This window comes from Amphiprion ocellaris, chromosome 10 (assembly GCF_022539595.1).
Source record: "Amphiprion ocellaris isolate individual 3 ecotype Okinawa chromosome 10, ASM2253959v1, whole genome shotgun sequence".
NCBI lineage: Eukaryota > Metazoa > Chordata > Actinopteri > Pomacentridae > Amphiprion > Amphiprion ocellaris.
The window spans coordinates 22,854,110-22,908,898 of NC_072775.1; the positions used below are offsets into that span (position 1 = coordinate 22,854,110).

A 54,789-nucleotide genomic window follows, 5' to 3' on the forward strand; every position below is an offset into this window, starting at 1 on the left:
ATTTGCATGCTGTGCTTACGTTTTTGTTCAATCTATTTTCAGGCACATCATACACCAAATGTTTAACTGATTGTGATGCAGTTGCACTATAATTACACAATCTTTCTTCACAATGATGCCATAGAGGAACTTTTTTAGCCCTACAATATTGCACCTAAAATTAAATGCTACACCTGATACAGAAACCGATATTGCACAAATTATTGGTAAGTAATATTGCAGATCTTTAAAAAGGATTTAAAACTGTCTTTGGCTGAATTCCTCACAGCTACATGAACATTTTAATTTCATTGTACACTGTGTGTGTATAATGACAATAAAAAGCATTCTATAGTTATCAGATTAATAACATTAATTGAACATTACTGTAAGACACGGGTGTCAAACATAAGGCCTGAGGGACAAAACCAGCCCTCCAGAAGGTCCAATCTGGCCCCCAGGATTTAAAGACATTGAACACTGAGCAATACAAGATCAGTCAGCAGCTTCAGTACAAAAGAGTTTGGTTTGGTGGAGCTTTATTGTTCATGCACTGAGACGTCTTAGTATTTTTTATGTATACATTTTCTACATTTTCAAGGCAGCGGGATAACTGAACCTTCTACTTTAATAGTGTGTCAATTTAGGAGGTCAGGATTACTACACAGATATGGAAATGAATAGAAATTTAAAATAATTTCTACATCTTGACAAGTTGTTTCGGTCATAAAATAAAATACTATATCGTTCAGTTCCAGCTACCTGCGACTAAATATTTTGTGCCTTTGTAGATACACTGTGATCTGTAAGTTGTAATGCGTAAATGATAAACTGAGGCATAATATTGTTAAAATTTCTTAATTAAAATGACAACAATGGCATAAAAAAACACTAATTCTTTTACAGGTCATTTTTGACCCACTTATGGAAGAGTGTAGGTCCAAATACTTGTACATTTCAGGTTGTTCATAATGTTTTGTCAAAAGACAGTTCCTTAAATGCAATTGTACTTCTTTGCACTAAAACAAATGGAAATATTTGGAGTTGTGGTTATTAATAGGTTACTATGCTGTGATTTTACTGGTCACTTGAGATTAAATTGGGCCATATATTGCCCCTGAACTAAAATGAGTTTGACACCCCTGCTTTAAGAGGACAAAAACGGTCAGAGCTGCTGCCGGAAAGCGGGATGTTCGAGTCTAATCTGAGCCCCTGAACGCAGCATGATTCCTCCTTTGGCCTCGTCGGCTCCTCGGTACTAGTCCGGCTATTGTTGTGCGTCTTTCGGGGCAACCCTGACCTAACAGCGGCCGGTGATTTGTGATATTTTCAGTGTTCTGCCGAGCGGCTCCTCCGCCATATTTCGCCTCCTTTGTCAGGTGTCTGTGTGGAGGGAGACCGAGGATCCCGGCGGAGGACTTTGGCTGCTGAACTAGTTAATCGTTATGGGACAGACGGAACACTGAGATTCCACGTTACACTGCTGCTGTCGGCTCTTTCCACTGCTCGGGTTTGTTGACGGGAAATTTAAAAACGTGGGGGGGAAAAAAAAAATCATCACAGGACGCATGTAGCCGAAGTATACCGCTGCTGAGGTCGCTTTTAAGGTAAGAAACGCTCGTTTGAAAAAGTCCCATTATGTGTTCAGAAGTGGAGGCAGCAGGGCCTGGTGGTTGTTGTGACACTTGGAGAAAGTTGAGGAAAGCAGCAGGAGAGTTCCCTCCGTGTTTTACGCAGTAACCAAAGTGTGTTTCATTGTTGATCTTGATCCACGATTGCAGCTTTACGGAGCTTTATGTTCTGCTTTCTACTCGATAACAATGAAGAAAGGCTCCCAGAGCGTCCTCAACAAGCCTGCATGGCCACAGTTACACTTTAAAGCTTTAAATAAACACAATAACTAACCAAAACGGCGCCCAGGTAGTTTAACTGTTTGAGCTGGCGACCCATAAACAGGAGCTACGGTCCCCGACGCAGTGGCGTGGGTTCGAGTCCAGCTCACGGCCCTTTACTGCAGGTTTTCCTCCCCATTCTTCTCCCTACTTTTCTGTCTGGCTCTCTACTAACCTATCTAATAAAGCCAACAAAATGCCAAAAAAAATCACTTAAGAACAGCAAAAAAAGAAGAATAACTAACCAAAACACATCTTTGTTGCTGTTGCTTGCAATGTCCCATTTAAAGTCAGCGTTTGTTCCACATAATAAAAGTTTAACCACCTCCCCCCTTTCCTCCCTGCCTCACCCAGCCTCTATCTGTGCTCTCACCCACCATCAGCTGCTGCAGGCCTCAGCTGGAACAGGCCCTTAATGCAAAACGCTCTCCAACAAAATAACAACGTGTAATTTAACCTTTTTTTTTGCAGTGGTTTCCAGCTCTGCTCCTGCATGCATTTACTGTAGTAGTGCGACTCCAGATTTACACACTTTGATAATGTGTGTGTGCAAAGTTGTGAAATCCACACATGCTGCTGTAGTGTTCTGTGTCTGTGTCAATTATTTACTGACTGCATGTGTCTGATGGTTTGCTTATATACGCCGGTGCCACTGTAATCCTCCTCCACCGTAATCCCTCTGTTAGTACAACCCCAGTTGGCTGGACAGTTGTGTCTCCTTCTCACACACACACACACACACACACACACACACACACACACACACACACACACACACACACACACACAGACACAGACACACGGACATACACAGACACAGCTGGAGTGCAGAGGGCTGTTGGCAGAGGATTGAGAAGCGCTAACAGGTGGTGCTGGCTGGGGTTCAGGGCCTTGAATTTAACTGGAGGATCCTCACATTCTCCTCCAGTGTCCTCATGGCACCAGTGAGGCTCCACGTTATCGTTATAGTCCGCCGGCTAGAAGCCTCCAGTCTCTTGTTCCACGAGTGGAAAGGCCGAAGTCACAATGTTGGCAAACTGAGCACGTTTGGGTTTTTGCTGATCACATTTCAGATCTCCACACTCAGCAGTGTAGGCACAGGGAACAAGAAGAGCTCTTCTCTTTTTCTTCTTTTTTTTAGAGCTTGAAGATGGCTTTTTCTCTCTCCCAGCCTCACTCAAGCCTTTGACAGGCACAGCAGGTGGCCTCAATGGCATGAATGGATTCGGAAGGAAGTTCCTCTCTCTCCCCCCCACTGGTCCCCTGCACTCACTGTGATTGGCAGGGATGGCAGGCTGCCCCGAAGATAAGACCGAGCTGCGCCTCTGAGAGTGTGCCAGGCCGATTACTGCGTTATGCTTCAGTAATGGTTTGCAGCCTCTGGTACCTTCTCATCTTTCTGTGATTGTGGCCACTGTTGCTTTGCAAGTCAGTGAACTCAGCTTTCAGGCTCACGCACTGGGTTTATCTTTAATAACTTGAGCAGACTGGTTGTACACTTAGTGCTACCAGAACCATGTGAAAAACTTTGCACACAAAGTATTATCAATGGCGACCCGGTGATCTATGTTGTAGCGCTGAAAGCATCAGGGAAAGACAAATCAGCAGCACTGCACAGATCGATAGTAGCGATTAAGGAGTTTATGACGTCAAATGCCAAACGTTTGCTGATTTCACCTTCTCAGGTGAAATGATTTGCTGCTTAGTTGCGGTACCTCCCACTGTAGACTGAAAAACATTTTTAAAAATATGGTAGCCCTCATGCAATACATGGGTAATTTTTCATCACCTATTCTGAGATCTATAGTATAATCATGTTTTTATTCGCAACATTAAAACCACTGGCAGGTCCAGAAAAGGCCAGCGTGATATGGGCGTGACCAGTCAAGGAAGGACACGTAGCGACTGATAAGACACAGTCACATAGCTAACATGGGTGTCCGTAGCATTGTTTCCAAAAGTTGTCTGTTTCTAAACAACAGGATCAGCAGCAGTGTAGAGGTTCTAAAATGCTAGAGTAGTGTGGATGCTGGACATACACTACCATTCAAACGTTTGAGGTCACTCAGGCAATTTCATGTTTTCCATGAAAACTCACACTTTTATTCATGTGCTAACATAATTGCACAAGGGTTTTCTAATCATCAATTAGCCTTTCAACACCATTAGCTAACACAATGTAGCATTAGAACACAGGAGTGATGGTTGCTGGAAATGTTCCTCTGTACCCCTATGGAGATATTCCATTAAAAATCAGCCGTTTCCAGCTAGAATAGTCATTTACCAGATTAACAACGTCTAGACTGTATTTCTGGTTAATTTAATGTTACTTTCATTGAAAAACAGTTTTTCTTTCAAAAATTAAGACATTTCTAAGTGATCCCAAACTTTTGAATGGTAGTGTGTTTATATAACAAATGTCCCATCTGTGCATGTCAGTGTGCCACCCCATAATTTGTGTCTACGCCACGGGGGCAGTTGTGTGCATGTGTTTGGAGTGCAGAATCATCCGAGTAGATCCCAAGTTAATGAGAAAGCAGTATAATGACAACAAGTATGCATTCAAGGAGTTCACAGATGTCCGAATGTGCATTTGGAAGGAAGTATAATCAAGGCTTCATATGCAAAAAAAACCCTACCATTGTTTTGTCTTTCAACTCAAAAAGCAAGCAGTTAGGGTTAGTAGAAACAGATGTGAATGACTAGAAATATCTACTAGCATGTACAGTGCCTGTAAAAAGTCCTTGAATGTTTTTCCATCTTTCTAATTATTTTACGAAAAGACTCTTTAATGTCAAAGTAAAAACTGATTTTCTCCAAGGTGGGTGAATACTTTCTGTAGACACTGTATTTGACCGGCCAGACACTTCATTGAATGTCAAGGCTGCTCAGTCGTCGTATAATTTCTGATGGATGAGATCTTTAAAAAATTTGTGATCCGCAGTGGTAGATTTGTAATAGGATCACAATCGTGTGGTCATCAGCAGGCGGCTGATGTAGTGTTCAGTTGTACTCACAATGATGTTGTGCTGCTATCTCGCAGTGATACAGAAATCTTTAACAAATCTGTGAATCCAGACTATAAGCTGCATCACTGCCAAAATCCCATCACTTGGTCCTTGTGTCATTTGTGACCTCCCCTGAAACTTTCATCCAAATCCTTTAGTCCGTTTTTGAGTTATGTTGCTAACAGACAGACAAACGTACGCCGATTGTCACATAACCCGCCACGTTCCTTGGTGGAGTAAAAAATGTCAAAAACAATAACTGATTAAAGACCAGGTGAACAATAAGGAAGCTTTCAGTACTGGACCATTTTTGTTACTCTAACAGCCATACTCTGGTCAGTAAAATCCCAACATGGAAGTTTAATGCCCATTCCTATTCACTAATTTATTAACATACAGTCTTGCTCCCAGAAAAAAAAAAGCCTTCGGTTTATATGCTGTGTGTCTTTAGGGTGTCTGCATGTTTCTGTCATGTATTTGTTCAGAGTGACTGTAAAGGTTACACAAGTCAGCAGCCCAAGAGTCAAAGGGCCCCTCCAGGGTTAAATCTTATCTGAGTAATTAGCTGCGTCATGCATCATCTCGCTGAGTGCATTGCACGCATACTTCCCATTTATACTGTCTTAGCTGTCAGAGCTCCACCCAACCAGAATTTGTGTGATTAAAATTTCTTTTATCACTGGCTGGCTCATTTTCTAAACTTACTGTCTTACTCCAACTATCCCCCTTGAAAGTCCTTAATTTGACCCATTTCGTTCCCCACATCTTGTTCTAAGAGGGCTTGATGGTTCTTCGTATTCTACTGTAAAGCTCTTGATTACAGTAACTGTGCTATACAAATCTGAGATAGTCTGTTGACTCTTCCTTGTATTAAAAACGTAAGGCTAATGGTTTGGACTGACAACATGTAGTACTGGAAGTTTGTTCTCTGGAACGTTGCTGCATGACCGCTACAGAAAAAGCTTCCTGCCTGTAACGCTGCAGCGTAGTTGTGCTGGGCCCTGTGGGAAGCAGCAGCCTGTGTCTCCTTAATCTGACACGGCATCACTGGCAGTCTGGCACTCAGCCTCACATGTCACATGTCCTTGGATGGGGTCCGGCTCCAGCATTTGTTTGAGTACATACCACTGTCTTTTGTGTGCTCTTGAATGAGATGCCTGGGAGTAAAGTTACTCATAAATATGTGTGGAATACTCAATGCAGTGCCCGTTGAAATCTTTAAAATATGTGTGACGATTACAGTTTCACAATTGTTCTATTGATAGTTTGGTGTGTGAAATGCCTGAGTGATCTGAAATGAGTTAAAAAGCAGTGCAGTTTTCCTGAAATCCAACGTATCAGAAACTGTTTAAGTATCCTGAAGGCTTTTTGAGGTCTAAGGTAAAATAAGTGAAAAGTCACTGTGTTTCCAGAATATACATAGTGCCGTGAAAAAGTATCTGCCCCCTTCTTGAATTCTTATTTTTTAAAATATTTCCCCTGCTTAAATGTTTGACCATCAAACAAATTTAAATATTAGACAAAAATAACCAAAATAAACACAAAATACAGTTTTTAGATGATTATTTAATGTTTTAAATTATACACCCAAGCCTGATTACGTCCAGATCTGTTCCATCAAGAAATCACTTAAATTGAACCTGTCTGACAAAATGAAGTTGGCCAAAAGATCTCAAATAGCTGCAAGAGAATGCTGCCATCCAAAGAAATTCAAGAACAGAAAAGAAATAAAGTAATTGACATCTATCAGTCTGGAAATGATTACAAAGCCATTTCTAAAGCTTTAGGACTCCAGAGAACCACGGTGAGAGCCATCATCCACAAATGGAGAGAACACAGAACAGTGGTGAACCTTCCCAAGAGTGGCTGGTCAACCAAAATTACCTCAAGAGCACAGCGACGACTCATCCAGGAGGTCACAAAGGAATCCAGGACAACATCTAAAGAACTGCAGGCCTCCTTTGCCTCAGTTAAGGTCAGTGTTCATGACTCAACATTAAGGAAGAGACTGGACAAAAATGGCATCCATGACAGAGTTCCAAGGAGAAAACCACTGCTGACACTGAAAAGAACATAAAGGCTCATCTTACTTTTGTAAACAAACATCTGAATGATCCCCAAGACTTTTGGGAGAATATTCTATCGACTGACGAGACAAAAGTTGAAATTTTTGGAAGGTGTGTGTCGCATTACATCTGGCGTAAAAGTAACACAGCATTTCAGAAAAAGAACATCACTTCAACAGCCAAACATGGTGGTGGTAGTGTGATGGTCTGGGGCTGCTTTGCTGCTTCAGGACCTGGACGACTTGCTGTGATTGATGGAACCATGAATTCTGCTCTCTACCGGAAAATCCTGAAGGAGAATGTTTGGCCATCAGTTTGTGACCTCAAGCTGAAGCACACTTGGGTTCTGCAGCAGGACAACGATCCAAAACACACTCAGCAAGTTGACTTCTGAATGCCTTAAAAAAAACAAACAAAATGAAGGTTTTGGAGTGGCCTAGTCAAAGTCTGGACTTGGACCTGATTGAAATGCTGTGACATGACCTTAAAAAGGCCTTTCATGCGCGAAAACCCTCCAGTGTTGTTGAATTAAAACAATTCTGCTACAAAGAGTGGGCCAAAATATCTTCACAGAGATGTGAAAGACTCGTTGCCAGTTATAGAAAACGCTTGATTTCCGTTGTTGCTGTTGAGGGTGGCCCAACCTGTTATTAGGTTTAGGGGGCAATTACTTTTTCACAAATGGTCAGATAGCTTTGAATAGTTTTTTTCCTTAATAAATAAAATCATCATTTTAAAACTGCATTTTGTGTTTACTTGGGTTATCTTTGCCTGATATTTACATTTCGTTTGATGATCTTAAACATCAAAGTGGGGGAAATATGCAAAAAATAAGAATTTGAGAAGGGGGCAAATACTTCTTCATTTCACAGCACTGTATCTAACTGAAGTATCACAATTGGAAAATTTAATGAAAACAGCAAAATTATGAAAAAAAAACTATCCCAAATTTTGCAAAACTTTTCACACTCGAGTGTTAATTTCTTTAGCATCGAAAAAAATATCTAAAAATGATTGTTATTTTTGCTCTGTTCAGGACCAAATAAGCACGTTTCCTTATCTCTGTAGAACCACAATGCTTCATTATATTGGTTTGTTGGGACAAACTTTGCCTCTAAGAAAAACAATTGCAGCTCGTACAAATTGGATATTGTACCTGGCCATTTTGTGATTATATTAATATTTCAGTTATTGTTCAGGAGGAATCATGCTGCGTTCAGGGGCTCAGATTAGACTCGAACATCCCACTTTCCAGCACCCATTGAGGCAGCAGCTCTGACCGTTTTGGAGTGTCAAACTCATTTTAGTTCAGGGGCCACATTCAGCCCAGTTTAATCTCTTGTCGGCCAGACCAGTAAAATCACAGCATAATTACCTATAAATAACCACAGCTCCAAATATTTCCCTTTATTTTAGTGCAAAAAAGGTACATTCTGAAAATGTTTACATATAATGAACCAACTTTTACCTGAATTTGTTTAAGAAAAAAAGTGCAATTTCGACAATATTATGCCTCAGTTTAACATTTGTACACTACAAATTACAGATCACAGTGTCTAAAAGCACAAAGCTCCACAGGAAGTAGTATTTGAAAACAGAATGGATGGATGTTTGGCTGTAGTCTAAATTTAGAACTTGGGGAATTAGACTTCTTTTATGGGTTGAGAAGATCATTCTATTTCTTAACCTTAATAGGTCATTTAAAAACCCAGTGGATTATTAGAAAAATGCTTTGCCGCAACACCGAGTAAAAGAAACTCTAGTCATCAAAAGTCAAGGTGTTAAAGATGCATGCTTTTCACAGGACAACAGCAGAATGTTAGGATGCCATTTCCAGAAATGCATTAAAGTCGGATCCATGACCCACATCCCTGTATGAGCTGGAGGCACTATTTACTGAGCTCCCTTGGAGCCACCAGAAGAATGGCACATTCATTTCAGCTAATCTCATTGTGTTTGGAACAGCTTCATTTAGGGAGCCATCAGAGGGATTGTACAATAATCTGCCTGTAAAGTGATTCGCTGGGAAGTCAATTCTAGCTGTCATCACATTTTTGTGGATTTGTCACACTCTTACAAACATTGGCGGTGATCTCTGTCTTTGCCACAAACATTATCATACTTTTCTTCACAACACTGCATATGATGTATAGTAAAATGGTCTTATTTATGGTGCTGTAGTGATAAAACTGTCCCCTCATAACAGCTGTGCTTGTAAATTTCTGCCTGTATATGGAGCCATGTGGCTGTTTTGAATATTTTATTGTGATTGATTGCTGGACTTTTGGGTTCCTCTGTAAGAACAATGTGTCTCTGTCCCAATTAGCATGTGTGCTGCTCAGTGTATGCATGTGTATGGGGTTGTGTGGTTGTCGGGATTGTGAGGGTGATGTGTTCTGTGGGGGAGCACCACAAGATACTTCCTCGTTGAACATAACAAAAGGTAGATGGGGCAGACAAAAGAGGAAACCCAAAGCCTTTCTTTCTTCTGTGGTACTTAACAGGGAAAGGGAGAGGTGAGCTTTACTGTTTTTGTCAGCACATTTCCCAGTTGGAGATTAACATCTTGGACAGGACATACGGTTCTATGCAATGTTTTTTTTTTTGTCTTTTTTTCCCCCAAAAACAACATGAATTGAGGTACTTGATGATAATAATAAATAAAGATAGCTATTGGGATGGACAGTAGCACAATGTCAGTCCCAGTTCCTAAACATTTTTCTTATGCTCTCATGGTGTCCTTTCAGAATGAGCTGTTTGATGTTTTTGACATGATGCCTCATTCATTTTAGATTTTGCTCCAGGCCACTTCTAGGGATGCAAAGTGAAACTTGTGGTCGCTGAACCAGTTTGACACACCAGATCATATGGTTTCACTAAATGTTGTGATCTGTTTATGACCAATTTAGGAGCTGGTAACAAGTCAATCATTAAAGAAAACAGAGTTCATAATATAGTGTTGACTTTGGGGAAAAAAATCAAGGGTCTCCTTAACAAAAAGAACAAAAAGTAAAACTACTGACTAAATGTTTTAATCCAAACTGTGCTTTGATCTTCATCCCTCTAACTGTTGGCCCAGATAGCTTCATCCAAAAACAGTGATTTCACCTACACTTAATACAATTCTCAGTCAGATCGATGGCTTTTGGAGAGAATCTCTGTACGTTTCATAGGTGTATCTGCCCCAGCCAGGAGTATTTACTTAAGGTTGGACAGTAAGTGTTTTGAGTATGTGTGAGAGTATAAGGTCAAACATGGCGGTCATGCTTATGTTGGTTTCTGCTCTGGCTTGTGTTATAATATGAGTTTTAGAGGTTTATTCCCAGTTTTCTATGTTTTAGTTTCAGATTACTGAGGAAGAGCTGCAACTAACAGTTATTTCATGGTGACCCAGGAGGACAGTTACACTACCGTTGAAAAATTTGAGGTCACCCACACAATTTCATGTTTTCCATGAAAACTCACACTTTTATTATGCGCTAACATAACTGCAGAAGGGTTTTCTAATCATCAATTAGCCTTTCAACACCATTAGCTAACACAATGTAGCATTAGAACACAGGAGTGATGGTTGCTGGAAATGTTCCTCTGTACCCCTATGGAGATATTCTATTTAAAAATCTGCTGTTTCCAACTCATTTACCACATTAACAATATCGAGACTGTATTTCTGATTCATTTAATGTTATCTTCATTAAAAATAAGCTGTTTTTCATTCAAAAATGAGGGCATTTCTAAGTGACCGCAAACTTTTTAACAGTAGTGTATGTGTATTATGAAAGTTATTTCATGCTTCACTGACAAACACTGGCCTAAATATATAGCTATATTTTAGTATTGCACTCTGTACACAAGGACAGAACTCAGATGTGTCATCGGTCGATAAAAATAGGCTTTTATACCGACTACATTTATGGTTTTATTTCTTTGCTCTTATCAGGAACCATAGTGAATTCATTTTTTCCAAACTGCAGACATGTTTCATTGCATACTAACCAACTTTACTGAACTGGCAGGACAAGTAGTGCTGCCATGCCCACACAGCTCGCATGCTGTTGTCACCCGCTGCTAGTTGTTGTCGTGCTGTGCCAACAGTCATGGGAGGATGTCTGGACTCAGAAAAGGCCATAATTTGTCTGAGCGGACTAATTAGCTGACCAATGTGCATGATTTAGACTGATTATTTTAATGTAATGGTTTTCTTTTAATCACACTCGTTGTGAAATAAACTCCAAGTGTTGCTTGTGGCACATATAGCAGGAATAGCTGCTCATATACTAATCATGAAGTTCACCCATGTGATAAAATAAAGCATGATGGTGAGGACAAAAGATGCAGAAATACTTTAAAATAATTAAATGTGGGTTACAAATAAGACCAATATCTACAATATCACGATTTATTAGACTGTGTTAAAACTTTGCTGAAATATTGTCTTTTTTTTTTTTACACACATACTACCGTTGAAAAGTTTGGGGTCACTCAGAAATGTCCTCATTTTTAAAAGAAAAGCATTTTTTTTCAATGAAGATAACATTAAATTAATCAGAAATCCAGTCTAGACATTGTCAATGTGGTAAATGACTATTCTAGCAGCTGATTTTTAATGGAATATCTACATAGAGGTACAGAGGAACATTTCCAGCAACCATCACTCCTGTGTTCTAATGCTACATTGTGTTAGCTAATGGTGTTGAAAGGCTAATTGATGATTAGAAAACCCTTGTGCAATTATGTTAGCACATGAATAAATGTGTGAGTTTTCATGAAAAATGTGAAATTGTCTGGGTGACCCCAAACTTTTGAATGGTAGTGTAAAATTAAGAGTAAGCCTAGCAAGAAAATATATTTGGATGCGTTAGTAGTTAATTTGAAGCTGTAGCTGATACCCCTTTTCTACACTTTTTTTTAAGTTGATTTAATTTTAAGCATTGCGAGTGTACGTCACTGGAGCATTAAAGATGTCCTCTGCTGCACACACCTCTGTTATTCTCTTACAAATACCACTGTGACCTGTCACTGACACACACTTGAAACTAACATTTTACAAATGCCAGGCTATGAGTCACTGAACGTGGAGTAGTCATGGAGTGGAGTGTTCGTCAGTTGTGCAGTGGCAGCTTGTTTTATTTGCTGGGCACACACATGAACAGAGCGCGCACAGATAATTTGACAAAGAGGCCAAAGGTGAGAGAAAACGAGTAAACAGAGCAGGCTCTGTAGAGGAAGCTGTCAGCTCATGACAACACACAAACTCATACACTCAAACTGAATGCATTAGTCCAATACTGGATGTTCATGAGGCAGACTGCACTTGGATAGCAAACTGGCATGCATTTATACGTCCTACATTCAGTTGAAGGCATATGCAGACATGTTCCACATTATCACGACATACATATGGTGCATGAAACAAATGTCCAGTTTTCTCCTGCGGTGCATGTGAAGGCAGCACGCTTTTGTGGACAGACGGTGCAGTCTTAAATTTTGGGCATCACGCAGACATCTGTGGATTTGGCCCGATGACAAACTGCACCATGTGGATCCTATGAATTAAAACTTAAAACATGGGCTAAAAGTGACTTTTGCTTGTCTTTTTATGTGAAGTCATTTACTCTCTGTCCTCAAAGTACAGGAAGTGCACACACTTATGCTCACATACAGGGTTTCATGTATCAGTAAGCTCAGAAAGAGCACCAGCTCTCAATGCCAAAGGGCTTTTTCCCCTTTTCAAATCTGTTAGTGTAGTGTGATCGCTGGGGAGAGTTAGCCGTAGGCTGCAGCAGGTTCGAGCTGTACTAGGTTGACAGACTTTTGTTGGGATGTGTGAAGTCATCTGAGGTCACTGGTTAGCTTGCAGTCTTTGGATAGTACAGTTATGCTAAAATTCTCCAAAGTGCTTCAGGCTAGTCTGAACAATATATTTGTTTCTCTCCATTTATGACATTCAAGTTGACATTCAGAGTTTTGCCTTGCAGCTAGAAGGTTCATGGGATCTTTCTGCATGGAGTTTGCATGTTCTCCCTGTGCATGCGTAGGTTTTCTCTGGGTACTACGGCTTCCTCCCACAGTCCAAAAATATGCTGAGGTTAATTGGTGATTCTAAATTGTCTGTAGGTGTGAATGTGAGTGTTATTGTTTGTCTCTATATGTAGCCCTGTGATAGACTGGTGACCTGTCCAGGATGTCCCCTGCCTTTATCCTAAGTCAGACAGACTCCAGCCCCTCATGACCCTAATGAGGATTAAGCAGTGTATAGATAATGGATAAATGGAAGTTGACATTCAGCCTCATGATGAGTCATATTGTCATTTGAACTGTTTTCAGTGCAAAGTCAAAGCCAGCTTTTCTGTCCATCGATAAGTCAGTGTCACGTCTGTTGCTTTCACACTGAGCACCTCATTGTTTCCCCATTCTGACAATAGAGACTACATCAGCTCAATCAGTGCAAATGCAACCTCATCCTGTAATTTGATCCTCAAAGCTTCCTCCTCTCCTCCTCCTCTTCTCTGCAGGCTTGACGATGGGTTGCGTCAGGAGTAAAGAGGGTAAGGACCCGGTGCAGAAGTACCGGCCCGACAACTCCAATACCACGCCTATCAGTGCCCACCACGGCCACTACGGACCCGACCCCACCCTGATGGGTCATTCACCTGCTATGAAGACACACAACAACAGCTACAACAGTCATGCTGCATCCCTCACACCCTTTGGTGGGGCGTCTTCAGCCATGACGCCTTTTGGCGGAGCCTCCTTCACCTCCGTGGCTGTGAGCAGTCCCTTCCCCAGTGTCATCACAGGTCAGTTTATGGATTTAACCCACTGAAAGCCAAAACCCACAGGAGGATATTAAAGTCATATTATGTTTAAAGAAATCACCAAAATGATAGTCAGACTAATCTGAAAATCTGATGATTCTTCCTTGTTTTTTTTTTTTTTTTAATCAGTAATAATGACATTGTCTGTTCCAAATTCGACCCAGAAACATTTAGAGAGACTTCTAATCAGATACTTTGGATAGTTTTACTGATTTATCAAGCAGATTGCCAAACTTATCTCATTTTACTTCATCAGATGTTATAATTTGCTGTATTTCTCAGGTTTGTCTTTTAGTTTTAAACTGATAATCTAACTTGGAAATGAGTTTGCGGGTCACTTTGGGCCCTGAAAACTTCAGATTGGCATTTTAGACTAAATAATGTATATTAATTGATAAAATAGATGCCTTAACACTGGATTTCTGACTTCCCAGTGCAGAGTTTAAAGCTTTGTGAGTAACAGACGACACAAGAAGGAATTTAGTTTTCTGTCTGTCAGCTGAATGTAGAAGTTAATTACATTTGAAGGGTTTCATACTGTATTATGCAAAAGGTGACGGTTTTTGTGTTTGTCTTTAAAGCCTTGTAGTTACAGAAATTGTTTATTCTAGCAAGAAACTGGGACTCATTTTAAGAAGGAGCAGTTCAGTTTAATGGACAATCCTTGTACTTTGTATTTGTGAGTTTTTGTCTTATGAGGAAAATGAACCAATCTAAGCTTGAAATCGAGATATTTTTTCAAAATCCCTTTATTCTACATATCTTAATTAAACATTTGCCAAAAATAAACCGTGTGGACAAACCAGATTACAGTACACCCGGAAAGTATTCACAGCGCTTCACTTTTTCCACATTATTTTATGTTACAGCCTTATTCCAAAATGGATTAAATCCATTTTTTTCCTCAAAATTTCACACACAACACCCCATAATGACAATGTAAAAAAATGTTTTTTGAAATTGTTGCAAATTTATTAAGAATGAAAAGCCTGAGAAATCACATGTATATAAGTGTTCACAGCCTTTGCTGTGAAGCTCAAAATTGAGCTCAGGTTCATTCTGTTTCCACTGATCATCCTTGAGATGTTTCAGCAGCTTAATTGGAGTCCACCTGTGGTAAATTCAGTTGATTGGACATGATTTGGAAAGGCACACACCTGTCTATATAAGGTCCCACAGTTGACAGTGCATGTCAAAGCACAAACCAAGCATGAAGACAAAGGAATTGTAGACCTCTGAGACAGGATTGTCTCGAGGCACAAGGCTGGGGAATGTTACAGAAAAATTTCTGCTGCTTTGAAGGTTCCAATGAGCACAGTGACCCCATCATCTGTAAGTGGAAGAAGTTTGGAACCACCAGGACTCTTCCTAGAGCTGACCGGCCATCTAAGCTGAGGGGTCGGGGGAGAAGGGTTTTAGTCAGGGAGGTGACCAATAACCCGATGGTCACTCTGTCAGAGCTCCAGCGTTCCTCTGTGGAGAGGGGAGAACCTTCCAGAAGGACAACCATCTCTGCAGCAATCCACCAATCAGGCCTGTATGGTAGAGTGGCCAGACGGAAGCCATGAATGCAGCAATGCACAGAGACATCCTGGATTAAAACCTGCTCCAGAGCGCTCTTCACCTCAGACTGGGGGACGGTTCATCTTTCAGCAGGACAGTGACCCTCAGCACACAGCCAAGATATCGAAGGAGTGGCTTCAGAACAACTCAGTGAATGTCCTCGAGTGGCCCAGCCAGAACCCAGACCTGAATCCAATTGAACATCTCTGGAGAGATCTGAAAATGGCTGTGCACCGACGCTTTCCATCCAACCTGATGGAGCTTGAGAGGTACTGCAAAGAGGAATGGGTGAAACTGGCCAGAGATAGGTGTGCAAAGCTTGTGGCATCATATTCAAAACGACTTGAGGCTGTAATTGCTGCCATAGGTGCATCGACAAAGTATTGAGCAAAGGCTGTGAATACTTATGTACATGTGATTTTTTTCAGTTTTTTCATTGTTAATAAATTTGCAACAGTTTCAAAAAAAAAACTTTTTTCCCGCTGTCATTATGGGGTGTTGTGTGTAGAATTTTGAGGGGAAAAATTAATTTAATCCATTTTGGAATAAGGGTGTAACATTAAAAAAAAATTGGAAGAAGTGAATCCTATGAATACTTTCCGGATGCACTGTATGTAAACAATCAAAAAACTCTCCTCTTCAGCTGTTACTAACAGTGACTCAACAAAAATTCAGGGACTTTAAGGCTGAGCTGTAGGATGTGTTTACACAGAGCAAATAATAAACAAAATTGTAAAGAATAAAATTGTAGTATTTATATCAGTAGTAAATAGTATATCGAGTATCCACATCCCAACATTGGTAACACTTGAAAACACAGTACACATGTTAAGTCCACTTTTTAAAGTTTTGAAAAATAAATTATCAGTTATCTTTTTTATGCTTTATGCCATTCTACAATTTTTGGAATAACTTTACTTGTGTGCAGTTTTCATAAAGGCGCAGGACTTTATGTGGCAGTAAAAATGACCCACAGTAAATTAAAATATGAGAGGAGCACAAAACACCCAGTTAAACCCAGAATGAAAACTATAAATGTACTTTACTAATTGACAAACCCAAATACAACCTGATATTTCGGAAACATTTTCCTCTGCCATGTGCTGACCTTTGTTCTGCCGGTGTACAGCTTCAGAATAAACTCAGCTGAACATTTGTTATGGAGAGGACGTAATGAGCAGCAGATGTTATGCAAATTGGACATTTGAAACGAGTCGGTCAAAACATCAAGCATGAACAGAAACTCAAAATAGGTCCATATTATGGGAAGTAGTGCAGCAGGCATGGCCTTTCCTGAGGCAACAACAACAAAAAAAGCCTAATTACGTTACTGAATTCAGTTGCTTTAGTCGCGCACATTGAAAGTTTTTTATTTCCGACAATAGTTTGACTTGGAATGATTTCATGATTAAGGAAGCGTTGGTAATGAAAATGATTTTTAGTGACATGAGGATCATCATGGATGCTCTCAGCCTCCGACTAGCTCTCTGAGGGAGGGAAATGTGGCCGGAGGGGCTGCTGTACATCTAATCCTGCCCTGTCATTTCCTTCACAAGATAAACGTATCAGAGTCCTGTTGCCTCTCTGCTCTCTGTCACTTGTCACTTGTTTCCAGTATGTCTAAAAGATGAAATTACATCAGTTTGATCTGATGTGGTAGCACTGGGTTTGGGAACTGTGGAGGGTTTCCCTGTTGAGTTCCCTGTAAAAACCCACTGTTGCAAAAATACATCAGTTTTATTTTTTTTAAATAAATTTTATTAATTTTTGCTCTTTTTTTCTATATTTGGGTTTTGTTGATTTTATATACATACACTACCAGTCGAAAGTTTGGACAACTTCTCATTCGATGGTTTTTGGTTGAGGAGACTGAGGTCCTTTGGAGTGTGCAGGACTCTGCTTAGGACATTCTACGACTCTGTGGTAGCGTCTGCTATCTTCTATGCAGTGGTCTGCTGGGGAGCAGGGAGCACTGAAAGGGACAGAAAGAGACTAAACAGACTGGTCAGGAGGGCTGGTTCTGTCCTGGACTGTTCCCTGGACTCCATAGAGGAGGTGGGTGAGAGGAGGATGTTGTCAAAGCTCACATCCATCATGGACAATCCCTCTCACCCACTGCATGACACTGTGGGGTCTTTAAGCAGCTCCTTCAGCAGCAGACTGAGACATCCACCCTGCAAGAAAGAGCGCTATCGCAGGTCCTTCATCCCATCTGCTATAAGACTTTACAACATCAGCATCACTGGCTGATGTTAACATAAACTGGACTACATCATTACCACCCCAAACCATAAAATTTGCACTGACATTCTTGCACTGCACATCTCTGCACTTTTAAACTTTATTTTTATTTTTATTTTTTCTGTTAAAAAATTTTGCCACCCTTGTATATATTGTAAATAAAGCTGCTGTAACAATGTAAATTTCCCCTGGAGTGGGGAGAAATAAAGAACTTTATCTTTATCTTATCTTATCTTTTACGTCATTATTTTATACATCATAGATTAATACTGAAGACATCAAAACTATAAAAGAATGCATATGGAATTTTGTTGTAAACAAAAAAGTTTTAATCTTCAGCATTAATCTATAATTTTAAAAATAATACAAATAAATAAAAAGCACTGAATGAGAAAGTGTGTTCAAACTTGTGACTGGTAGTGTATATATACATATTAGAAAAAAATATTGTAGAAAAAAAAATTCTCAGCTTTTATTTATGTTTAAAAGTAACTTAGTAAGTCAGAATTTGCTATGGGTATGAATAATTTCGGGCTTGACTGTATATATATTAGTTTTTGCTCGTTTTTTTCTATATCTGGGTTTTACAGGGTTAAAGATAAATCAAAAGTTGAGAGAGCTGGTTGTATTTTTAGAAATGGCTCTGAGACACAAGACGTGGGATATTATTACTGAAAGTAGTTCTGGGATATTAGAATCATTGTTTATCTTTCCACTAAGATAAGACTCGGGGAGTTCTTGAATAAAGTAAAAAAAAAAAGGTAAAAAGAAACGTATTCACATTACGCATTTTGTTGCCCTCATTTGAAGGTTGAATACAGTAGGTGCTGCTTTCTGCATTTCCAGATAAAAGAAACAACTTCATTGTAGGAATCAGCTAGCTTTCTGAGGTCCTTATTGTAGATGCACGCCTAATGCTCAGTTTCTCTTGCTTCTAGGTGGCGTAACATTTTTTGTAGCGCTGTACGACTATGAAGCGAGGACATCAGACGATCTGTCATTCAAAAAAGGGGATCGCTTTCAGATTATCAACAACACGTGAGTACATTTGCTGTTTACAGTGGCCAACTGCTGTGAGGACGTGTGTGCATGATCACATTTGTGAGTGTGTGCTTTTAATCCCTCATTGTATTCAGGTCTGATTTTTAGGCTGAGATCTGTCTGGGTTAATGGATTCCTCTAATGGGCCATCTGTTTGGTTGCCATCGCTTTCATCCTGCCACAGTTTAATGGTTTAGAGAATCAGATGTGGGTTACAGTGTTAAACATACGCCTCAGTTAGTAAAAGTCAAAGAATCCACAAAATACATGTATGTCTTACTACGAGTTAATGCTCCAAACCCCAAGTGGTTTCTAGATGTTTTCTTTACTCGCTGTCACATTTTTACTCACTGTGGGCTCACTTTTTACGGCAATATTTGTATTTATTTATCTGACCTCAATTTTACCAGGTAAAAATGTTTGAGAACCAGTTCTTATTTGCAAAGATGACCTGGCCAAGCGGCGCCAGCAGGAATAAATACACACATATACATAACATAGAACTATAGAAAACAGGTCAACAAGTAAGACGCATGGGAGCATATACATGTGAGTGAAAAAAATGTGCATGAGGTGTTGGAAAGTGTGTGCATATGTGTATATGTATGCATGTAAGTAAAATGAGAAGTGGTCAGCAGGAGCAGCAGTCAGCTACAGTCTGTTGGAGTTTAAGCATGAAGGTGGTGAGTGGAGTCAGAGTTGCAAGTTTGAGGGTGTTTTCTAAAATGTTCCAGTCGTTAGCTGCTGCAAAGCAAAAGGAGTTATGGCCAAAAATAGTAGACGTATTGGGGATGATGAGCTTGATGTAGTTACTCAACCTAGTGCGATGTGAATTATAGGTGAGGTGAATAGGAGAATACAGGTAGGGAGGTGTCTAGTCCAGAATTGACTTATAAACAAAATGAAACCAGTGGTAAAGTCGCTGGGTATGAAGGGAGTTCCACCTCACCAATTTATAGAGATCACAGTGGTGAGTGTGGAAGGGTGCGCTAGTGGCAAAGTGGATGGCTGAGTAATAAAGAGTGTCTTCTATAAAGTCATGTACCTCTATGGAAAAATTGCAAAATATGTCTTCTGTGCAGTATGACAAAGTTTTATTGCCATAAATTTAAAAAAAAAGGAAAAATAAAAGTTTAAATTTCTGTTACATTTTGCAAAAATTGGTAAAACATTGAATCAACATGTACAACATTTTTTTAGGTGTTGCCAATACTGAAAAACAGTGGTGATTCTACATTCTAATTTATTACTTACACTTCAGTTTGTTTCCATATTTAGCACAGACTGCAGTTCAGCTGAAAAGTCTCTGGATTCTTCTGACATGACTGCAGCTGAGTCACTAATAGCTTAACAGTTACACCAAGGAGTTGATTGTTTTTTTCTGAATGTGGTTAGTTCTACCGGTTTGTTTGTTTTGTTAAATCCTTAGAGGAACAGCATGTTCAGTAGTTCAAGACTATTGGAGTGGAAATTCTAATAGTTGTTTTTTTTTTCCTTCTTTTTACAGTTTCTGATAGATGGTAGAATTTTGGCAATTTCTTTATTTTTATTTAACATAACTTTCAAACTTACCGATGGGTTTGAAACTACATGTTTATCATCGTCCTGTTGCGGGAAATGACATTCAGTTGATTTTTCTCTTCATTCTTTACTACCTGCTGCCACAACCTCACCTTTTCCTTCACGTGCAAAGGTGTGAAAACAGGCAGAGTTCCACAAATTCTGTTCTCCTCATTCATCACACGCAACATCCCATCTGGCCACTGTCTGTTCAGATAGTATTTTCAGTGATAGAAATGCCATCTGCTTTCAGAGTAGAGGTGAAGAGGACAGATTTACCAATGGTTTATAAAATGCCACCAGATTCTCATCAGTTCCTCCTCTCTGTATTTAAGCTTTAACATCACATCACGCATGTGGTACTAGGGATTGTGGCTACATGCTTGCTTACTATAAATGTACAATTTTACTTTCTGTAGTCTTCTGAAAACTTACATAATTTTTGTGCTTACATATTATAGTTTTTTTTAAGTCAGTAATTTTATTTTTCTGCTCCGCCAGGTGTGCACAAGCATTAGGTAGTGTGTTTTTTTTAAAATGTATTCACAAGTCCTTGACATCCATTGCAAAGTAACTAAATTATTTATTAAATATAATATTTCAAAAGCGAATATTGTTCTTTTTCCTAGCATTATTTGCCCACTAAAGTTACCAGATGCTGTCAGATTAAGATTTTTTTCTTGGTAAAATACACACAATTGGCTTAAGATTTGAACCAGTGATTCAGAATTTGCCACAACAATAATGACATTATGTTATGTTATTACTCCACTAAGGAACATGGCATTGGTTTGTCTTTCTGTCTGTCTGTCTGTTGGCAACATTATTCAAAAACGAATAAACGGATTTGGATGAAATTTTCAGGGAATGCCAGAAATGAAACAAGGACCAAGTGAGTAGATGTTGGCGGGCTTAAAGTCTGAATACACGGATTTGTTAAAGATTTCTGTGTCACTGCAAGATAGTGGCGCAGCGTCACTGTAAATATGACAACAGGTGAACACTACGTCAGCTGCCTGCTGACGATCACATGATTGTGATACTCATAAAAACACAGTAACGTACCCAGTCTGTTTACTAGCTATTTTTACTTAACAGTTTGTACAGACCTCTTACCTCTGGGCATACAAGCAAAGCTAATGCTAATGTTAGCCACATTAGTCCCATAATATACTAATATTAAGGTTTTTGTCATTGTTTTGGAGACTTTTCTTTTGATAATAAAAGTAATCCATTAGGTCATCAGTTCCTCTGATATTTAAGTGCACGAAGACTCTTGTGTTCACTCTTGCAGCCACTAGCGGAACATTTGGTGCGTTTTCTTTCAGAAAATAAATGACCCTGGTAGTCTGAGAGGCAGGTACTTATTCTGAATGGCTCAGCTGGAAGCAGTGGGCAGTGTGGAGGCAGGATTGCACACATTTTTAACAATACTGCTGATTATCGTACAACCTACATATACCGTTCAAAAGTTTGGGGTCACTTAGAAATTTCCTTATTTTTGGAAGAAAAACGGCTGATTTTTAATGGAATATCTATGTAGGGGTACAGAGGAGCATTTCCAGCAACCATCACTCCTTGTGTTAGCTAATCATGTTGAAAGGCTAATTGATGATTAGAAAACCCTTGTGCAATTATGTTAGCACATGAATAAAAGTGTGAGTTTTGATGGAAAACATGAAAAAATTAATTGTCCTGAACTTAACTGAACTGTAGTGCATATGAAATTGTTGCTATCTTGTAAAGCTGACAGTCATCTAATAAATGAGGACCCATGGAATGGTTTTGACAGGCGTCTTCCACACCTGTTGTGTTTTCACCACCAAATTTATAAAATGTACAAAACATAATGAAAAGATATTTTCTCTATATGGGGCCTTTACTGTATTCATTTTGTGCTGTTTATAATATTAGATAAAATGTGAAAATGCTTACCTTTGACTGTTTACCAACATTTTGCCTTGTCATATTGGTAGTTTCTCGTGGTTACAGGATGACATGGCTAAACTCCACCCACAGTGTCATGACTTATATTTCAGACGTGGTTGGATGACGCCTTATGCAACCTTGTATTTTTTCTTTATCTTTATGACCTTTAATCCAGCAGTCTACATTTTACTGTAGGTGGATTTTTCAGTCATCCTTTTGTGTTTGCATTATATGCTTCTGATTTCTAATTTGCTTCTCTCTTCAGGGAAGGCGACTGGTGGGAGGCCCACTCCATCAACACAGGCCAGAAAGGTTACATCCCCAGTAACTACGTGGCTCCAGCCGACTCCATACAGGCTGAAGAGTGAGAATTCAACTCATTGACTTTCCGAACATAGTGTCTGTCCTCGTCATCCGCCAACCTTTTGTCTCTTCTGTCGCATTTATTTTCTCCTCTTCATTATTTTCGTGTTTTGTCACACTGCTCAGTTAGTTGTACTCTGAGTAAGACAAAGTGATGCTGCTGGACAGACACACATTGTGAACAAGCCTCATGTACACGGGGCAGAGAGTCTAAACAATGGAGCCCTGTATTGTAGCCGGTGGCGTTCTCATTGCTGTTCATTCAGTGTGACAGAAACGTGGAGGGACTGTGCTGTGTTTACAAAGTTTTGGCCTGGTTTCCCTTTGGCTGACAGCCATTTTTTACTCATGCTGGATGTTTAAGCTACGCATCCAAAGTAAAAACACTGGATAAACCAGCCAGTTAACTTTGCCTTTAGTCTCAAAAAGTGCATAATGTTACTGACAGTTTGCAGGATTTCTGCTTCTTTCTCAAATTAGTCTACAAAAAAATAAGCCTGTGAGGAGAGACAGTTGATGTTGTTTCTAACATGTCTGAACTTGTTGGTGTTTCTTGAAATAGACGGCATGTTTTTTTTTTTCAAAGCAGAAAAGTTAAGTTTGTTTACAACTGGGAGCTAATGCTTTACTTATTCATGGTTTATGGAACTTTCATATCTAATGGAACAAGCCAAAGACATACTGCCTGGAGCTAAGTTAATAATAAGATATAATGATAGTGGAATGGGCTATATTTTATTTTGACATAAATTACATTCATAACCATATATAGTTGCTTCTGTTTGACTTCAAACATAAACACATAAAGGCCACAGAAAAGGCCTCATGTTAAATGTCAACTAACATCAAATATTCTTAAATTTCCAGATGTTCAACTTCCCCATTTTATGAAATGCTTCCAGATGTCCAACATTTAAATATCACATCACCACATATCACATTGAGGGCTTCTCCAGTGACTGACCGTTTGATTTTCTGTCTTTTGGCAGATGGTACTTCGGTAAAATGGGCCGCAAAGATGCTGAGCGTCTCTTATTGGTTCAGGGAAACCAGCGTGGTACCTTCTTGGCACGAGAGAGTGAGACAACCAAAGGTGAGATCATTTCTTTCAGGACATAAATTTTAAAAATGACACCAAAAAATGTTTCTAATGTTTTTGTATGTGTGAGGAATGTTGGCCTGTTTCAGTTGGATCAAAGAAAAATTTGTTTTTTTTTTCTTTGTGCACTATTTTTTTGTATAAACGTGAGGTGTGTTTTTAGACACTCGCACTTGAATAGCAATTTCTGTTGTTTGGTTAGTCCTCCATTATCTCAGTAATTGTTGCATAGATTGCTATAACATTTTAAGGGAATGATGAATCCTACTGACTTAAGTCGTCCCCTGACTTTTGTTCTCACGCCACCATGAGGTTGAGTAAAAATGCCTGAAATGTAGTGTGGAGAGAATGTACAGTGGCTCCACAAGTTCCAAGAGTTGACAAAAATCTATATTCTCTATGCATCTCAGAATATGTATTCAAGATTAACTGTTGTACCTGGTTGCAAGCAGGGAGCATCGAGGGGGTTTAGCTAGCAACAGTCCACCATGACAAAGACTTCTGTGATGCTTAATGTCCTCCAGCCAGCGCTCATGGGTTTAAGACAAACCGAAATCAACTAGGACAGCGTTTCTCTATACCAGTGGCATATGTGAGAGAGCTGCCTTTGTGACCCAAATCGTGTTCCTGTAGAGTCAATTAGCAATTTTAGTACAGAACAAATGTCCACTGGGCTCAGCTTGTAGAGGGTGATTCTGCTGAAAATGGATTTAAAAAACTATTCATAATTTGCATCCCAAGCATTCAGCTACAAAATGTAGTCTCACATAAAGACAACTGCGAGACAGCATGCCTAAACCTGAAAAGCACTCACAGACCGCAGTACTCCGCCAAGGCTGCTCATTCCCCCATATGGCATTGTCAAAAATGCAAATTATTATAATTTTTTTTTAGAAATGCAGCAATTGTTTAATAGTTATTTGTGATCAGAAATTATGGCAGCATAGAATGTGGCCATTTAATATAGATGTACCCACAAAATGACCTTGCACTGAGCACAGACATGTATTATGCATGTGTACATTATGTATGGATACCGAATCACGTCAACTAAATATGTAGTGGGCAATGGGAAGTGATGGGACTCGGAAACATCCCCACAATTTAATCAATTGTTCCTTGTATCATTTCCGACAGGTCAGTCTCAATAAGTGCACAGTGGTGGATCTGTAGTAGGATCGCAATCATGTTTCTCGTCAGCAGGCAGCTGACGTAGTGTTCACTTGTAGTCATAGTTACAGTGACGCTATCTCTCAGTGATACAGAATACAGAACAAACCTGTGGATCCAGACTATAAGCCGCATCGCTGCCAAAATCTAATCATTTGGTCCTTGTGTCATTTCTGACCTTCCCTGAAAATTTCATCCAAACTTGTTAGTCTGTTTTTTGAGCAGACAGACAGACAGACAGACAGACAGACAGACAGACAGACAGACAGACAGACAGACAGACAGACAGACAGACAGACAGACAGACAGACAGACAGACAGACAGACAGACAGACAGACAGACAGACAGACAGACAGACAGACAGACAGACGTCTGTGCTCATACCAATAAGTTAAATAATGTCTTCATCAGAACATCTCTGCAGTGAACACATCTTGCCATGACACTGCCTGGCAAACCTGCTCTACTGAGGATGTTAATGCGGCATTTAGTGCCATCAGGCCATAATTGTTATTATCCACTTCTGTAGTTAATGACATACTTGCAAGACTAATGACTTCCTCATCATACCCAGCAGCTAACAATTACATAGCTCAAAGCACTTCTGTGAATCAGTGCTGTTGGTGTGGCTGGAGACACCAACAAGTCTTAGTGGGTTTGTTGTCATGTTAACCAGCGTTCTACGGAGTTTCCTATACTTAAAAGCACATGTAACTTATTTTCTGTGTTTTCCTTTTTTTAAAGGTGCCTACTCTCTTTCTATTCGGGACTGGGATGAGGTGAAAGGTGACAACGTCAAACACTACAAGATACGCAAGCTGGATAACGGTGGTTATTACATCACCACACGAGCACAGTTTGAGACGCTACAGAAGCTGGTGAAACACTACACAGGTATGCAGCCCATCCACACATCTTCTTCTCAGAAGCATGTACGTAGCATTTAGACAAATTGTTGTTTACTGCTGGGTGGATCTTCCAGCTTGGAGCAAGTTATTTCTTCCCTCAGGCTCATGTTTCATGAACAGCGATGGTGTAATTTTGGACAAATGTGTTGTAATAGTCACTGGGGCAGTCAGGGAGGTTTGTATTCTTTTAGAAGGGGTTTTACATTGCAAACAGTATCCGCTCACTACTCCTGCTTCATAGGATATTTCAGCCAGTGAGTTCAACGCTCAGAGTGGGAATGTATTATTCAGCTGCAGATCTGTTGCTGGGATATCTACCGAATATGTATTAGAGAGGTTTTCTCTGGAGTGATTGTAGGACACTCACTGACATGGTCACAGCTCAGTAATCATGGCAAAGTCCCCAAAAAGCAAAACCATGACAGTTTAAAGCCAAAACAGGCATGAATACCAAAAAAGTTCAGTAGAAGAACAGTCTTAAGCTTGCTACAGTCTGCACAGTATTGATAAGCAGGCAGCTGTTGCTAAAAATCCCCTGTGGCCTGTCACAAGAAAGTGTGCACAAGTGTTTGAGCAGGGCAATCTGTATATTGAAAAAAATCTGTTTAACTCCTACAAGTAGAATCCATAAACAAGAGGGCAGTTTGTTATATGACTAGCATTTAATTTTTGGGCTTGTGTTGTTGACCCAAACCTCCTCACTTCCACATAACTTCCACATAACTTGTGTTATTTCACTCACTGCTCTGTTTGGTGACTGGTAGATTTCATATCTGTTTTAATATGCAGGAAGAAACCAATAATAGTAAGTGTGAAGCTGCTGTGTCTAAAAGGGCAATTTTGCAACAACATCTTTGTCTTCTTGTCAAATTTCTGGAGGGCACATTGATAAATACATGTTTTTTTTCTGTAAATCATGGGTCAACAGCTCTGTGCTTTTGCTTCATTGTGGTTTGATAGCTGTTTGCTCTCTGCTTACTGCACGACTCAAACACCGTGTCAGTGGTGGAAGATGTATTCAGATCTTTAAGTAAAAATATCAGTACAGCAATATAAAACTACTCAAATACACAATAAAGTCCTACCTAAATGAAATGACATTGTTAGTGTTGGCAAAAGCGTGGTTAAAGTATTAAAGTACTGACTATGTCCCTCTAATGCAGGGGTGTCAAATATGGGTAAACAGGGTGAATCACTATTTGGTAAAGCTGTTAACAGCTCGGACGTGTGAATAGTGAGCCCGACTACACACTGCTTATTGTAAGAAGCCAAAAATGAGTGGACTCTATGAAAGCTACTGGTTCAGTCATTAATAATGTGTTGTATTTAAAGCTTGTTCTATTGTGCAAAATCTTGTGGAGTGGGCAGTATTAAGTAGCATGAAATAGAACTACTCGAGTCTAAGTACAAGTACCTCAAAACTGTACTCAAGTACAGTACTTGATTTTATGTACAGAGCTTCTTTCCACCACTGCTGGGTGAATATGTTTAACAGGCTGGTAGTGTGAACTAGTAAGTTTTATCTCAAAACTCACTTATTTTTGTTTTTTCTCCCTCTGTGCTTTTACATATTCATTTCGGTCCAGAACATGCGGATGGTCTGTGCTACAGGCTGACGACTGTGTGTCCCACAGTGAAGCCACAGACTCAGGGACTAGCTAAGGACGCCTGGGAAATCCCAAGAGAGTCCCTCCGACTGGAGGTCAAACTGGGACAGGGCTGCTTCGGTGAAGTCTGGATGGGTAAGAGACCGCTAGTGGTGCACTGACACTCACAATATGTGTGTCAGGGGTTTTTGAATACATCTTTGACCCACAGTGTTACATGTATGAATTATTTATTAGATTTGGAGGTGTTGGTGGGCAGATTTTTAAAGACATCCCTCCAGTGAAAATGTAGTTTTCTTTACCTTGATGACATGTCCATATAGATTTTTTTATATGCTGGAAGGTGCATCAAGAGACAAAAACAACACAGTTCCCTTCGCATTTGTACCTTGAAGCAGCAGTGTGTTGATGACAGTCTCTAAAACACAGATTCAGATTTTTGGGGTTTCATACAAAACAAACCTGAAGAACCAATCCTGTCAGCTTGCAGGTCGGGCCTTAGGTGAGGCTTTTTATATCAACATCCATCTTCAGAATCTTTTTGCTGTTCCAACATGTATTGTTGAATTACTCTCAATACTACAGTGTGACATTGTGCAGTACGTGGGGTGGGGGTGGGTGCAGGTTTAGGCAGGGAGCTTCCCTAGCTGCATTTTAGTCCACAAATATAAGAGTGCAATCTATCGTCTTTTGGCAAAAACATGAGTTATTTTTTTCAAAAATATCAAACTGTTGCTTGTACAGAGTTAACTGAAGACACTATGTTGGTCCCATTCACTTTTATTCTATGACTGACTGGAAACCAGTAGCCTGTTTTTCCTTAAGAAATTTTGCGGGTATGAACAGAGCTTAGCAGTGATTGGGTTCCTGTACAAGTTCCTCTGCCTGTTTTATTTATTCAAACTGAAAATAGCGAAGACGAATATGTTACCAGTTGAACAATTATTGTGTAAAATCTATCTAGAAAACTCTTGTTTCTTGAAAGCCTTATGTTTCTGGTATTGTCACTGTAGTTAGAAATAGGAATGTTACTAAGCAGCTGTTGTAGGTTGATTGTCTTTCGGATCTGTCTAGCCATGATTGGAAATGTCCAATCTCAAAGATTGGAGCAGCTTTTTAACTCAGGTATCAGTATTATTGAGCACCTGATCCTTTATTACTCCACCAAGGAACAAGGCAGAGTTATGTGATGATCAGCGTTGGTTTGTCTGTCTTTCTGATAACAACACTACTCAAAAACGGACAAACGGATTTGGATGAAATTTTCAGGGAAGGTCAGAAACGACATAAGGACAGCTGCCTGCTGATGGTCACATGATTGTGATCCTGCTAAAAATCAACCGCTGCGGATTTTTCGGGACTTATCCGTCAGAAATGAGACAAGGAACATTTGATTAAACTGTGGGGGTGTTTCCGAGTCCCATCAATTCACGCCACCGACTACATATTTAGGTCATGCGATTCAGTATCCGTACATAATGTACACATGCATAACACACGTCTGTGCTCAGTGCAACGTCATTTTGTTTGTGGGTACATCTATATTAAATGGCCACATTCTATGTTGCCGTGATTTGTAATCATCGATAACTAGTAAACAAATGTTGCATTTCTGCTTTTCTGAAAATGTTAAATGGGGGAATGAACAACCTTGGCGGAGTACTGCGCTTGGTGAGTGCTTTTCTTGTTAACTTATGCTGTCACACAGATGTTGTAAAGGAAGATCACAATTTGTGGCTGGATGCTAAAAATGCAAATTTAGGTATTTCTTAATCAGAAAATTGATTAGCAGCAAAATCTATTATTAATTCACAACATAAAATGAGTGGATATTTATCCTGTGTTAATCTTGACTGTTTTAGTCAACAAACATATGATTTGGGCCGCAAAGGAGCTGTGTACATAAACCCCTGGGTTAAAGGAATACTGTCCTAGTCAGTCCTGACTTGTCTTGTATATATAAGCTGTTGCCGGGGGCCATTAAGCATCACAGACATCTTTGTCATGGTGGCCTGCTGCTAGCTAAACCCCCACAATGCCCAGAACTGCCCATAGTCCTAATGACCACCTCCTCGGTTCAGGAGTATTAAACAGTAAGTGGCTCCACCTGGTAGCATAGCCAGGTACTACAGCTAATCTGCAATAGATTTTCTGACATGCATGTCTTACATTGTTTGCTTAATACATATTTCAAGATATGCTTGTGTGTGCTGTCGAGAAAAATGACATCAGATTGGAACGTCATAGCAGCAGATAATGACTCAGATCAGAGGCAAAAACACTTGACTGGGACATCCCTTGTCAGGATACATGAGGATTAGTCCAAAGGCTCCAACAACCATTTCACATACATGCAGTGCTTCATATGTCAGCAGCATGTATACATAAATCCATCATAGTGCTGACCTTTACCACAAACACTTCTTATGAATAAATAAAGAATATAAACAAGTTTGTGTACATGCACTTACATGGCCTTCAGGGTTTATATACAGGAAAAAACACCCATTTTACATTATTTATAACTCATGTAAATTTAATGTGAAACATTTAGTAAGAAGCAGTAAATGCCTATAAGCTGCTTATAGAATGGGTTATATTGGTAATAAAGTTGAGTGGCCGCCTTGCTGCCACACTGGCCCACATACTGATGTAAATGCTGATTACTGATCGCTGTTGATTCCAACCACACACAGCTCAGTAATGACAGGTCACTTCCTACGCTTCAGTTCTGGCCTGCAAGTGAGACGGGGGCCGTTCAGTGAACACGACTCTGTTCTTTCATCACTCAGCCTTTCATTAAGCCTGGCCTGCAGCAAGCCTCGACCTGCAAGCCTCCACTGTGCAATCCCAGGAATCCCTCTCTGTCTCTCCCCGCACTGTTTGTTCTTGATTTTTTTTTTTTTTTTTTTTTTTGGGCTCAGCTTCAACGTCTAACTGAAAATCTTGTCTGCTTATGTTGTTTTTTTTAGATGTGCTGTGCTATCACCCTCATTTCCCATCTATGCTATGCTCCCACCACTTCATGCTATTATTATTTTTATTATTATTAGATGTTATCATTGTCCTACTTTGTCCTTCAGCTTATGCGTGTGTTTACAGTCTGCTTCAGATGATTCATTCATGAAGGTCAGCCTTATGACGGAAGCAGGAGATCTCCTGCCTCAGCTCATTGTATGTAAGCAGGGCGTGAGTAAGTGGCTCTCAACCAGGAAGTGGATGATTATTTAAGCTGGCACGTTCTTTCTCTCTTGAGCTGCTCTTTAGATGTGGGAACACTGCCAGAGATCGGCAGCACGATGACTTTTCAATCACTTAAAAGCGGCCCAAAAGTCTTAAATGTGCCTTTAAGCGCTGTGACTTAATAAATTAGAAATGTCTCACATGAATTATGTCTCTAATAATACCTTTCAATTGCAGAAGTGCAACATTTCTAGCATGATAGATCATTTGGTTTTTATTCTGTTTATATTCAGGCACATGGAATGGTACTACTAAGGTGGCGATCAAGACCCTGAAGCCAGGCACCATGTCCCCAGAGGCTTTCCTGCAGGAGGCTCAGATCATGAAGAAACTAAGACATGACAAACTGGTGCCTCTCTATGCTGTTGTGTCTGAGGAACCCATCTACATTGTTACCGAATTCATGGGCAAAGGTAAGGACTGTTCAAATCCCCAAATCAGAAGTCATGTAGAACTATTTAAAAACAAACACACACTCGTTGCCAGGGGTGTAACATTACAGAATAACCACTGTACGTTATGTACCTCAGTTTTGAGGTATGTATGTTTTCGGTATGATGAAGACAAGAAATACCTAACATTAAACTTATGGTTTTTTTGTTATGTGTCTTTCTTATTAAAAAAAAAAAAAATCTGGCAGTGCTGCTGCAACTTGCTGTAAAAACTAATGAATAAGTGAAATGGACAGTGTAAATATGTCAAAACATATACCCACTTAAGTGCAGCATTTAGAAAATGTAACTAAAATGTCCTTATTTTTGAAAGAATGAAGATAACATTAAATGAATCATGAATCCAGTCTAGACATTGTTAATGTGCTAAATGACTATTCTAACAGGAAACGGCTGATTTTTAATAGAATATCTACATAGGGGTACAGAGGAACATTTCCAGCAACCATCACTCCTGTGTTCTATTGATACATTGTGTTACCAAATCATGTTGAAAGGCTCATTAATGATTAGAAAACCCTCATGCAATTATGTTAGCACATGAATAAAAATGTGATTTGTCATGGAAAACATGAAATTGTCTGGGTGATCCCAAACTTTTGAACGGTAGTGTACATTCATTGAGCTCGTACGACAATAAGCGGGGAACCGAAGAGAAACACTGAAGAAGACGTCTTGGTGAGAAAAAGAAACCCGGCATCAGCTGAATGGGAACATTTTGGCTACAGAAAAGAAGTGTAAGCAGTGTCTTGCAATTGTTGCCACCGCACGAGGCAATGTGACTAATTACTTTGACCATTAAAATTAGCACCACAAAGCTCTGTATGATGAGCGCAAAGCCGGATCTCAATGCCATCCAAAGCAGAAAACTATTTCAGATGGGAAAAACACCAGAGCTTTCTTCACAAGCTGCACTTTACACTTGGTAAGTTATACCAATGTTAAATTTATGAAGCTGTTTCTTCATATTGCAATGTATACTGCAGAAATACTAAATATTGCAAAGCCGGTTTTTTTCCAATCCCTTGCAGCCATGCTGAGGACATGGTGCTGTGAGCATATGCTAGTATACACACTGGCACTTGAGGTTTGGGTGCACATATTTAATGTGCATCAGTAGTAATGCTAAATTGCAGGTTAATGTATATCGGGCAGTGATGAATAATGCCATGTGCTAGTTATTAACTTCAGCCCAGGAGTATACATCCAGCTTTGAAAACATTCCATTACTACCCTAATTATTACATACATATTATTTGCAAAACCTCATTCAGAATGACATCAGTTATTACTGAGGTCACACTTGGCTGATGTATAATCATTGAGAAAGCTCTGAAAGAAGCCGTGAGGTAAGGAATCACAGTCTGAGAGCTCTGAGAAAATTTGCAAATCAGTATTCTGTTGTTAGATCAAAGATTCCCTACAGGCGTGTAAAGTGAAAAAAGACTCTGCTGGGTTTTCCACAACAAAGTGCAATCAAAACACACATTTATTCTTTTTCTGCATGAAAAATCCTTTGCAGATATTTTTCTCTCCAAAGATTTACACAAGATGTCTCCTACTTCAGTTAAAAATCAATTCTGACTTTAAGTGAACTGGAATTTTCAAGTTAACTAAAGTTACAACAATTAGTTGACACAACCAATGACATAAATGCCGAAAATGCACAGACATCAATACTTTAAATGGATGCATGTTTTAGCTAACGGCAGCGACAGCAGACTACTCTCTGTGTTCACATATACTGTTGTGTATTAGAGTAAGATAAAACAAGATAAAACTTTAGCAATCCCAAAGGAAATTCTTAAAAGTGCCACTGAAAAATCAAAAAGTCATAAAACCACACTCATTCATACAAACTCTGTCTGCACTCAGTTTTGCACAGTGATGCTCAGATGCCCAACACTGCTACAATAATGTGAATGGAGCGATACTTTAAGATATTGAAGTCATTCATTTTAGGGGCAGCTGTCCTAGTTTTGGTGGGTTATCCATGTCCAGGTGTGTCCAGTGTATGCACCTTCACTTTTCAGAAAGAAATGTGGTCCAGTCTATAGTGCTCTGCTGTAATATACACTTAGAGTCTCACTATGTAGCACTTGTAATATAATTCAGTCATTGCTTTACAAACCTATCAAATGTTAGATACGCCAGAGCAAACAATAGAGGGGTGTAACGGTAAGACATATCTGTACAAAACATTTTGAATTTGAGTTTGTCCCGAACGAATGTCACCACTGCACGTGCCGAACTTTTTTATTAGTGTTAACAGACAGCAATGGTGCAGTCTACACTACCGTTGAAAAGTTTGGGGTCATCCAGACAATTTCATGTTTTCCAAAACTCACGCTTTTATTCATGTGCTAACATAATTGCACAAAGGTTTTCTAATCATCAACTAGCCTTTCAACACCATTAGCTAACACAATGTAGCATTAGAACACAGGAGTGATGGTTGCTGGAAATGTTCCTCTGTACCCCTATGTAGATATTCCATTAAAATCAGCCGTTTCCAGCTAAAATAGTCATTTAGCACATTGACGATGTCTAGACTGTGTTTCTGATTCATTTAATGTTATCTTCATTGGAAAAAAATGCTTTTCTTTCAAAAATAAGGACATTTCTAAGTGATCCCAAACTTTTGAACGGTATTGTATGTCTTTTTGTTTCTTGTCGTTTCGAATTTACTCAACAATTCTATGGAAACAAGGTTACAGCCATGCTGCCTCCGAGTGAGTTTGGTTATTTTAGCTTTTATGTGCTGAACGATTGTGTGAGCTTATGACGCATTTATTTTTGTGTTGTGCTGAAATACTGCACCGACGGATGTATTGATTCTGCTTGACAGTAGTCTTCTGACCTCTGACAGGGAGTCTACTGGACTTTCTTAAGGAGGGAGATGGAAAATACCTGAAGCTGCCCCAGCTGGTGGACATGGCCTCACAGGTAGGATCAAAACGGCTAAATGCCAACATAGGCGCAGCTCCTTCCTCTGTCTCTTTCCTGCCCAGCTGCTGTTTTAACTCTGAGGGAGGATTATGGTGCATCAGTAATGCAACAGAGAAAGCTCCATGTGGGCAAGTTTCCAGCCGTTTGTGTGTAGGTGTGTATGAGTCAAACATTCAGGCCTTGTGAATGAGAGTTTCAGTTTGTTCTCCATCTGGCTGGCATATTTATTTAATATCTCCCCTCCCCTCTCTTCCTCTTCCTCCTCACTGCTGTGTGTGCCTCCCCCCGTTCTCCACCACTTAACTGCCTGTAGCACTTAAACACTGCTCACCAGAGGCCACTTAAACTCGCGGGTTCAGTCACCTACTGTGATCTGCTCTTAATTCGCCTCTCCACGCTCATGGGCTCCCTCTTCTCTCCACTCAGCGGAGTGGAAAAGTGTTTGAGAATTAGTCTGACACAGGCTGACACCCGGAGAAGGCTCAGAGGGAGTTGACAGCCAGTGTGAGAAGGAGTTGAATAATTGTGTTTAAGATTTGTCCCATTGTTCTCACTGTCACAGCTGCAGATTGTGTTTTATTTGACTCTGCTTTGTGGATTTCAGTCTGTAGTAATATCAGTGATGTGCTAATTACATTTAATAATTCTTGATGACTGTTACTCGCAATAATTATTTTTGTATCTTATTTTCTGAGACTGTTAATTTAAATCCATCCTAAAGCAATCCTCATCATGTTTACTGCTGCTCCCTTTCTGTCTGCCCTCTTCAATCTCATCCCAGATTGCAGACGGCATGGCCTTCATCGAGAGGATGAACTACATCCACCGGGACCTGAGAGCTGCCAACATTCTGGTGGCTGATAACCTGGTGTGTAAGATCGCCGACTTTGGCCTGGCGCGACTAATCGAGGACAACGAGTACACCGCCAGACAAGGTGTGTGTTTGGAAATATATGCTGTTGGAGTGTTTGTCTGCATGTGTGAGGTTTTGCACTGCCTATACATTTAGAGAACACATTTATTGTGAACCCTTAACACCTACACTGATCCTTTGATTGGGTTTGATTTGATCACAGCATTTAAAGCTACAAAGAGTCAATTAATTGAGTAGTCCACCTTTTAGAAAAAGGAAGGTCAACTTTCTCTTGTTCTAGTTTCTTGCTCGTATAAAATAAAATATTTTCTGTTACTCCTATAGTATCAGTATCCGTACATAACGTACACATGCATAACACACACCTGTGTTCAGCGCAAGGTCATTTTTTATTCAAGATTTCATCCATTGGAAATGATACGACAACTGAGCAGCCTTGGCGGAGTACTGCACTCTGAGTGGTTTTCTTGTTTGTCATTTAATCATGCAGTTTAATTTCTTTATTCAGTGAGTCTAGACTATTGAATGTTGGAAGTCTGTGTTAGCAGTTTACCTACTGAAGCAGAAAAACATTCTGTATAGCTAACACACTTCGTATTGTAAGTCATATCGTGAATTAAATATTGAACATTGTTGAACATTTTCTGCTCGTCATACAGGCCTAATCCATGCTTGAACTGAAGCACACGAGGAAATGTGGAGACGTCTCTTTTATTTAGCCAACAATGTTACTCATATTTAAAGCCAAAAAAATTACTTAAGTGATCGTCATCAAAACATTAATTGTCACTAAATTTGATAATCAGTGAAGTACTTTAAAAAAATAAATAAACAAGCCAAATTGCCGTGCAGCATCTGGCTTGAGATATGACGATTTCTGCCTTTTTCCTTTTTTCTAACATTTAGGTCATTTAGTGTGTCCATAATGTCCATATCAAGTCCCAGTCTGATACCATTTCCCTGATAATACACACTTCAAATACATCAAAGTTATTATAATCTGTCCATTTGATATGCTTGACAACTGAATTTCCAAATCCAACCATTCTTGAAATTTCTGTAGGTGCTAACGAATCTTGTTGTAAGGCTCCAGTTGGGCACTGTATAAAACGTAACCAGGTAGGGTGTAGCATGGTTGTTTCACAAGCTCCAAAAGAGGATGGCAACCTATATTCTCTACTTATATGGAGGAAAATGTATTGTGGTTTGGCTGTAGTACCAGGCTGTGCCACCAGGATGAGCCTGTTGCTGTTTAGTACTACAGCTTGAGGAAGTTTTTGGCAAGACTTAAGCATTGTAGGTTAGGGTTTAGCTAGCAGCACGTCACAAAGACTTCTGTGACGGTTAATGACCTCGACCAGCCTCATGTGCTCAAGACAAGTTGGGCTTGACTAGGACGGCATCCCTTTATCCCTGTGACACATATAACACAGCTGCCTTTAATGTGTCTATTATTAATCTGGGTATCAATGCGTCAGTATCAGCACAGGACAAGTTAACTGCTGAATTTGTGTTATCAATTAATCCATGCTGCTTATTGACTCTTCTTCTTTTCTTTTTCTTTCTCAGGTGCTAAGTTCCCAATCAAGTGGACAGCCCCTGAAGCAGCATTGTATGGTCGTTTTACTATCAAATCAGATGTGTGGTCGTTTGGTATACTACTGACTGAACTGGTGACAAAGGGCAGAGTACCGTACCCAGGTAAGAAGAACACATATAAACATATTGCACAAATATGCGATCATCAAAGAACTTTATTGTGTCTTTTTGTCTTGATTTTTTTGTCTTGACGTGTAAACGTTGTAAAACGTCCTCATTGTCTTGATTATTTTGCGTGCAAACAACTTGAACTGAGTGCATATAAGCATTCCTAATGGGAAACCAGCATAAATCATTCATTAGTGCCTCAGAGTTATTACAACATGCTATTCTCGTCCTCCATCATCTACAGCCTTTAATTTCTCACACATGCAGATCAGAATAGAAGAGGATGTAGGCGATGTGAGTCAACGCAGGTGTCTAGTTGACTTATCAGTCCATGGGAAAGCACCTTCACATATGTGAGCTTCCCATCATAGTCTGCCACATCTTTTGTGCCCCCTGCTGTGGTAGAGCAACACTGCAGTGTGTATGTGCTCCTTACAGTGTTGGACTGGCACTGATTACAGAGCCTACCATATGGCAGACTTAACCACCGTCTCTTGTGCAGGGCCATCTGGCTCCACTGGCCTTCTTGATTTCAGTGTAAATCATTCAGTCTAATTAATTCACCCCAGACCTGCACATTCTGGGGACTGAACTCCCTTGTTTCCTTTCTTAAAATTGTGGTGTCTCAGTGGATGTTTGAGGTCCTGGTGTTTTCCGAATGCATCGCTTGTTTTAAGAGCCTGTGGATGCAGCAACACCAGATGTCTGTATGGGAACACGTCACACTTTTTCTATTTTAGTTTGGGGTATATATATAGATATTTATACTCACTCTGAATATGGTAGACGTGTAATTAGAACCGAGGTTTCTCAGATGCAAGACATAAATCATTTTAACACCTCGGCATCCGACATACTGCTGCCACCGTATCCTGGTCTCAGCAGTTGCTCTGGGTCTTTCCTCCGAGTGTGAGATAATCTGATCCCGGCTCTCCCACAGAGAGATGGAGGAGGGGAGGATGCTGTGGCCATGCCACTGACTTTGTGTCATAACCTCTTTTAGCTGTAGTTGAGCTCCCCATGGAGCTGTTTCTGTGCTGTTCCACAGGGATCACTGTCTTCCTGTCTTGGGAAAGAATCCCCGACTGGGCTCCAGTCTGGCAGGAAGAGACACAAAGACCAAGCAATACTGTTTGGTTTTTTGAGTTGATGCAGAAGATGAAAGTTGTGTTATTTTAGCCAGACTGCTCTGATAGAACATGGGCACATCTTTTTTGATTGGATTTTATTTCTACAGACTATTAATGCTGTTGCTTTGTACATATTTTAACTTACAATATGTCTTTCAAGAATTAGCAGCCCAACTTCCAACTAGGATGTTGACTTTTTTATTAGCTCTTTTCTTCTGAACCCCATTTTAGCAGAAAACAGGGAGAAATGTCAGATTTTGGCCTTTCCAATGGTCCTTGAACTACTCATCTGTGATGCGCTGTTCAGTCAGGAAAATTACTTGAATCCAAGCTTGCAAAATGACTTTGTTCTGTATATCTCACGAAATATTCCAAAAGTAACAATTTGATCTACCCAGAATCTCTAAAAGACAATTCTGTGCTTCTTGCGCAACCATGAAGTCATTAGTGACTAAGCCAGACCAAGAGTCGTGACAAATATGCAAGGATTTCTTGTCTGAACTGAACTAAGCTGTGTTTACACAGAGCAGAGAGGAGATGTTAAACACATTTGTTAAATCAATCATAAAAGAAATTAGTCTTTCATTTCTTCATTGATTTGATTCTATTGATTTACACTGTTAAACTGTGATACTGAACATTGTTTTTTAGTTCTTTCTCCTTCGAGCCATTGTTGTAATGAGGTGCAGTATTTTTTTCTCTTAACCGAAGACAACAGTAACGTTGACGTGAAATTTAATATGTGAGAAAAAAAAATATTTGATAAAAAATCTAATTAAAGTAGTTTAAAGATTGAATTAAAAAAAGCAAAATACACTTTAGAACACAAAATTTACACCTGTTAGTTATGAAATTATTATTTATGAAGGTTAGTTTCTATAAAAGATCAAGGCGAATGGCTGTGACTCAGAGTTAGTGGGTCGATCTGTGGCTTTTTTGTCTGCATGTTCAAGTGTAATTTTTCTTGATGCTTTGTCAATATTACATTTATTTATGAAGTACATATAAGAAAAGTGAGAGAAATTTTCTTTGAGACAGCAACGAGGCCAAAGATTACTGAGAGAGGAACTGAGTTAACACTGGTTGAACTCATTGCTGTGGCAGAGAATGCAGGTTTTCACCATCTTTAGGAGCTTGTGTCTGGAAGTGTGTGTTTTTACTCAACACCTGAGCTTTACAACAAGGTTCCTGAGTACTTACGAGGTCTTTTGCTGTATTTGTCATTTAGAGTATTCTAGTTTTCCTGATAAAATGGAAAAAAGCTATTAATAAAGGCACATTATTGTTTGTTTACTTGGTTATTTTGTTCAGTAAACAAATCAGTGCTGAAGTGGAAGTGTGATAACTTTGTTTGCTCTGTTATTTTTTAAAATGAAAATAGCATTAAGGAACAGCTTGGATGCAGTAATTCAGTTTTATTCTTAGTGCATTGGTGAGCTATTCAGTTGCCAAGCATTTACTTTTTCATTAATTTTAATAACTTTAAGGCTGCACAGTAGCTTGGTGGTTAGCACGTTCACCTTGAAGTTAGAATATCCCCAGTTCGCGTCTTCCTGGGATCTTTCTGCACAGAGTTTGCATGCTCTCCATCTGCATGCATGGGTTTTCTCCAAGTTCTCCAGCTTCCTCCCACAGTCCAAAAACATGCTGAAGTTAACTGGTAACTCTAAATTGTCTGTAGGTGTGAATGTGAGTAGGATTGTTTGTCTGCATGTGTAGCCCTGTGATAGACCGGTGACCTGTCCAGAGTGTCCCCTGCTTTCACTCTAAGCTCAACTAACTTTAATGTACTTGATGTTTGCACTGTGCAACTGTATTTTCTAGGAAAATGGTTTGGGACTTGGTATTAGCAGATACTCAGTACTAAATGACTTGATGGAGAGATCCCTAATTACATTTCTTTCTGTCTTATTGTCAAGGTATGGTGAATCGAGAGGTACTTGAGCAGGTAGAACGAGGTTACCGCATGCCCATCCCTCATGGCTGCCCCGAGTCTCTCTATGAGATGACAAGGCAGTGCTGGAAGAAGGAGCCAGATGAAAGACCGACCTTCGAATACATCCAGTCCTATTTAGAAGACTACTTCACAGCCACAGAGCCACAATACCAGCCGGGGGACAACCTCTAGTCTGGAGGATCTGGGGCGAACTCAGGCATACCGAGGTACATCAGTGGACATCAACACTTGGAACAATGGAAAAGTTCAACAGGGCTGCAATCGTTTTGCTGAACCAGCAGAGAATGAGGTTTTACAAACCGATCCACAATGACACTGGTATACCGGAAAACATTTTCTGAAGTAGAGCCTTGGCCCTTGTCTGTCTGGGGTCCAAATATTCGTGGAAGTGTCCAAGTGTGCAGACTGGTGCTGGTATGTTAGGCTCTGGGAACTCTGCTAATCAGAATAATCCATATGGGCTGGCCACAACACTGTGATCAAAAAGAGTGGGATTTCAAATTAATGGCTCCTTGCAGATGCACATTTCTTTTTTTAAAAAAAAAAAAAAACTTTTTTAATGATAAGTTCCTCCACTCTCCTTGAATTTCCCACTTTTTGTTTTACAACACAAATCTTTGATATTGGAGTCCAGATCTTTTATATGTACATGAGTTTGGTTTTGAATATGTAGGTTGATAAGTCTGTGTTTGAGTGACCAACAACTGGTTGAATTGTCAAGTATGTGCTGTGACTGTAAGGTTTTGATGGTGAGGAGACGTAAATGAAAAAAGGTGTACTGTATGGATGCAAGAATGTACGGCGAGATCAAAGCAGATGTACATACAGTATGTATAAAGATGTATTTTTAGCAGGTGTGACCACGCAGGCGAGTGAGAGAAAGAGAAGTGTTTTGTATGATTCTTTTTAACACAGTCACTTGAATGGCAGATTACATCAGTTTATTTTGCTTTTTATAATTTAATCGGGGGCTTGAGATCATACAGAGGTATTTTGGTAATTTACAAACAGGTTTCCTGATTAACATTTTATAAATGTTTAGAAATGGACGTTTCAGCTGTGAAATTTTAACGAGATTGAGCTCATTTCTGTGTCAAATTAGCATCTTGACTGTTCGGTGCACAGCTCTGATTGCTATAAAAGATTCTAACATATTTGTCTGTATATTGCACATCTACTCAGTTAAATATTGCAGTACATGAGTTATCCCATGATGATCGGTACAGACTCACAACACACACAGGGCTGTAGTATTTGTCACTCTTCTCCTCAGTAAAATCCCACCAACCTGGTTTTATCCAAAGCTACAATTTCACAAAAGTAATTTTAAATGCAATAATGCAAAGCCATCAAGTGATGTTCAATTTGCATGTGCGGGACTCCCTCTAGGTTGTCTTTTCTCTATTCCCAGTGGTAGACAGGATGAATCGCTTCTTAACTAGAACCAGGCAAACAGAACAAACGCCTCACACAGACTGTGGTCCAGGCAGGACGGTAGTTCTTTAAGGGAGATTAAAACGGTCTGATAACAGATTGTTCGAGGTACTTCCACTCTCTGTGCAGGTGTATGTGATGGGAAATTTGAGAGAATTCAAAGCTACAAAGATGTGAACTTTTTTTTGTATTTCTTTCTGTTGTGTTGCTCACATAATGTTCCTAAAAAATGGGGGCTTGAACTAGTGGGGACATGAATAATGAAATTAATGAGAATGGTAACTAATATGATTTTGTACAGAAAAAATAAAAGTTTTACTCAAAGGTTGCCTCTTAATTCTTGTGTTCCTGACAAGTGATTGCAATACTCGGGAGGATTCAGACCCATGATTTATTCATTCATTTTTTACTTCCTGGTGGACAGCATAAACCACCAAGAAGCCCGTTTTTTATTTATTTACACCATTTGACAACCAGTAAGAGGTATATTTACTTTTTACATTAATACATAATAAATAGCAACACTTATGTTTCAGTTGTATGTACATTTCAACAAGATGTCTACTCTTCATACAGTCTCAAAAGACGATGTAGTTTTACTCATCCTCAAACCTGTAAAGAAAAAGAGAAAGTTAATTCTGTAATTTAAGGTGTGTAAAAGTCAATATTGCAATCGCATTTCATAAACGTTCAAGCACACCTTTGGCCTAAGCCTTGTATCCAGTGACAACATCTTCAACTGAAGGACAAATGGCAGCGGAAGAATGTGGATAATGCTTGCCACACGTGGTGAAGTTCTCACCTGACCATCTCTTTGTATTTGTCCAGAGCCTCCTGGGCCACAAACTGGATGAAGGCTGGATCCTGCAGCTCCAGCTCCCCAGGAACTGAGAGGATCAGTGGGGGAGAGTTTAAGATGTTCACTTCCACCTTGGTCTCACTCACAGGCATGTTGTGTTCGTCATGGCTCTCTGGCGCCACCTGGAGCATGGAAGAAGTCATGTTTTACACCCACTGCTGACTGTACCTGCTATTACTGGATATTGATAAAAGTTATTCTACAAATATCCAAAGATGGATTTGTCCCCAGTTGCTTATATTCTCCCACATATAGACTCTTTAACTATATATTTTAGTTTGCAATTCAAATTCTGTGCATTCGGTATTTAAAAAACATCTGCAGATGTACTCCCTACATGTACATATTTCCCTCTGCTGATCTCCCTACATGCCTTTATACACTACCATTCAAAAGTTTGAGGTCACTTAGAAACGTCCTTATTTTTTGAAAGAAAAGCATTTTTTTTTTTTCAATTAAGATAGCATTAAATGAATCAGAAATACAGAAATGTTAATGTGGTAAGTGACTATTCTAGCTGGAAACAGCTGATTTTTAATGGAATATCTACATAGAGGTACAGAGGAACATTTCCAGCAACCATCACTCCTGTGTTCTAATGCTACATTCTGTGAAGCTAATCGTGTTGAAAGGCTAATTGATGGTTAGAAAACCTTTGCTCACCATAGTGATGCGGAAGATATTCTGAGGAGTGCTGCTGTTGCTCACAGCCTGAGCCACCCAGCCGAACTCAGCCGCCATGTTGCTGAGCCAGTTGACCGTTTCATCAGTGTGGTGCTGGACAATGGACAAGATCTCATCGTACTGCTCTTTGGAGACTTCCACCAGCTGGGAAACTTCATCCAGCTCCACATGCAGCTCCCGAACACTGGGACATTCTGGAGGAGAGAAGGTGATGAGCTTTTTGTGTGGAAAGATACCAGCTGAAATAGACACAGACTGCAGTGCTTCACCTGTGAGCAGAGCTCCCTGGCAGGCCTCACACTGGTTCTGCAGCTGCCAGCACTCTGATGTCTGTTTGCGAAGGTCTCTGCACAGCTTTCTGTTCCGCAGGAAACGAGGGAAACTTTCCCTCCCTACGCCAAAAATGATTAACAGGTAGATTAGTGTTTCGATGATCATTCAAGAAAGGCAACAAATGGCATCTCTGTAAGGTAACACTGACTTCCAGCAAAGGCAGGGGACACACTGGAGTATCACAGGGCTACTCAGAGAGACAAACAGTCACACTCACAGACAATTTAGAATCACCAATTAACCTCAGCATGTTTTTGGACTGTGAGAGGAAGCTGGAGTACCTGGAGAAAACCCACACATGCACAGGTGGAACATGCAAACTCTGTAGAATGATCCCAGGCTGGGATGTGAACCGGGGATCTTCTAGCTGCACAACAGTGCTAACCACCAAGCCACTGTGCAGCCCTCTTTTGCATAAAATGTTTGATTTAATTTCATTGATTTGTGCTTAATTAATGCAATCTCATATTACATGGGATGTATTTTAGCCTGGAAGGGTATATTCTGGACTAGGCTACTTCACTCCCTGGCATATAAACTGGGCTAAGCTAAAGTATACTTTGGCCAGGGGTTTAATCCGGCCTGTTACACACAGATCAAGTCAGTCTTAGTTTAAGCACAAATCAAAGACAATACAAAGAGGTATTATACTGAAATCTGTTATACAGAAACAATTGAAAGCAACACCAGACAATGTGGGTTTTCTTTTAGAATGTTTTGCTTAAATTTTTCTTGGTTTTCAATTCAGTTTTTCCTCTGATTTTAACTTTTTTCATTGTAATTAGCTCAAGTACATTCTAGTTATGTTCTTTCATAATGATTTACTTCCTGAGCATACCTCTTTGAAAAAAAACAAACCCAAACAACTTAACAATTAAGAGCTTAACATGCTTAATCTTTATGTGTCAACAGGTATAAACTGGCCTAGACCAGAGTATACCCTGGGGTATTTGAGTCACAGTGGCACATATGTGGCGCCAACTGGCTGCTACCTTTCTTCTTCTCCTCCTCCACTGTCTCGTGGAGGTCATCGAACACCTGGGTCACCACAGCTCCGAACTCCTCCACGACGCTCTTGCCAAAGTCAAAGAAGGATTCCAGCACCTCCTCCAGACCAACGCCCTGCAGGAAGCCCGAGTCCCGGCTGGGGTAGTAGGGATCAGAAGTGCTCTCTTCAGTCAGGACATCGGTGATGTTCAGGAAGGCTCTCTGAAGGACTTTGTCAAGCCTGCTTCTCATCCTGGACACCAGCGTGACGCTGTGGTTCACCACTGTGCCCACCTTGCTCATCAGGTGGTTGAAGGAATCCTCAATTCGGGCAACCTCTGTGTCTGTGCTGTCTGGGCCCTGGTTCACCAGGATGTCTCCTGCCTCCATGCTGGGCTCACGTGGGCCGAAGCGCCTGGAGACCCTTTGGAAAAAGTTTTCCACCTACAAAACAGAATGTGTGGAATTAGGTTGAGCCGACTGATATTGGCCTGTCACAGATATATCAGCATCAGAGTATATGTTTTCCAATGTACACCGATATGAAAACTGATGCCATCGCTTTTCCTTTTCAGTACAACAATATAAGCAATATCAGGATTTCCTACTATTTAAAACTGATATTAGCAACAAAAAAATGTTTTTAGGGCTGTGATGGAGGCCTGGAGGCCAGAAGATGATTACTGGGGTTCAAAACATTCTGCAGCAATAATGCTGATTTGTTTATTTATTTATTTTTTCTACATTGGGCAAGGATTGTCTTGTCAGATACTGTATAGATCTATAAACACTATTTCAATTAAATATCTTGTGAGGCAAATTAAGTAGTCTGTGTTTTGTTTAACTGGGCAAGTAGTGCATGATTCCAAAACATTTGTTGCATACGCTGGGGTTGGGTGGAAAGGAATGTGGTGGAGTTATGTGACGATCGGCTTACGTTTGTCCATCTGTTTGTCTGTCTGTCTGTTAGCTACATTACTCTAAAATGAACTAACGGATTTGGATGAAATTTTCAGGGAAGGTCAGAAATGACAGAAGGACCAAGTGATTAGATTTTGGCAGTGATGTGGCTTACAGTCTGGATCCATGGATTTGTTAAAGATTTCTGTATCATTGTGAGATAGCGGCACGGCGTCACTGTAACTATGACAACAAGTGAACACTATGTCACCTGCCTGCTAACGATCACGTGATTGCGATCCTACTACAAATCGACTGGTGCAGACTTATCGGGACTTATCTGTCGGAAATGATACAAGGAACAATTGATTAAATTGTGGCGGTGTTTCCGAGTTCCATCAATTCCCCACCTGCTACATAGTTAGGTCATGCAATTTGTTATCTATACATAATGTACACATGCAAAACACACACCTGTGCTCAGTGCAAGGTCATTTTGTTTGTGGGTACATCTATATTAAATGGCCACATTCTATGGTGCTGTGATTTCTGATCATCAGTAACTAATAAACAAATGCTGCCTTTCTAAAAAAAATGCTGCATTTCTGGCTGTCATATTAGGGAATGAACAACCTTGGTGGAGTACTTATGATTTTAGTCATTTAGTCATTACAAAACGTGTGCCTTCGTATTACTTTAGCTTGACTGAAATGACCATCTCAGCCATTGCAGAGAAGATGACACCTCTACAAAAAAGGGAGGGTTGAACTGATAGACACGATTTTATTTCTGGCAACAGTGTATGTTTGAGGGCTGGAACAAGAACAAAGCAGTTCGTAGCTGCAGCTTTCACACCTTCGCATGGAAAGTGGCAAAGCCCCTGCGGCAGGTGGAGGTATAGAAGGATTTACAGGCATCCTCCAGACAGGGCCTGCACTCCTCCCACTCAGACTGCAGAGAGTCTTTGCACTGCTCCTCTGCCTCCTCCAGCTTGTCAGTCACCTCCTTAGCCAGCTGGGCTGCCCCCTGGTGGCACAAACTGGAAACATTAATATATTTACCTACATTTTGCTTGAATCCACTTTTCTTTCTTAGCGCTGTGGGTCTTACCCTCTTCTTATCACTGCTGTGTCTCAAAGACTTCATGAGGTGTTCATGCTTCTGCTCATTCCTCCACATCACCTCCTTTATTTGCTTCACTCCATACAGAGCTCTCCTCACTTCCTCATCCACAAATTTCTCTCCATCCTCTGACAACTCTGAGAAGGAGAACGAGAGAGAAATCTGGTTGAGACGTGTATTATAAACACTCATTGCTATGGATGACTATCAACAGAATCAGCAATTACTTCATGGGGTTTTTTTTGCATCACAATCAAAATAGAGTTGCAAACATGTAAAACTAATGAAATGAAACAATCAGAAGTGCTGAGAAGAACCTGACTTATCTATAAGTCACTTGCAGGACACGAAAGACACTCTGCTCTGTCAGCTTACGTTTGAGGGTCTCCTCTGAGATGCCTGGTTGGTCTGCAGAAGCAAAGCTGAGGACACACAGTGTCGCAACCAAAAGGGTCAAAGTGAGCAGGAGCTTCATTCTGGAGCTCACGCTGTGTGATGAGAGAAACTGATTCTGAAAGGATGTGACAGATACAGTACAGGGGTTACATCTGGAACTCACTGATACAGACTCACAAACTTATGCAAACAAGAAGAACCCACACAGCTCTCCATGTATTTGCAATCAGACACACTTTTAAGTTAAGAAACAAAAACAGGTGTTATCTAATCTGATCCAGAAAGTTAAGAGGATTTGAGCTCAAGCGTGATTTAACATGAACGATACTGCACATGGTCATAAGTTGGTCTGCCACTTGGTGGTGCTACACATCTATCTGGACCTACAAAACTTCATCATAACAGCCATCTGTCCTTTGTACTTTGTACAAAAAAATATTGTTCTGTTGGGTTTATTTGATTAGGTCACAAAGGTACATTTCAACGAAACCTTTAATAGTGTATGTGTGGTGATCCCAGAAACAATAATACTAAAATTATACTGTGCAATTGGAAAGCAATAGAGGTTTCTGTGGCATAAATACCCTACCGTTCAAAAGTTTGGGATCAGTTAGAAATGTCTTTATTTTTGAAAGAAAATTGCATTTTTTTGCAGTGAAGATAACATCAAATGAATCAGAAATACAGCCTAGACATTGCTAATGTGGTAAATGACTATTCTAGCTGGAAAAGGCTGATTTGTAATGGAATATCTACATAGAGGTGCAGAGGAACATTTCCAGCAACCATCACTCCTGTGTTCTAATGCTACATTGTGTTAGCTAATGGTGTTGAAAGGCTAGTTGATGATTAGAAAACCATTATGCAATTATGTTAGTACATGAATGAAAGTGTGAGTTTTCATGGATAACATGAAATTGCCCGGTTGAACCCAAACTTCTGAACGGTAGTGTATGTGTAAAAATGACCCAAAGTGTCTTGTTTCATTTATAGATTACTTTTGAAAGTGACCTGTAATGTCCCTGCACAGAATAGTTTCCCATTGTAATTTTGTACTGCATTTTAAAACCCTGGAACCTAACAGTTGTTCATATTTACAGTTAGGTCTGCTGCCATTGCATCACTACAACTCTTCTTCCTACTTTCCTTCCCGACTGCGTTGACTGAGTTTTGTTTTTACTTTGAACCAGACCATGAAGAGGTCAGCAGCAGGAGGTGAGCACCTAATAAGATACATCACAGGGTCCATCTCAGCTGGAAAACCTGGCAGGCTGTGTTTACGTCTGGGCCATCTGCCGTGCCAGGAGGTCAGGCTCCATCAAGTCACAAAAATATACACCAAAAAGAAAATCTTGAAAAGATTCCGAATTCATATTATGTTTTTTGTTAATAGTTCACAGCTAAACTCACCTGCTGGACTTCTCCGGAGTCTACGGTCCAGTTCAGTTGTGCACGGAGTTACACAAGTGGCCATCCAGCAGGGATTTACAGTAAATGGGGATGTACTCAATTGACTTATTTCATTATGGGTTTAAGCTGAAAGCTGCTCTATTACACCCCACTAGCAGCAACGCTAGCTTTTGTTTCTACCAGTCACCAAGCAACAGAATGACATAAGTGTAAAGTTAGGAATAAAAAAAAGGAGTTTAAAGAGGCTCAGACTGACAAAACTGGTGCTCCAGTGCACCGTCAAAACTTACTCTGCACTCAAAATATCACTCTGAAGAAGCCAGTAAGGATAAGCACAAGTCAAATAATAAGAGAGTGTGTGAAACATTAACATAACAGTAGTAAAATACGACCATTTAGCTGAAGCTTATTATTAGATTCCCCATTCTGACTAACAAAAAGAGAAAAATGCCCAACAGACTGATCAAAACAAAGACAACTCACCAGCAGAAGACTGACGGTGCTTCTCAGCTGACAGAAATAAACAAAGTGCTCTGTGTGGACAACAGTCAGCAGGTTATCTTGACCTGGTCAGGTCTATTTGTGCTCTTTCCACCTGAGCTTGATCCTATTACTGTCTTTGCTTGATGTTGATGCCCATTAATCCAGCATTCCACACGCTGACAGAGAGGCTTGTTTGTTTGCTTGGTTATGCCAAACATACTGTTCAGTCTTATGAAAATGAGTGATGTGTTGTAACCGGGTGTCATTTAGATCAGGGCAGAGGAAGGATCAGCAGAGGAGAGAAATGAGTTTATGTCATATTGTACATGAAGTGCAGATAAATAGTTTCTTGTAATAACATGACAAAATTTTAGTTAAACATTAATGAAAAGTTTAACGTGTGGGTCATTCCAGAATTGGAGGACATTTGGGCTTCAAAATGTTTGAAAAATATACCTTGTCTTTTACAATTTACTGCTCCATATTCATCAATAATAGATAATAAACTATCAAAGGCTTGATTGGCTCAGCTTACACATCAATGGTAGCATTTTTATTCCATGTTTTTTTGTTTTTTGCTAACCCTACTCTAATCACAGAAACAGGGTTGCTAATCCATGCTAATGTTAGTTTTGTCTCAGGAGTAAAGGCTAGTTATTTAGCTAGCTGTTACTGCTGACCGGGAGGAAAAACTTACTGATGGAAAACAGTAAATAGAATTTGTCTTATCCTGATAATATGTGGTAGAGTGATACATTCAATCAAAGCTGACAATGTTATGAAAATATGAAAAACAGAAGAGAAGACATAGCTTTGTTCTACCTATTCTTTTGGAAAACTGTTTGATGATGTTAATTCCAGTGTATCATGTGTTTCACTGTTTTCTTTTTCTTCTACCAGCTAAACTACTACTACTTTTAACTGATGTGTAGCTGCAGCAGATTATGTACACATGACCACTAGCTATTGTTAGATCTATAGCCAGATGTGAACCCAGTGTATTTTCAGTAAAAGGTAACATTTCCCTCAGGAGGAAGCTGTTTAGTATCTCCTCTCCTGATGAAATGTGAGGGCCTCCGGTTGAAAGGGTTCTTCTGTCCCCATCTCTTCACTGCCGCCTCATCTCTCTCAAAAATGTGCCCTCTTTGCCTGCTGTGACCCTGAAAATAGAGTCCTTACTGGATAATAATGAAAACCAGCCTGTTCTCCAGCCTCACTGACACCTTCAGCACCTGGTTCCTATAACACTGCAGGGAGAAACGTTCTTCCCATGTTCTCCCAGGGTTGACCCAAACATAAAACCGTTGACAGTAAAAGGGGCTCTTGGTTTTGTGAGACACGCACATAATTATTCAGGGAGTAGAAGATATAAATCGACACTTACACAAGCTGATATTTAGCAAAAGATCCCAGATTTTTGTTTGGTTTGGATTCTGATGATCTCATAATCTGATGATCCCTGCAGATGTTTCCAGGTTTTAGGGAGCTTTGTAACCTTCTGCAACACCTTGAAGTGGCTTTATAAACTCCTTCAAGGTGTAGCAGGAGGTCCATATAAGCAGCTCTAGATGTTTTCTTGTGTTAAGCTTTGTAACACCAATCAAACCGTGCAGTGCTGGACTGTAGAGATAAACAAGTGCAGGTGATAAACAATAACTTTATCATTAATTTGCCCTTTATCAAACTTAAGCATTAGCTGCCAGCAGTTGGGAGAGTAAATGTATTTGGGATTTTGTGATTGTCTTGGGTGGCCACATGCAAAATGCAATCTTTTGTTAACTGATGCTCAGTGATCCCTGTGGTACTCCCATTGTACGATAAAGCCACTGAAATCAAAATTTCTGCATTCACAATGAATCCAATATACATCTATCAGGACATCATGACCGCTGACAGGTGAAGTGAATAACACTGATTATCTCTTCCTCATGGCACCTGTTGGTGAGTTGGATATATTAGGAAGCAAGTGAACATTTTGTCCTCAAAGTTGATGTGTTAGAAGCAGGAAAAATAGGCAAGTGCAAGGATTTCAGTGAGCTTGACAAAGACCAAACTGTGATGACTAGACGACTGGGTCAGAGCATCTCCAAAACAGCAGCTATTGTGGGGTGTTCCCAGTCTGCAGTGGTCAGTATCTATCAAAAATGATCCAAGGAAGGAACAGTGGTGAACCGACAGCAGGGTCATTGGCTCATTGATGCATGTGGGGAGGAAGGCTGACTCGTGTGGTGTGATCCAACAGACGAGCTACTGTTGCTCAGATTGCTGAAGAAGTTAATGATGGTTCTGACAGAAAGGTGTCAGAATACAAAGAACATCACAGTTTGTTGTGTATGGGGCTGCATAGCTGCAGACCACTCAGAGTGTCCATGCTGATCCCTGTGCACTGCTGAAAACACCAACAATGGGCACGTGAGCATCAGAACTTGACCATGGAGCAGTGGAAGAAGGTGGCCTGGTCTGATGAATCACGTTTTCTTTTACATCACATGTGTCATTTACCTGGGGAACATGAGGCACCAGGATGCACTATGGGAAGAAGACAAGCCGGCGAAGGCAGTGTGATGCTTTGGGTAATGTTCTGTTGGGAAACATTGGGTCCTGCCATCCATGTGGATGTTACTTTGACACGTACCACCTACCTAAGCATTGCTGCAGACCATGTACAGCCTTTCATGAAAACAGTATTCCCTGATGACTGTGGCCTCTTTCAGCAGGATAATGTGCTGTGCCACAAAACAGAAATGGTTCAGGAATGGTTTGAGGAGCACAACAACGAGTTTGAGGTGTTGACTTGGCCTCCAAATTCCCCAGATCTCAATCCGATCCAGCATCTGTGGGATGTGCTGAACAAACAATTACAATCCATGGAGGCTCCACCTCACAACTTCCAGGATTTAAAGGATATGCTGCGAACATCTTGATGCCAGATACCACAGCACACCTTCAGGGGTCTAGTGGAGTCCATGCCTCGACTGGTCATGGCTGTTTTGGCATCAAAAGGGAGACCAACATAATATGAGCCAGGTGGTCACAATGTTATGCCTGATCGATGTATGTATGCACTTGTAATGTGAAGATGACAGACCTACAGAGAATGATCTGCTGCAGTTCATGCAGTTCAACTTCACTCTTTTAGTAAATTTCTCGAGACTAAAAAAGAATTAAAACATGAGTGAATATTACACTTATATTCACCATGTGGCCACAATGACTTTGAATGAATAATAAAGTTGTTTAATTTCCTCTGGATGTTTGAATAGTTGAACACCTTTTAGTCATATTAACTTTGTTACTGCCCCCAAGTGGACAAATCAAAACATTAATGATGCCCTGTTGTGTAGATGGAATTCAACATTCATTTAGAATTCATTTTAACTTTGCTTTTTGTAAATACAATATTTCTTAAATTTGCTACATTTACAAATAAAAAAAGTATGCCACCAAGTAGAAATAGGCTACTTCACCATGTGCAAAATAGTTACTGAGATGGTAACATCTTTTCAAAGTGAAATTAAATCTACAAATAAGGAGCAAAATGAAACTTTATATACGTACGTCGCTGGAAAAAGTATAGTAAATCAATTTGTTTTAGTAACAGTAATGAGTGCTAGTGCTGCTTAATTTATTGTTAAAAATTGTGTTTTACTCCAAATTTATTTTTGTAACAAAAAAAACACTGAAAGAAACAATGTCTTGCCTCATTAACTTAAATATACTGAGGAAAAAAGATTTCTACCACGCAATATGTTCTTTAACTGTATCACTAGTAGAATGAATACTAAACTACATTAAACCTAACTAAAGATGTAGAACAAATGTAGTGAAGTAAAATATGCTCCAGAGTAGAATCAGAAAATTATTTAAAAGTAAGAAAAGATCAGATGTACATATTTTTTAAAAATATATTTTAAATATTCAGCCAAATTAGCAGCTCAGTTGGTGTCAGAGGATTCGGAGCTTGAATGCTTTCTGCCATTCATTCGATTCTGTAAACTTAATACACAAAGCATGAATTCATATAATCAAATTACTTGATGTACCAAATCAGCCACAAAAACCATTCACCTTAAAACTTTCAAATAGTTTAAGACAAAGTCTATTTTTAGTATTTGCGAGGTTGTGAATATCAAATATTTCAAGATTTACATATCACAAAACATCGATGACTAAGAACATCATTTTTTTTCATCATCATCTGATACTATTTGAAGACTTTCCTGGAACTAGCAACTTTACCTGTTTAAACCAGTGCAGTAAAGCTGAACATATACAAACTTTACCAGACAATTTGTGTAGTAAAACTATACATTTTGTAAAACTTTCAAAAATGTAATTCTCATACGTATGCAGTGTATATAACATCCAGTGTATCTTTTATCATATCATCCCTCAGCATCACTGGTGGGTCCACTCATGGTCAGCAAGGTCTCAGATCAGAGTGAGGACCCTGGGATTGACTGAGAACATTTTTCTCTTCATCTTCCACTCAACTTTGGAGCCTTTCTTTGGATTTATTGAAAAGAAACAGTAAATGATCAACAGGAACTGCTGTATTTCTTTCAGTGAAGCAAAAATGGAGGATTGTGCCTTTAACTTGTTCTAGGTAAAGCTCTGAGTAAAATGGTGAGCCACCTTTTATATCCAAGGCTGGAGGACTCCCTGACCCTGTAGAAAGAAAGGCCTTAAACATCTGATGCCTCTCTGAAAGAGTCAAACACAGTTGTTTGAAATTCTTCAGATGCCTTGTACATCTTTTGAAGTAACTATGTTTGCTCTCAAAACGCATAGTCCTTAGCCTGATGGGTGGGCCAAATTTCAGGATCGGTCCTGGATAGCAGTATTTAGATCTCAAGTTGATATCTGGAAATAGTGCCGTCCTGGTTTCCAAATATTCTTGGATGTGTGCATCCAGATAAGTGGTCTGAGCCTAGGAAATTTGCTGAGCACAAGTCAGGTCAGCAATGTCCTTGAGCTGCAAAATTAAACTGCATTCTTTACGAGAAATTAATGAAATGAATTCCTTTGTTTGGTGCAACAACTGACCCCCAACTGTGAGGGAGCAATCGACTGGTTTCCAGCAGAGCAACTATCAGTGGGTTAGGCTAATAAGAATTGATTGATCCCTAGTCTCTGCCATTAGGCAAGATACAATAAACATCAGATATAAATGCTAAATGCTTCGTCTTTGCAATACAGTGGTGAAGATGTCCAATCAAAGAATCACAAAAAAAATATTTAATTGGGGCATCTCCAATCATCACCTTTGGACTAATGAGCTAAAACCTTTATTTCATTTGAAGAACTCATCATTTATTTTTCACAACAGGCTATTCTGTGACATTCAGGAGATGAAGAGTAATACATTGCCTGTCCAAAAAAAAAAGTCTCCACTTGGATTTAACTAAGCAAATTGGTAAGAGCATTCCACTGGATAATTATTGCAGTGATGAATATGTTTCAGCTGCAACAACTTATTTATCATTAACTGATGCAGTGAGTTGCTTCTCATTTCTTAAACAACCATTTCGGAAGACATCCTGTGGTTGTGGAAAGGATGTTAAGGATGTTTATATATAGCTGGGAGAGACCAATCAAAATTTTGCTATGTGAAAACATAATGACAATAAAGATTCTTGATTCTTGATTGAATCTTGATTCTTGATGTTATTCTGTTTCAAAAGGGTCAAATTTTTTGTCCTGCATCAAGCAAAGAAAACAACTAAGGAGATGAACCATCCAATGCATTATCAAAACCTGGAAGGATAGTGGTGAACCATCATCTTCGAGGAAGAAATGTGGTCAGAACAAACTCTTGGATGATCGTGAAAGGAGATCACTTAAATGTTAGGTGAAATCAACAGTAGAACTCACAGCTGTGTTTAACAGTGAAGTAAGAGCATTTCCACATGCACAATGTGAAGGGAACTCAAGGGATTGGGACTAAACAGCTATCTACCTATAAGAAAACCACTGATCAGTGAGGCTAATCAGAATTTGCTAGGGAGCATAAAGATTGGACTCTGGAGCAGTTGAAGAAGGTCGTGTGGTCTGATAAGTCCAGATTTACTCTGCTCCAAAGTGATGGGGGCATCAGGGTAAGAAGAGAGGCAGATGAAGTGATGCACTCATCATGACTAGTGCCTACCAGCCTGTGGGAGCAGTGTTATGATCTGGGGTTGTTGCAGTTTGTCAGGTCTAGGTTCAGCAATGTTATGTTTCCAACGAGTAAAGTCAGCTGACTACCTGAATATACTGAATGATCAGGTCTTTCCATCAGTGGAGTTTTTCTTCCTTGATGGCATGGACATGTTCCAAGATGACGATGCCAGGATTCATGGGGCTCACACTGTGAATAAGTAGATCAGGGAGCATGAGACATCATTTTCACACATGGATTGACCTCCACAGAGTCCAGACCTCAGCCCCACTGAGAATCTTTGGGATGTTCTGGAGAAGACTTTGTGCAGTGGTCCGACTCTCCCATCATCAATATGAGATCTTGGCAGAAAATTAATGCAACTCTGGATAGAAATAAATGCAGTGACATTGCAGAAGCTTATCAAAACGATGCCACAGTGAATGCGTGTCATTCTCAGAGCTAAAGGCGGTCCAATGAAATAC

General features: G+C 39.8%; 2 protein-coding genes across 3 annotated transcripts; one reads left to right on the forward strand and one right to left on the reverse strand.

Moving 5' to 3' along the window:
• Window positions 1-1,198: 1,198 nt before the first annotated feature.
• On the forward strand, window positions 1,199-41,315 carry yes1 (YES proto-oncogene 1, Src family tyrosine kinase). The gene is made up of 12 exons (XM_023265046.3): window positions 1,199-1,586; window positions 13,461-13,745; window positions 18,506-18,605; window positions 22,363-22,461; window positions 23,450-23,553; window positions 25,475-25,624; window positions 27,225-27,380; window positions 30,722-30,901; window positions 33,810-33,886; window positions 34,671-34,824; window positions 36,333-36,464; window positions 39,520-41,315. Exons 2-12 carry the CDS (start codon window positions 13,469-13,471, stop codon window positions 39,726-39,728), a joined length of 1,638 nt encoding a protein of 545 aa, XP_023120814.1. The 5' UTR covers window positions 1,199-1,586; window positions 13,461-13,468; the 3' UTR covers window positions 39,729-41,315.
• A 53-nt stretch (window positions 41,316-41,368) lies between these two features.
• Window positions 41,369-48,294, reverse strand: clul1 (clusterin-like 1 (retinal)). Of its 2 annotated transcripts, none has more exons than XM_023265145.3 (9): window positions 48,166-48,294; window positions 46,252-46,387; window positions 45,865-46,013; window positions 45,610-45,780; window positions 43,860-44,298; window positions 42,804-42,926; window positions 42,514-42,728; window positions 41,794-41,972; window positions 41,369-41,603 (listed from the first exon to the last, which is right to left on the reverse strand). In XM_023265145.3, the coding sequence occupies exons 2-9, from the start codon at window positions 46,349-46,351 to the stop codon at window positions 41,588-41,590; spliced, it is 1,392 nt and encodes a 463-aa protein (XP_023120913.1). In that variant the 5' UTR covers window positions 46,352-46,387; window positions 48,166-48,294; the 3' UTR covers window positions 41,369-41,587. The 2 variants fall into 2 exon arrangements, with proteins under 2 accessions (XP_023120913.1, XP_035801849.1); XM_035945956.2 differs by lacking the exon at window positions 48,166-48,294 and adding an exon at window positions 47,683-48,059.
• Between the last annotated feature and the right edge of the window lie 6,495 nt (window positions 48,295-54,789).

What these genes read in the sequence shown, in the direction of transcription:
- clul1 (XM_023265145.3), bottom strand. Translation starts at nt 46,351, where the DNA reads ATGAAGCTCCTGCTCACTTTGACCCTTTTGGTTGCGACACTGTGTGTC. An exon ending in ACAGCAGTGATAAGAAGAGG is followed by an intron (nt 45,781 to 45,864) that starts GTAAGACCCACA and finishes TTGTGCCACCAG; the next exon opens with GGGGCAGCCCAGCTGGCTAA. An exon ending in CCAGGGAGCTCTGCTCACAG is followed by an intron (nt 42,729 to 42,803) that starts GTGAAGCACTGC and finishes TCTCTCCTCCAG; the next exon opens with AATGTCCCAGTGTTCGGGAG.
- yes1 (XM_023265046.3), top strand. Translation starts at nt 13,469, where the DNA reads ATGGGTTGCGTCAGGAGTAAAGAGGGTAAGGACCCGGTGCAGAAGTAC. An exon ending in CTTCCCCAGTGTCATCACAG is followed by an intron (nt 13,746 to 18,505) that starts GTCAGTTTATGG and finishes TCTTGCTTCTAG; the next exon opens with GTGGCGTAACATTTTTTGTA. An exon ending in CGAGTACACCGCCAGACAAG is followed by an intron (nt 34,825 to 36,332) that starts GTGTGTGTTTGG and finishes TTTCTTTCTCAG; the next exon opens with GTGCTAAGTTCCCAATCAAG.